Consider the following 71,647-nt stretch of genomic DNA (forward strand, 5'->3'; position numbering starts at 1 on the left):
TTTGTTATAAATAAAGCAAATGTCTATTGTAAACTTTTTTTTTTTAAATACACTGCTCAAAAAAATAAAGGGAACACTAAAATAACACATCCTAGATCTGAATGAATGAAATATTCTTATTAAATACTTTTCTCTTTACATAGTTGAATGTGCTGACAACAAAATCACACAAAAATGATCAATGGAAATCAAATGTATCATCCCATGGAGGTCTGGATTTGGAGTCACACTCAAAATTAAAGTGGAAAACCACACTACAGGCTGATTCAACTTTGATGTAATGTCCTTAAAACAAGTCAAAATGAGGCTCAGTAGTGTGTGTGTGGCCTCCACGTGCCTGTATGACCTCCCTACAACGCCTGGGCATGCTCCTGATGAGGTGGCGGATGGTCTCCTGAGGGATCTCCTCCCAAACCTGGACTAAAGCATCCACCAACTCCTGGATAGTCTGTGGTGCAACGTGGCGTTGGTAGATGGAGCGAGACAAGATGTCCCAGATGTGCTCAATTGGATTCAGGTCTGGGGAACGGGCGGGCCAGTCCATAGCATCAATGCCTTCCTCTTGCAGGAACTGCTGACACACTCCAGCCACATGAGGTCCAGCATTGTCTTCCATTAGGAGGAACCCAGGGCCAACCGCACCAGCATATGGTCTCACAAGGGGTCTGAGGATCTCATCTCGGTACCTAATGGCAGTCAGGCTACCTCTGGCGAGCACATGGAGGGCTGTGCGGCCCCCCAAAGAAATGCCACCCCACACCATGACTGACCCACCGCCAAACCGGTCATGCTGGAGGATGTTGCAGGCAGCAGAACGTTCTCCACGGCGTCTCCAGACTGTCACGTCTGTCACATGTGCTCAGTGTGAACCTGCTTTCATCTGTGAAGAGCACAGGGCGCCAGTGGCAAATTTGCCAATCTTGGTGTTCTCTGGCAAATGCCAAAAGCTCTGCACAGTGTTGGGCTGTAAGCACAATATCACCTGTGGACGTCGGGCCCTCATACCACACTCATGGAGTCTGTTTCTGACCGTTTGAGCAGACACATGCACATTTGTGGCCTGCTGGAGGTCATTTTGCAGGGCTCTGGCAGTGCTCCTCCTGCTCCTCCTTGCACAAAGGCGGAGGTAGCGGTCCTGCTGCTGGGTTGTTGCCCTCCTAAGGCCTCCTCCACGTCTCCTGATGTACTGGCCTGTCTCCTGGTAGCGCATCCATGCTTCTGGACACTACGCTGACAGACACAGCAAACCTTCTTGCCACAGCTCGCATTGATGTTCCATCCTGGATGAGCTTATGAGTTCCTGTCCTCTGTGGTAACGAGAAGGTACAAACACAATCAAATTTTTTTCAATTTAAACCAGCTAGTGCGCTTACTTGTACCTCTTCTTCAGTTTGTGTCTTCCAAAGTGTTGGTATATGTCACTGGGCAAGTGCAACACTTGATTTTTTTACTGGGAATTGAAGTTCTAGATTGCACATTCAATATCAGAGGTTATTGTGTGGGACAACATGCAATACACATTAGGCTCAGGAGATGGTGCTAAAATACCACTGTAGGCCCCTACTTAGATTAGAATGAAGGAAACCGTAATGTTGATCATACAATAAAAAGTACTCTAATTCAACTCCTATTTCAACTATTCCTTTCTAAAGACTGTCAGGTAGCACCTATACTGTTGCGGTTCTTCTTTTCTTGGATGCAGGAAACGGATATGTTAACTTAGTCCAAGCAGAGACATTTGCATCCTCATGATAATGCACTTCTCGTTTTTACCATGGCAATAGGTTGCGTGTGCTGTTTTCTACTGCAATTCCTTTCTGGTCCTGTGCGTCATAGTAAAGGTGTGGTACAGACAGTGGTGGAAAAAGTACCTAATTGTCATACTTGAGTAAAAGTAAAGATTCCTTCATATAAAATAACTCAAGTGAAAGTCACCAGAAGTAAATGTATCAAAGTAAATGTAATTGCTAAAATATATTTAGGTATCAAAAGTAAAAGTATAAACCATTTCAAATTCCTTATATGAAGCAAATCATACAGCACAATTTTCTTGCTTTTTAAATGTACAGTTAACCAGGGGCACACTCCAACACTCAGATATAATTTACAAACAAAGCATTTGTGTTTATTGAGTCCGCCAGATCAGATGCAGCAGGGATGACCAGGGATTTTCTCTTTATGTGTGTGAATTAGACCATTTTCCTGTCCTGCTAAGCATTCAAAATGTATTGAGTACTTTTGGGTGTCAGGGAAAATGTATGGAGTAGAAAGTACATGATTTTCTTTAGGATTGTAGTGGAGTAAAAGTAAAAGTTGACAAAAATATAAATAGTAAATTAAACTACAGATACCTCAAAAAACAACTTAAATAGTACTTTAAAGTATTTTTACTTAAGTACTTTACACTACTGGGTACATATTGCTAAAGGTGATGCAGACTTTCAGCCTAAAATATTTTCATTACAAATGCTCACCTTAAAATGCATCTATGTCAAACATTGTATTACACTTGCAACAATTTAGCTAGAAAGCTAAAAAGAACCAGATAAAAGTGATTTAATTGTTAGTACTCCATAAAAGTGATGTATATTTTCTCCCTCTAAAAGGACATTTTAATGTTGCTCACTGGCAAGAAGATGTGACATCACTACAGTTCATTTGTTTTCCAAGCAAGGTTCAAGTGCAGGGCCCATAAATCATAGAGGTGGATGACGACCTTAGAGAAGCGCGGGACCAGTGAGGGCACCAGAGGTCCCACAGTACTTCACAGGTAATTGAGTATTGATTGCATTATAATCAGAATCCTAAAGTGTTCTTCCTTTGTGCTATTTTCTAGTCAATTGTGCAACTTGATCCTTTGCATACAAACATAAAGAAGAATGTGTGGTATATGTCCTGAAATGTACATTACCTATTGGAAACTACAAGTGCTCACCTGGTATTTCTAAAACTAACTGGACCGAAGCTTAACATACCTGCAACACAGAGAAGTACATAGGTATTTGAGCTATTGATAGAAAGTGGTGCCCATGACACATTTTCAAGAAAACCTTTGAGCTGCCTTTTTATCATCAACAAAATTCAATTTTGCAATGAAGCCTGTGAAAAGTAATTTCCATCACTTGCATTGCCTGTCCACAGCATTCGAAGAATGACATAGCTGTGAATGCCACCATGCATTCCTGTATGCTTGCTCAATATATGACAAGTTGGCATAGCAGACCTGTGGCACTGTGAAAATGGCCTTACACAATCCTCTCCGGTGTCTCCACACTTCTATCTTGGCCTTTGTTCAAAAACATCCTGTCACAAAACCGCCACAATACTGTGAAAGAAATTATGCTGAATACCTCAGTCATTCCAACCGTATAATATTATTGATGGTCAAACTGGCAAACGCCTCACAATTTTCTGCATGATAAACCGTGTGTCACTAGTCAGGTAGTCTTTATTCAAGCTTCACCAGTTAAGCGAAGAGCTTTTAAGGGAAAAAAGTGTTTATGTTTTCTACAATAAACACTACAAAACATGAACTACATCCTCAGAAAAACCCTAAACAAAGCCAATTTTTTTGTTTAACCTGATTCGCAACACATCTATGACATCAGAGGCTGGCTCTACTTTGTGGGTGTGTATTTCCATGGAAGCTGCAATGTACTTGTTTCAAGAAACAACGCAATAAGGAACTAGGTCTACCACTCTTTTCTTCAGAAATTCAACCTCGATGTTTGTATGAGGGTTGTACTGTTAACACTATTTTGTCTATCAAGCATCAGATGCAATGAAACTGTCTGAGTATTTGACTATTTTTGGAAGCCATTAGAAGAGAAGTAACTTTTAGAGGCTGGAGACTAGTTTGACGACCTTGATGTGTAATCTAGATGTTATTGCTCAGTATTTCAACTGAAGTACACATCCTTATTTTTTTCCATCCCAGATGATGAACAACATGTTTCAGACAGATGAGGCAAAGACAAGACATGTTTATATCTCTTCAACAATTAACTGTTGCAGTTTCCCACAGACAAATGTTTATTTACAGAAGCAGTACATCCAAAATGTGGAACATTTCTGGACTTGAGACTACAGCATTTTCATGGCAGAATGGTATTCTGTTTGTATAATATAGAAAAAACATATATATATATATGAGCTTAAGTCCCCAAAATAAAATAAATTGTGAAGTGCAAAAGTGTCTACCGTATAATCACACACAATGATAAGAGCTGTCATTGTCTATTTGCATGGCTTGGTCTGAACAGAAAGCAGTAAGAAAGGGACTTCCAGGTATCCGACATTGTCCTCCCTGTGAGTTGGGTATGACATTTAGAGGCATGTTCCCCATGGAGCTTTGAGGGATCTCAGTCTCCAGACATTTGTTCAGCAGTTTGTCTGAAACCCACTGATCTGAGCAATTTTGTGCCAGGCTCTGTAAAGCCTGATAATTGCCATCACTCGGGGGGAGGCTGCATCCAGGGTCAGGCAGGCTGTGGTAACATGGATCCACATCGTAAATCAGAGGCTCTCTGTCCACATCCTGGAAACCCTTAAGTGGCAGTGGCACATCTATGAAGGCATCAGTTCCTCTCTCACTGTCCTTACCAACCGCCTCACTGAAGCTCTGATATCCAGCAACGACACTGATAACATCGGACACGTTAGAACCGTAGATCCGACTGGTGTCCTCTGATGACGTGGTAGTCTCTGAATCATCACTGGCGCCATCACACGGGTGAAATGAATTGTCCGTTTGCAAGAGGGGTTCACAGTTAGTGGACAAGTTAAGGTCTTGTTGACCAGTACCAAGAAACAGCTGTGGATGGCCATTTCTCAACACTTCAGCCTCACCAGAATAGTAGGAGGAGTTACAAAAGAGCAGAGGCCGCGTAGGAAATGAGGACGTCTTGCTTGGTGTTAACTCTTGAAGGGAGTTGATGGGCACTGAGGGGGAGTAGGTAATATTGTTGTAACAAGAGCCTCCAGACTCACTCATGAAATGAAGAGGATTGTAGTCAGATGAACACACACCAATGTCTCGATTTGACTCAGGGCAGTTTATTTGTGTACCATCATCTGTCATAGGAGGGGCTAAGAGCAATGACTGAGGATTCCCATCCAAAGGAACAAGGCTGGGAAAGACTTTGCTCAGGGCCTCTTGAAGATGGCTAATGATCTGCACATTACTAGGCTCCGGGCTCATGGAACATGTGTGGGCATGACCCAGGGAAGACGATGAGTCAAGCTCTGAGCCACGGCCTCTTCCACTGCTCCCATCTACTGTCGCGGGGTTTGTCCTGTAGGGAAAAGACCAGCGGGAAAGTTACAGTGAATTAAAGAGTATTTTCATTGCAAGGATTTGACTGTCCACGCGAATAAGACTGAAACCGAAGACACCTTTTAATTTTGCTATGTTTATATTGCATCAATATGCTCACCATGTTTTTTCTTCGGTGTCCATTTTTGAAGAATCAACATAGATGGAGGATAAAAGTATTTTGGGAGGAGACAATACCTGTGATGGAGAACAAACATCACTAAATGCAAATAAACAAATGGAAGCAATTACAGTAGGAAAGTAATGAAGGTTTACAGTTTATTTAAACATGGAATATTGCAGCAATAAGGCCTGAGGAGGTGTGGTAAATGGCCAATATACCATGGCTAAGGGCTGTCCTTACGCACGACGCAACGCGGAGTGCCTGGACACAGCCCTTAGCCGTGGTATATTGGCCATACAGCACAAACCGCTGAGGTGCCTTATTGCTATTCTAAACTGGTTACAAATGTAATTAGAATAGTAAAAAAAATATGTCATACCCATGGTATATGGTCTGGGCTCAAACCACCCAGTTTATAATTAGAGATAGAGCCTCACCTTAGGTACTCCTGGAACCATATACAAAAGGTCTGGGTTTGAACATTTAGGAATATTATCCCACAACTTGGTTTTGAGTCTGCAGAGGGGGAAAATAGGAGGATTTGAAAGCCTATAGGGCCCATATGAAGCTGTATGATAACATATCATAATAATAATGGGTCAGCAGTCAAACAACCTCCACGCATCGCTGTCAAACGCTCCCTGAAACACTTCAGTGAGCAGGCCTTTCTAATCGACCTGGCCCGGGTATCCTGGAAGGATATTGACCTCATCCCGTCAGTAGAGGATGCCTGGTTATTTTTTTATATGCCTTCCTCACCATCTTAAATAAGCATGCCCCATTCAAGAAATTTAGAACCAGGAACAGATATAACCCTTGGTTCTCTCCAGACCTGACTGCCCTTAACCAACACAAAAACATCCTATGGCGTTCTGCATTTGCATCGAAAAGCCCCCGTGATATGCAACTTTTCAGAGAAGTTAGAAAAGCCAAGGCTAGCTTTTTCAAGCAGAAATTTGCTTCCTGCAACACAAACTCAAAAAAGTTCTGGGACACTGTAAAGTCCATGGAGAATAAGAACACCTCCTCCCAGCTGCCCACTGCACTGAGGATAGGAAACTCTGTCACCACCGATAAATCCACTATAGTTGAGAATTTCAATAAGCATTTTTCTACGTCTGGCCATGCTTTCCACCTGGCTACCCCTACTCCGGTCAACAGCACTGCACCCCCCACAGCAACTCGCCCAAGCCTTCCCCATTTCTCCTTCTCCCAAATCCAGTCAGCTGTTGTTCTGAAAGAGCTGCAAAATCTGGACCCCTCTACAAATTAGCCGGGCTAGACAATCTGGACCCTTTCTTACCAAAACTATCTGCCGAAATTGTTGCAACCCCTATTACTAGCCTGTTCAACCTCTCTTTCATGTCGTCTGAGATTCCCAAAGATTGGAAAGCAGCTGCGATCATCCCCTTCTTCAAAGGAGGGGACACTCTTGACCCAAACTGCTACAGACCTATATTTATCCTACCCTGCCTTTCTAAGGTCTTCGAAAGCCACACCAACAAACAGATTACCGACCATTTCGAATCCCACCGCACCTTCTCCGCTATGCAATCTGGTTTCAGAGCTGGTCATGGGTGCACCTCAGCCACGCTCAAGGTCCTAAACAATATATTAACCACCAATACTGTGCAGCCGTATTCATTGACCTGGCCAAGGCCTCATTGACCTGGCCAAGGCCTCATCGGCAGACTCGATAGCCTTGGTTTCTCAAATGATTGCCTCGCCTGGTTCACCAACTACTTCTCTGATAGAGTTCGGTGTGTCAAATCGGAGGGCCTGTTGTCCGGGCCTCTGGTAGTCTCTATGGGGGTGCCACAGGGTTCAATTCTTGGGCTGACTCTCTTCTCTGTATACATCAATGATGTCGCTCTTGCTGCTGGTGAGTCTCTGATCCACCTCTACGCAGACGACACCATTCTGTATACTTCTGGCCCTTCTTTGGACACTGTGTTAACAACCCTCCAGACGAGCTTCAATGCCATACAACTCTCCTTCCGTGGCCTCCAACTGCTCTTAATTACAAGTAAAACTAAATGCATGCTTTTCAACCGATCCCTGCCTGCACCTGCCCGCCAGTCCAGCATCACTACTCTGGACGGTTCTGACTTAGAATATGTGGACAACTACAAATACCTAGGTGTCTGGTTAGACTGTAAACTCTCCTTCCAGACTCACATCAAACATCTCCAATCCAAAGTTAAATCTAGAATTGGCTTCCTATTTCGCAACAAAGCATCCTTCACTCATGCTGCCAAACATACATGCCATCCGTTTTGTCACCAAAGCCCCATATACTACCCACCACTGCGACCTGTACGCTCTTGTTGGCTGGCCCTCGCTTCATACTCGTAGCCAAACCCACTGGCTCCAGATCATCTACAAGACCCTGCTAGGTAAAGTCCCCCCTTATCTCAGCTCGCTGGTCACCATAGCAGCACCCACCTGTAGCACACGCTCCAGAAGGTATATCTCTCTGGTCACCCCCAAAACCAATTCCTCCTTTGGCCGCCTCTCCTTCCAGTTCTCTGCTGCCAATGACTGGAACGAACTACAGAAATCTCTGAAACTGGAAACACTTATCTCCCTCACTAGCTTTAAGCACCAGCTGTCAGAGCAGCTCACAGATTTCTGCACCTGTACATAGCCCATCTATAATTTAGCCCAAACAACTACCTCTTCCCCTACTGTATTTATTTATTTTGCTCCTTTGCACCCCATTATTTATATTTCTACTTTGTACATTCTTCCACCGCAAATCTACCATTCCAGTGTTTTACTTGCTATATTGTATTTACTTTGCCACCATGGCCTTTTTTGTCTTTACCTCCCTTATCTCACCTCATTTGCTCACATTGTATATAGACTTATTTTTCTACTGTATTATTGACTGTATGTTTGTTTTACTTAATGTGTAACTCTGTGTTGTTGTATGTGTCGAACTGCTTTGCTTTATCTTGGCCAGGTCGCAATTGTAAATGAGAACTTGTTCTCAACTTTCCTACCTGGTTAAATAAAGGTGAGATAAAAAATAAATAAATAAAATATGTTTGTGGAAACAGACATACTGTCACCTACAGACATGTCAGGACAACTTACCTAACACTGCACCAAAACAAAGCACTTGTGATGATGATAACAGCAATGCAGCTGAAAACAATCTGGAGCACTTTCCGAGATGATGCAGCTGTGGAGCAGAGAAGAATATACAATGAGCTACAAGGTGAAAGTGGAATTAAGGTTTGAAAACCCATGGATGATAAATCTCATTTAATCACTTACGGTTAGTGAATTCCAACTCTTCACTCCAGTCACTGAAACGGCCGCTCCGGGCAGTATAGGTTCTGACCTTCAGAGCATAAATGGTGTTTGGCTCCAAGTCTCTGCCAAGTAATTCATAGGAAGTTGTTGATTCATTTTTGGACACCTGTAGGAACAAAGGAAAGGGCCAGAGGGAAAGTTGTCTTGCTGATGTGATAGCAAACAGGGGAATGATGTAATATGAGGGATTTATTATATCCCCATCCTTTACCTCATCTGTTTCTCCTTTCTTTCTGTAGCTCAATTCGGCAATCAAGTTCTTAGAAAACTCTTCATTATCAGGGTAGTTTGTCTTCCATTTGACCAGGAAATTCCCATTTTCTGTTGGTTTCACCTCTTGGATGGTGGGGGTTTTGGGTTTTACTGTACAGGGCAATGATAGGGATGGTTTGACATATCAATCAATTAAAGCATGGTTTAGTTTCATGCAATATTCATTATAACTTCCGGGTATACTATATACTTCCGGGTTGGAGCGAGCAGTCGCATCCGCACTTCGGTCTGCAGGTAGTATAACTTTTCATTACATTTCATTATAGTACAACGGTTTGATTTGTCTAATCTTAGCAATTTCTTCTTAGCTAGCTACATAGCCGTCTTTGTATCAAAGATAATTGCGTAATTATCGTATTTCGTCGTCCTAACGTAGTCTACACTGCTATCTGCCCAGCAGCTAGCCAGCTAGCTAACGTCCACCGTCTACTGAATAGCAGCACTGTAGAAACTATTACCCTCAACTGAACGACTTGATTAGTGTAGTGTTAGCTAGCTACATAGTTGTCTTTGCTGTCTTTGTATCCAAGATAATTGTGTAGTTTAGAGTGTGTAGTTTTAGTGATTATCTTAATTTACCGAGGTTAGCTAGCCAGCTATTTGTCGTCCTTAACGTAGGAGACACTGCTAGCTAGCCAACAGCTAGCCAACGTCTACCGAATAGAACTCAACAACCCAGTCGCATTCCGCCTCGCTCCACAGGTAGTATCACATTTTCATTTCATTTCATTACAGTACAACGGTTTGATTTGTTGATCGTAGCTAGCTACATAGCTAGCTACATAGCCGTCTCTGTATCAAAGATAATTGTGTAGTCTAGAGCGATTTTCTAGGTTAGCTAGCCAGCTATTGTCGTTCTTTTAACGCAACGTAACGTAATCAACACTGCTAGCTAGCCAGCTAGCCCCCGAATCAACAACGCAGCCACTGCCAGCTAGCCTACAAAGTCAACAACGCAGCCACTACCAGCTAGCCTACTTCAGCAGTACTGTATCATTTTAATCATTTTAGTCAATAAGATTCTTGCTACGTAAGCTCACCTTTCTGAACATTCGAGACGTGTAGTCCACTTGTCATTCCAATCTCCTTTGCATTAGCGTAGCCTCTTCTGTAGCCTGTCAACTATGTGTCTGTCTATCCCTGTTCTCTCCTCTCTGCACAGACCATACAAACACTCCACACCGCGTGGCCGCGGCCACCTAATCTGGTGGTCCCAGCGCGCACGACCCACGTGGAGTTCCAGGTCTCCGGTAGCCTCTGGAACTGCAGATCTGCGGCCAACAAGGCAGAGTTCATCTCAGCCTATGCCTCCCTCCAGTCCCTCGACTTCTTGGCACTGACGGAAACATGGATCACCACAGATAACACTGCTACTCCTACTGCTCTCTCTTCGTCCGCCCACGTGTTCTCGCACACCCGAGAGCTTCTGGTCAGCGGGGTGGTGGCACCGGGATCCTCATCTCTCCCAAGTGGTCATTCTCTCTTTCTCCCCTTACCCATCTGTCTATCGCCTCCTTTGAATTCCATGCTGTCACAGTTACCAGCCCTTTCAAGCTTAACATCCTTATCATTTATCGCCCTCCAGGTTCCCTCGGAGAGTTCATCAATGAGCTTGATGCCTTGATAAGCTCCTTTCCTGAGGACGGCTCACCTCTCACAGTTCTGGGCGACTTTAACCTCCCCACGTCTACCTTTGACTCATTCCTCTCTGCCTCCTTCTTTCCACTCCTCTCCTCTTTTGACCTCTCCCTCTCACCTTCCCCCCTACTCACAAGGCAGGCAATACGCTCGACCTCATCTTTACTAGATGCTGTTCTTCCACTAACCTCATTGCAACTCCCCTCCAAGTCTCCGACCACTACCTTGTATCCTTTTCCCTCTCGCTCTCATCCAACACTTCCCACACTGCCCCTACTCGGATGGTATCGCGCCGTCCCAACCTTCGCTCTCTCTCCCCCGCTACTCTCTCCTCTTCCATCCTATCATCTCTTCCCTCTGCTCAAACCTTCTCCAACCTATCTCCTGATTCTGCCTCCTCAACCCTCCTCTCCTCCCTTTCTGCATCCTTTGACTCTCTATGTCCCCTATCCTCCAGGCCGGCTCGGTCCTCCCCTCCCGCTCCGTGGCTCGACGACTCATTGCGAGCTCACAGAACAGGGCTCCGGGCAGCCGAGCGGAAATGGAGGAAAACTCGCCTCCCTGCGGACCTGGCATCCTTTCACTCCCTCCTCTCTACATTTTCCTCTTCTGTCTCTGCTGCTAAAGCCACTTTCTACCACTCTAAATTCCAAGCATCTGCCTCTAACCCTAGGAAGCTCTTTGCCACCTTCTCCTCCCTCCTGAATCCTCCTCCCCCTCCCCCTCCTCCCTCTCTGCAGATGACTTCGTCAACCATTTTGAAAAGAAGGTCTACGACATCCGATCCTCGTTTGCTAAGTCAAACGACACCGCTGGTTCTGCTCACACTGCCCTACCCTGTGCTCTGACCTCTTTCTCCCCTCTCTCTCCAGATGAAATCTCGCGTCTTGTGACGGCCGGCCGCCCAACAACCTGCCCGCTTGACCCTATCCCCTCCTCTCTTCTCCAGACCATTTCCGGAGACCTTCTCCCTTACCTCACCTCGCTCATCAACTCATCCCTGACCGCTGGCTACGTCCCTTCCGTCTTCAAGAGAGCGAGAGTTGCACCCCTTCTGAAAAAACCTACACTCGATCCCTCCGATGTCAACAACTACAGACCAGTATCCCTTCTTTCTTTTCTCTCCAAAACTCTTGAACGTGCCGTCCTTGGCCAGCTCTCCCGCTATCTCTCTCAGAATGACCTTCTTGATCCAAATCAGTCAGGTTTCAAGACTAGTCATTCAACTGAGACTGCTCTTCTCTGTATCACGGAGGCGCTCCGCACTGCTAAAGCTAACTCTCTCTCCTCTGCTCTCATCCTTCTAGACCTATCGGCTGCCTTCGATACTGTGAACCATCAGATCCTCCTCTCCACCCTCTCCGAGTTGGGCATCTCCGGCGCGGCCCACGCTTGGATTGCGTCCTACCTGACAGGTCGCTCCTACCAGGTGGCGTGGCGAGAATCCGTCTCCTCACCACGTGCTCTCACCACTGGTGTCCCCCAGGGCTCTGTTCTAGGCCCTCTCCTATTCTCGCTATACACCAAGTCACTTGGCTCTGTCATAACCTCACATGGTCTCTCCTATCATTGCTATGCAGACGACACACAATTAATCTTCTCCTTTCCCCCTTCTGATGACCAGGTGGCGAATCGCATCTCTGCATGTCTGGCAGACATATCAGTGTGGATGACGGATCACCACCTCAAGCTGAACCTCGGCAAGACGGAGCTGCTCTTCCTCCCGGGGAAGGACTGCCCGTTCCATGATCTCGCCATCACGGTTGACAACTCCACTGTGTCCTCCTCCCAGAGCGCTAAGAACCTTGGCGTGATCCTGGACAACACCCTGTCGTTCTCAACTAACATCAAGGCGGTGGCCCGTTCCTGTAGGTTCATGCTCTACAACATCCGCAGAGTACGACCCTGCCTCACACAGGAAGCGGCGCAGGTCCTAATCCAGGCACTTGTCATCTCCCGTCTGGATTACTGCAACTCGCTGTTGGCTGGGCTCCCTGCCTGTGCCATTAAACCCCTACAACTCATCCAGAACGCCGCAGCCCGTCTGGTGTTCAACCTTCCCAAGTTCTCTCACGTCACCCCGCTCCTCCGCTCTCTCCACTGGCTTCCAGTTGAAGCTCGCATCCGCTACAAGACCATGGTGCTTGCCTACGGAGCTGTGAGGGGAACGGCACCTCAGTACCTCCAGGCTCTGATCAGGCCCTACACCCAAACAAGGGCACTGCGTTCATCCACCTCTGGCCTGCTCGCCTCCCTACCACTGAGGAAGTACAGTTCCCGCTCAGCCCAGTCAAAACTGTTCGCTGCTCTGGCCCCCCAATGGTGGAACAAACTCCCTCACGACGCCAGGACAGCGGAGTCAATCACCACCTTCCGGAGACACCTGAAACCCCACCTCTTTAAGGAATACCTAGGATAGGATAAAGTAATCCTTCTCACCCCCCCCCTTAAAAGATTTAGATGCACTATTGTAAAGTGGCTGTTCCACTGGATGTCATAAGGTGAATGCACCAATTTGTAAGTCGCTCTGGATAAGAGCGTCTGCTAAATGACTTAAATGTAAATGTTAAATGATAACAGTAATTCATTTTCAAATAGCAATCTGCATATGTAGATGCAACTCACTGGTGTAATTGATACTGAGGACTTCGGAATTTAGGTGCTTCCCAGAATTCCAAAGTGTTGCATTAAACTCCTCCCCAATAATAAGCTGCATTGGATCAATAGAGCATCCACATTTGGAAACATCATTGGACCTCTCCTTTTCCTTGAAAGTACAATAATTCTTGCCTCTGGGAAATAAATGGAATAATTATGCAGTTTTGAAATGAAATATGACTTCTTGGTGAGATTAACATCGACAATAGAAAAACTTAAACAATAATAAACGTACATATTTTGTGCGTCCAATTTGTTCAATGTCATGCTGTATTCAGCACACTTAGACTTGTCTGTTGTAAAATGACAAACCATAGTTTCGTCATAGTCGTTGAAGCATTGAAGATTTCCGTCACTCGTTGCTACAAGTAATTAACAAACAAAAAGCTTGTCAAATATTAATCATGATCAGGCAAAAATACCGTGGTTAAATCTACTTACATGTTTATAGGCTGTGTTAAAAAGACTGCTTACCATCATCAGCTATCAAAGTCCCAAGGGTTGTGACTATAATAAGCAATGGAAACATTGTTGCTGAATACTTGAGAGTAAACCACACAGTATAATTCAATCTGAAATCAGAAAGATTTTTTTTTTCCTGTTAGTGTTTAAATTCCTGCACATTAAAATAGGCTACATGTTAGCCTAAATGTGAAGAAGTGATTATTAATACAGTAATACGTTATTTTTTTATATATATATATTTTTTTTTTACCGTAATACGTTATTTTTTTATAGTAATACGGTTTTTGTGGGTCAAAAGTTGTTGCTTTTGTTAATAGACCTAACTTTCCCACTGGATTCCCTTGATTAAACAGAGATATAGCAAATAGAAAGTAACTCACCCACACAATGATATATTATAGTTTTGAGGACGTACTCATTCCTTTAAAAGAACAAACAAAAAACAATGAATCTATAATACAGTATATAGTCTTCATACGATATATAGTGATAACAATCATTTGTCACTTTACACAAATAGAAATAGCTGCGGTTTTGACAACTACGAATTGCTTACTGGAAATTACAGTTCCAACAGGACACACCTTTCATGGGAAGGTCTTTTGGTCGTCCCCCTCCTCGCACGCTTTGTTTTTGTTTTATGGTTGATTACAACCTTCGAATTACAACAATGACATCTCAATAATATTGCAATATTTTTGCAACTTGATCTATTGCCGGGAAGTCCGGTTGCAGATAAAGACATGGAACACTGAGCCACTGAGTTTCCAATCTAAACCAGAGCTAATGTACTAAATTTGGTCTACCAGTCCGCTTGGGGGCGGTAGCACCTTGGCTTCAAGGTGGTTTTCCAAAAACACCGTTAACGTAACTACAAGGGAAGAGGTAGGCCCTTTCAAGTCTCACGTTCAACCTGCGTAAACAAAGCTAGCTAGCTAGCTAACTTTTGACAGAAGGAGAAGGAACCAGTATGAACAAAACATAGCAACGAATGATTTGCCAGGTGAGTGAGGTTGCTGTTGTTTGAAGTTTAAAAAATATATATATATTTGTTTTTGCTATACGCTGGTCTATTTTGTCCGGAACAGTTGCTGTTGTCACTGCTGGTTAGCTTTCGTTGGCTAAGGTTAGTTTAATGGTTTAAATTGTTTATTGGTCGCGTTGCCTTACACAGAAGCATATTTTATATATTTTTTCTGTTTGCAAACATTTTTTATTTTATTTTTTAACAACAAATCAATATAGGAAGTACATGTGGGAACACAAGTATATATAACTAATATACAAAGTACAATATCACACTACACAAGGACCATAATACCCTGACTACTGCGCTCGCGTTGTAAAATAAAATTAGGAATCTTATGTTATTCAATTATTGCACCCACACTGCTCGTGCGGGTCTGCAATGCAGATGCAGATCAAACTGCAAGTCCTGCCTCTTCCATCTCCTCATTGGTTTATAGAAGCACATACCCACGTGCCATCTCTGCATTGGTTATACCCACGTGGGTGATTGAAAGACGAACTGTGTTGCAGGTTGTCGTGGTAATACTGTGAAAGTTTAAATGCCCTTCACCATATAAATTCAAAGATGAAAAAGCCTGGAAGGAGGAGAGATGACTAGAAACGATTCGGTTGACCATTTTATGTGTGGATTAATTGTCGGAGTAGAGGACCTTGTGCATTTCATGTAAAATAACAACCTAATGTTTATGTCCCAGGACAAATTAGCTAGCAACTACAAGCTAGCTAAATAGGACAAATTAACTAGCAAGCTAACTAGCTAAATTGCTATAAATGCTTTTTGACCTGTCCTCAAATTAATGTCATTGGTTCAGAGCTTGTTTTGATATTTTAACCTGCGTGTCGTGATCACATTTGGTGTAGGGGGACAAAATAAATGTATGCACAATGTCGACGCGCGCAGCGGGTTTGGGTTCTGTGTAAGGGACATACATACACTTATTATTCTAGCAGATTTTTTTTTTAGTGGAGTATTTAATTGTCTTAAAATACTCCACTAAATTACAATTAATTTTTGTAAGGTAAGACAATGTGGTGTTTCATTTGTAAATTTACATTTGTGAATATGAAATTTGGCCAAAATAATAATAATTAATTACATAAAATTGTTACGCTTATTTCTATCGTAGGTTAAGAATCCAAGCAGTACATCTCTCCACAATAGTGTAAGATCTTCATAAACGTGTTCAATTATAAATCTACTGATGTTTTGCGACAGTTTTCTTACATGAATACAATGCCCAAAAAGATGCAACACTGTTTCTGGGTGGTCATTACAAAAGGAACCATTTGAGTTTGTTTTCTTTAAACTTCTTCATATAGTGGTTGGCAGGATAATATTCATAAATATTATAAAGGAAACTTCCTTAATTTTTTTTAACAAGTAGGTATGTGTGTGGCAACATCCAAACTTTTTTCCAACCGATATTATCAATACATTTGTTCCAATAAGGCATTACATAAGGTATAGATTAGAAGTCGACCGATTAATCGGAATGGGCGATTTAATTAGGGCCGATTTCAAGTTTTCATAACAATCGGAAATCAGTATTTTTGGGCGCCGATTTGCCAATTCTTTATATTTATTATTATTATTATTATTATTATTATTATTTTTATACCTTTTATTTAACCAGGCAAGTCAGTTAAGAACACATTCTTATTTTCAATGACGGCCTAGGAACGGTGGGTTAACTGCATGTTCAGGGGCAGAACGGCAGATTTTCATCTTGTCAGCTCGGGGGATCCAATCTTGCAACCTTACAGTTAACTAGTCCAACGCAATAACCACCTGCCTCTCTCTTGTTGCACTCCACAAGGAGACTGCCTGTTACCCGAATGCAGTAAGCCAAGGTAAGTTGCTAGCTAGCATTAAACTTATCTTATAAAAAACAATCAATCATAATCACTAGTTAACTACACATGGTTGATGATATTACTAGATATTATCTAGCGTGTCCTGCGTTGGATATAATCTGACTGAGCATACAAGTATCTGACTGAGCGGTGGTAGGCAGAAGCGGGCGCGTAAACATTCATTCAAACAGCACTTTCGTGCGTTTTGCCAGCAGTGCTTCGTTGTGCGCCAAGCACTGCGCTGTTTATGACTTCAAGCCTATCAACTCCCGAGATGAGGCTGGTGTTTTTGCACAGCTTTGACAGTGCTACTGTGCCTTTTTTGACACGCAAAGACCCAAACGGCGTTCCATAGTATGTATGTTGTGAAGCTAATAGCAGTGACGCCATTACTGTGTAACTCCGGTAGGGCAAAATCTGAAAAATAGTGCACTTGGTAGTGTGTACTGGTGCTCGACCAGTTGGCGAAAGCCAACATCACCCACGTCAGAGAATGGATTTCGCCTTTGAGTTGTCTTGCGGAAATGTTCTTACTCTTTCAAATGACTGCTCGACTTGTTGACTTGCTCGATCCACACAGGAGGCATTGTGGGCTAGGTTAGGAATGCTGTGTTGCACGTGTAGCGCAAAATTTTACATGGCGTCATTACGTCATGTACCTACGTTTATATAGGTATGCATGTCAGCTTTGACATTGTTTTTTTTACATCAGCGTTGAGCTAGACATCGGGCCGATACCGAAGTTGGCATTTTTAGCTAATATCGGCCGATTCCTATATGTTCACCGATATATCATGCATGCCTACTAACAACCCCTATATAACCACGTTTATCAGTATTCCGGATAGTAGCTCATATCCCAGTATTATTCTGGATAAGCTCTTTACATGCACCTTTGATATCCTGCTTAAGAGTATCCATGAAAATTCCTACTTTAAATTCTTAAGGATTAAATGGAATAGTAACTGATATAAACACTGATTGTAGGCCTTTAACCTCTAACATGTACTATAGCTTAATATAATATAACTCGGGCAGAATTATGCATTTCTTAATGGTACAACAAATGTTCATTTTGTCTCGGGAACGGGAGTGGACAAATTATTTCTTTCTTGAAGCATCTCTTGAGAAAATAGCAATGCATGTGTAATGTGATATCTTTGACACTGTTATGCAAGCAGACAGTATTTCAATGTGTCAGCTAAATTAATTATTATGGAATTATGGTGGATCGAACTGTGCGGGTAGTGTACTTTTTGAAGTGATTTGTTTGACAATCAGATGAAAACATCACACAACTATGGGGTCAATTTTACGCCATATGTATTGAATTCAAAAGGAAATAAATCATGAACATGAAAAATAAAGTAGAGAATGCTTTAAAGCGAGAGCACAACTCTATGATAAATGATTAAAAAACATATTTGAATACGAATGCAAAAATCATTTCCGGTTAAACCTTCCCAGAAACCAATCCTATTGAATACATTTTGCCTACGCTCTTGCCTGCATTTACTACCTTTTGGTTACGCTACTCGTATCTTTGCTTTGGATGTCTGTTTCTTTGCTTTCACTGCCAGTCTTTTCAATTCGAGTTTTGGCATAATTTTTTCCGTGAAGGGCGGGGTTTAGAGGGAGGCGTAGACAATGAGTCCGCTAGTTTTGGAGTGACGGTTCGTAAGACCCAATCAATGATTTGATGTGTCACTGGCTCTACAATTCTATATGTTGTCAGTCATGCATACTTAAGTGCCTGTTAATGATTTGGTGGTTTGTATCTGTTATAAATAAAGCGAATGTCTATTGTAAATTTTAAAATAATCTGATTGTGTTTGTACCTTCTCGTTGCCACAGAGGACAGGAACTCATATTGCAAATAGGTTACTTATACCTAATATTTATTTATTTTAATTTAAACCAACTAGTGCGCTTACTTGTACCTCTTCTTCAGTTTGTGTCTTCCAAAGTGTTGGTAGACGTCACTGGGCAAGTGCAACACTAGATTTTTTACTGGGAATTGAAGTTCTAGATTGCACATTCAATATCAGAGGGGCGGCAGGGTAGCCTAGTGGTTAGAGCGTTGGACTAGTAACCGGAAGGTTGCAAATTCAAACCCCCGAGCTGACAAGGTACAAATCTGTCGTTCTGCCCCTGAACAGGCTGTTAACCCACTGTTCCTAGGCCGTCATTGAAAATAAGAATTTGTTCTTAACTGACTTGTTAAATAAAGGTAAAATAAATTGTGTGAGACACATTGTGCTCAGGAGATGGTGCTAAAATACCACTGTAGGCCCCAGTTTAGATCAGAATGAAGGAAACCGTAATGTTGATCATACAATAAAAAGTACTCTAATTCAACTCCTATTTCAACTATTCCTTTCTAAAGACTGTCAGGTAGCACCTATACTGTTGCGGTTCTCCTTTTCTTAGATACAGGAAACAGATATGGTAACTCAGTCCAAGCAGAGACATTTGCATCCTCATGATAATGCACTTCTCGTTTTTTTCCTACCATGGCAATAGGTTGCGTGTGCTGTTTTCTATTGCAAGTCCTTTCTGGTCCTGTATGTCATAGTAAAGGTGTGGTACAGACAGTGGTGGAAAAAGTACCTAATTGTCATACTTGAGTCATTTTATATGAAGGAATCTTTACTTTTACTCAAGTGAAAGTCAAATCCTACTCGAGTAAAAGTAAAAAAGGTTTTTGGTTTTAAATATACTTAAGTATCAAAAGTAAATGTAATTTCTAAAATATATTTAGGTATCAAAAATAAAAGTAAAAGTATAAACCATTTCAAATTCCTTATATTAAGCAAACCAGACGGCAGAATTTTCTTGCTTTTTAAATTTACGGATAGCCAGGGGCACACTCCAACACTCAGACATAATTTACAAACAAAGCATTTGTGTTTATTGAGTCCGCCAGATCAGATGCAGTAGGGATGACCAGGGGGATGACCAGGGATTTTCTCTTTAAATGCGTGAGTTAGACCATGTCAGGGAAAATGTATGGGGTATATAGGGTACATTATTTTCTTTAAGAATGTAGTGGAGTTATAGTAAAGTAAACTACAGATACCTCAAACTACTTAAGTAGTACTTTGAAGTATTTTTTTACTTAATTACTTTACACCACTGGGTACATATTGCTAAAGGTGATGCAGACTTTCAGCCTAAAATATTTTCCATTACAAATGCTCACCTTAAAATGCTTCTTTGTCAAACCTTTTATTACACTTGCAACAATTTAGATAGAAAGCTAAAAAGAACCGGATAAAAGTGATTTAATTGTTAGTACTCCATAAAAGTGATGTATATTTTCTCCCTCTAAAAAGGACATTTTAATGTTGCTCACTGGCAGGAAGATGTGACATCACTACAGTTAATTTGTTTTCCAAGCAAGGTTCAAGAGCAGGGCCCATAAATCAAAGAGGTGGATGAGGAGCCTTAGAGAAGCGCGGGACCAGTGAGGGCACCAGAGGTCCCACAGTACTTCACAGGTAATTGAGTATTGATTGCATTATAATCAGAATCCTAAAGTGTTCTTCCTTTGTGCTATTTTCTAGTCAATTGTGCAACTTGATCCTTTGCATACAAACATAAAGAAGAATGTGTGGTATAAGTCCTGAAATGTACATTACCTATTGGAATCTACAAGTGCTCACCTGGTATTTCTAAAACTAACTGGACCGAAGCTTAACATACCTGCAACACAGAGAAATATATACAGTTGAAGTCGGAAGTTTCCATACACTTAGGTTGGAGTCATTAAAACTCATTTTTCAACCACTCCAAAAATGTCTTGTTAATTAACAAACTATAGTTTTGACAAGTCTGTTAGGACATCTACTTTGTGCATGACACAAGTATTCTTTCCAACAATTGTTTACAGACAGATTATTTCACTTCCAATTCACTGTATCCCAATTCCAGTGGGTCAAATAAGTTTACATACACTAAGTTGACTGTGCCTTTAAACGGCTTGGAAAATTCCAGAAAATTATGTCATGGCTTTAGAATCTTCTGATAGGCTAATTGACATAATTTGAGTCAATTGGAGGTGTACCTGTGGATGTATTTCAAGGGTCTACCTTCAAACTCAGTGCCTCTTTGCTTGACATCATGGGGAAATCAGCCAAGACCACAAGTCTGGTTCATCCTTGGGAGCAATTTCCAAATGCCTGAAGGTACCATATTCATCTGTACAAACAATAGCACGCAAATATAAACACCATGGGACCACACAGCCGTCATACCGCTCCGTAATGAGATGTGTTCTGTTTCCTAGAGATGAACGTACTTTGGTGCGTAAAGTGCAAATCAAACCCAGAACAACAGCAAAAGGACCTTGTGTAGATGCTGGAGGAATCCGGTACAAAAGTATCTATATCCTATATCGACATAACCTGAAAGGCGGCTCGGCAAGGAAGAAGCTACTGCTTCAAAACCGCCATCAAAAAGCCAGATTACGGTTTGCAACTGCACGCGGGGACAAAGATCGTACTTTTTGGAGTAGAGGTCGACCGATTAATCGGAATGGCCGATTTAATTAGGGCCGATTTCAAGTTTTCCTAACTATCGGAAATCAGTATTTTTGGACATCGATTTGGCCAATTTTTTATTTCATTTCTTTAAAAAAAAAAATTTTTTACACCTGTATTTAACTAGGCAAGTCAGTTAAGAACACATTCTTATTTTCAATGACGGCCTAGGAATGGTGGGGTTAACTGGCTTGTTCAGGGGCAGAAGACAGATTTTTACCTTGTCAGCTCGGGGATTCAATCTTGCAACCTTACAGTTAACTAGTCTAACGCTCTAACTTTTGAGACATGCCTGTTACACAAATGCAGTAAGCAGCCACGGTTTATTTAAACTTATCTTATAAAACAATCAATCATAATCACTAGTTAACTACACATGGTTGATGATATTACTAGTTTATCTAGCGTGTCCTGCGTTGCATATAATCGATGCGGTGCGCATTCGCGAAAAAGGACTGTCGTTGCTCCAATGTGTACCTAAAGCTTCAAGCATTGCGCTGTTTATGACTGTTCAACTCCCGAGATTAGGCTGGTGTAACCGATGTGAAATGGCTAGCTAGTTAGCGGGTGAGCGCTAATAGCGTTTCCAACGTCACTCGCTCTGAGACTTGGAGTAGTTGTTCCCCTTGCTCTGCATGGGTAACGATGCTTCGAGGGTGGCTGAAGTCGATGTGTTCCTGGTTCGAGCCCAGGTAGGGGCGAGGAGAGGGACTGAAGCTATACTGTTACACTGGCCATACTATAGTGCCTATAAGAACATCCAATAGTCAAAGGTATATGAAATACAAATGGTATAGAGAGAAATAGTCCTATAAATACAATATTAACTACAACCTAAAACCTCTTACCTTGGAATATTGAAGTCTCATGTTAAAAGGAACCACCAGCTTTCATATATTCTCATGTTCTGAGCAAGGAACTTAAACGTTAGCTTTTTTACATGGCACATATTGATTGCACTTTTACTTTCTTCTCCAAAACTTTTGTTTTTGCATTATTTAAACCAAATTGAACATGTTTCATTATTTATTTGAGGCTAAATTTATTTTATTGATGTATTATATTAAGTTAAAATAAGTGTTCATTCAGTATTGTTGTAATTGTCATTTTTAAAATTTGTAATAATGACAATTACAACAATACTGAATGAACACTTATTTTAACTTAATATAATACATAAATAAATAAAAATCGGATGATTTAATAGATATCTGCTTTTTTTGGACCTCGGTAATCGGTATCGGCGTTGAAAAATTAACACCATCCCAACTGTGAAGCAAGGTGGTGGCAGTATCATGTTGTGGGGGTGCTTTGCTGCAGGAGGGACTGGTGCACTTCACGAAATAGATGGCATCATGAGGTAGGAAAATTATGTTGATATATTGAAGCGACATCGGTCAGGAAGTTAAAGCTAGGGTTAAAGTTAGCTTTAAAAACAAAAGTTAGCTTAAAGCTTGGTCGCAAATGGGTCTTACTGTACAGCCGTATTCATCGACCTGGCCAAGGCTTTCGACTCTGTCAATCACAACATTCTTATTGGCAGACTCGACAGCCTTGGTTTCTCAAATGATTGCCTCGACTGGTTTACCAACTACTTCTCTGATAGAGTTCAGTGTGTCAAATCGGAGGGCCTGTTGTCTGGACCTCTGACAGTCTCTATGGGTGTGCCACAGGGTTCAATTCTCGGGCCGACTCTCTTTTCTGTATACATCAATGATGTTGCTCTTGCTGCTGGTGATTCTCTGATCCACCTCTACGCAGACGACACCATTCTGTATGCTTCTGGCCCCTCCTTGGACACTGTGTTAACTAACCTCCAGACAAGCTTCAATGCCATACAACTCTCCTTCTGTGGCCTCCAACTGCTCTTAAACGCAAGTAAAACTAAATGCATGCTTTTCAACTGATCGCAGCCCGCACGGCTCTGACTTAGAATACGTGGACAACTACAAATACCTGGGTGTCTGGTTAGACTGTAAACTCTCCTTCCAGACTCACATTAAGCATCTCCAATCCAAAATTAAATCTAGAATTGGCTACCTATTTTGCAACAAAGCATCCTTCACTCATGCTGCCAAACATACCCTTGTAAAACTGACCATCCTACCGATCCTCGACTTCGGTGATGTCATCTATAAAATAGTCTCCAACACTCTTACTCAACAAACTGGATGCAGTCTGTCACAGTGCCATCCGTTTTGTCACCAAAGCCCCATACACTACCCACCATTGCGACCTGTACGCTCTCGTTGGTTGGCCCTCACTTCATACTCGTCGCCAAACCCACTGGCTACAGGTTATCTACAAGTCTCTGCTAGGTAAAGCCCCACCTTATCTCAGCTCACTGGTCACCATAGCAGCACCCACTCGTAACACGCGCTCCAGCAGGTATATCTCTCTTGTCACCCCCAAAGCCAATTCCTCCATTGGTCGTCTTTCCTTCCAGTTCTCTGCTGCCCATGACTGGAACAAATTGCAAAAATCTCTGAAGCTGGAGACTCACATCTCCCTCACTAGCTTTAAGCACCAGCTGTCAGAGCAGTTTACAGATCACTGCACCTGTACATTGGCCATCTGTAAACAGCCCATCTATCTACCTACCTCATCCCCATACTGGTATTTATTTATTTTGCTCCTTTGCACCCCAGTATCTCTACCTGCACATTCATCTTCTGCCAATCTACCATTCCAGTGTTTAATTGCAATATTGTAATTACTTCGCCACCATGGCCTATTTATTGCCTTATTAACTCCCTTATCTTACCTCATTTGCACTCACTGTATATAGACTTTTTGTTTTCTTTTGTTCTACTGTATTATTGACTATGTTTTGTTTATTCCATGTGTAACTCTGTGTTGTTGTATGTGTCGAATTACTACGCTTTATCTTGGCCAGGTCGCAGTTGCAAATGAGAACCAGCCTACCTGGTTAAATAAAGGTGAAATACATTTTTATTTTTTAAATGACCCCATGCATACTTCCAAAGTTGTGGCAAAATAACTTAAGGATAGAGGTCGACCGATTATTCTTTTTCAACGGTGATACTGACACCGATTATTGGAGGACCAAAATAGCCGATACCGATTAATCGGCCAATTTTTTTATTTGTAACAATGACAATTACAACAATACTGAATTAACACTTATTTTAACTTAATATAAAACATCAATAAAATCAATTTAGCCTCAAATAAATAATGAAACGTGTTCAATTTGGTTTAAATAATGCAAAAACAAAGTGTTGGAGAAGAAAGTAACATGTGCCATGTAAAAAAGCTAACGTTTAAGTTCCTTGCTCAGAACATGAGAACATATGAAAGTTGGTGGTTCCTTTTAACATGAGACTTCAATATTCCAAGGTAAGAAGTTTAAGGTTGTAGTTAATATAGTATTTATAGGACTATTTCTCTCTATACCATTTGTATTTCATATACCTTTGACTATTGGATGTTCTTATAGGCACTATAGTATTGCCAGTGTAACAGTATAGCTTCCGTCCCCCTCGCCCCTACGTGGGCTCGAACCAGGAACACATCGACAACAGCCACACTCGAAGCATCGTTACCCATCGCTCCACAAAAGCCGCGGCCCTTGCAGCGCAAGGGGAATAACTACTCCAAATCTAAAAGCGAGTGACGTTTGAAACAGTATTAGCGCACACCCAGCTAACTAGCTAGCTATTTCACATTGGTTAGACCAGCCATTAGGCTGATAGGCTTGAAGTCATAAACAGAGCTGTGCTTGCGAAGAGCTGCTGGTAAAACGCATAAAAGTGCTGTTTGAATGAATGATTACGGGCCTGCTGCTGCTCAGTCAGACTGCTCTTTCAGATCAGACTTAATTATAACATAATAACACACAGAAATACGAGCCTTTGGTCATTAATATGATCAAATCCGGAAACTATCTTTTCGAAAACAAAACGTTTATTATTTAAGTGAAATACGGAACCGTTCGGTATTTTATCTAACGGGTGGCACCCCTAAGTCTAAATATTCTTATTACATTGCACAACCTTCAATGTATGTCATAATTACGTACAATTTTGGCAAATTAGTTCGCAATGAGCCAGGCAGCCCAAACTGTTGTATATACCCTGACTCTGCGTGCAATGAACGCAAGAGAAATGACACAATTTCACCTGGTTAATTTTGCCTGCTAAACTGGATTAGTAGTTATAACTAGTGATTATGATGGATTGTTTTTTATAAGATAAGTTTCATGCTAGCTAGCAATATACCCTGGTTTCTACTGCATTCGCGTAACAGGCAGGCTACTCGTGGAGTGCAATGGTTAGAGCGTTGGACTAGTTAACTGTGCGGTTGCAAGATTGGAACCTGTGAGCTGACAAGGTGAAAAGCTGTCGTTCTGCCCCTGAACAAGGCAGTTAACCCACAGTTCCTAGGCAGTCATTGAAAATAAGAATGTGTTCTTAACTGACTTGCCTAGTTAAATAAACGGTCAAAAAAATAAAATAAATAATAATAATCGGAAATCCGCGCCCAAAAATACCGATTTCCGATTGTTATGAAAACTTGAAATCGGCCCTAATTAATCGGCCATTCCGTTTAATCGGTCGACCTCTACTTAAGGACAACAAAGTCAAGGTAGTGGAGTGGAAATCACAAGGCCCTGACCTCAATCCTATTAATTATTTTGGGCAGAACTGAAAAAGCGTGTGTGAGCAAGGAGTCCAACAAACCTGACTCAGTTACACCAGCTCTGTCAGGAGAAATGGGCCAGAATTCACCCAACTTATTGTGGGAAGCTTGTGGAAAGCTACCCGGAACGTTTGACCCAAGTTAAACAATTTAAAGGCAATGCTACCAAATACTAATTGATTGCATGTAAACTTCTGACCCACTGGGAATGTGATGAAATAAATAAATAATAAATAATTCTCTCTGCTATTATTCTGACATTTCACATTCTTAAAATAAAGCGGTGATCCTAACTGACCTACGACAGGGAATTTTTACTCTGATTAAATGTCAGGAATTGTGAAAAACTGTGTTTAAGTGTATTTGGCTAAGGTGTATGTAAACTTCTGACTTCAACTGTAGGTATTTGAGCTATTAAATGGCCATGACAGAAAGTGGTTCCCATGACAGAATAACTCAATAAATTCACATTTTCAAGATGACCTTTGAGCTGCCTTTTTGTCCTCAAAAAAATTCAATTTAGCAAGGAGGCCTGTGAAAAGTAAATTCCATCACTTCCTTTGCCTGTCCAAAGCATTTGAAGTATGACATAGCTGTGAATGGCACCATGTATTCCTGCATACTTGCTCAATAAAAGCATGACAAGTTGGCATAGCAGACTTGTGGCTCTGTGAAAATGGCCTTACACAATCCCCTCCTGTGTCTCCACACTTCTATGTTGGCCTTTGTTCAAAAACATCCTGTCACAAAACCACCACAATACTGTGAAAGAAATTATGCTGAATGCCTCGTTCATTGCAACCGTATAATATTATTGATGGTTAAACTGGCAAACGCCTCACAATTTTCTGCATGATAAACCATCGCTATGTGTGTCACTAGTCAGGTAGTCTTTATTCAAGCTTCACCAGTTAAGCGAAGAGCTTTGAAGGGAAAAAAGTGTTTATGTTTTCTACAATAAACACTACAAAACATGAACTTCATCCTCAGAAAATAACCCTAAACAAAACATGAACTTCATCCTCAGAAAATAACCCTAAACAAAGCCAATTTTTTTGTTTAACCTGATTCGCAACACATCTATGACATCAGAGGCTGGCTCTACTTTGTGGGTGTGTATTTCCATGGAAGCTGCAATGTACTTGTTTCAAGAAACAACGCAATAAGGAACTAGGCCTACCACTTTTTTCTTCAGAAATTCAACCTCATGCTTGAGGGTTATACTGTTAACACTATTTTGTCTATCAAGCATCAGATGCAATGAAACTGTCTGACTATTTGACTATTTTTGGAAGCCATTAGAAGAGAAGTAACTTTTAGAGGCTGGAGACTAGTTTGACGACCTTGATGTGTAATCTAGATGTTATTGCTCAGTATTTCAACTGAAGTACACATCCTTATTTTTTTCCATCCCAGATGATGAACAACATGTTTCAGACAGATGAGGCAAAGACAAGACATGTTGTATCTCTTCAACAATTAACTGTTGCAGTTTCCCACACACAAATGTTTATTTACAGAAGCAGTACATCCAAAAAGTGGAACATTTCTGAACTTGAGACTACAGCATTTTCATGGCAGAATGGTATTCAAACTGTTTGTATAATATAGAAAAACATATATATAATAAAATTAATTGTGAAGTGCAAAAGTGTCTACCGTATAATCGCACACAATGATAAGAGCTGTCATTGTCTATTTGCATGGCTTGGTCTGAACAGAAAGCAGTAAGAAAGGGACTTCCAGGTATCCGACATTGTCCTCCCTGTGAGTTGGGTATGACATTTAGAGGCATGTTCCCCATGGAGCTTTGAGGGATCTCAGTCTCCAGACATTTGTTCAGCAGTTTGTCTGAAACCCACTGATCTGGGCAATTTTGTCCCAGGCTCTGTAAAGCCTGATAATTGCCATCACTCGGGGGGAGGCTGCATCCAGGGTCAGGCAGGCTGTGGTAACATGGATCCACATCGTAAATCAGAGGCTCTCTGTCCACATCCTGGAAACCCTTAAGTGGCAGTGGCACATCTATGAAGGCATCAGTTCCTCTCTCACTGTCCTTACCAACCGCCTCACTGAAGCTCTGATATCCAGCAACGACACTGATAACATCGGACACGTTAGAACCGTAGATCAGACTGGTGTCCTCTGATGACGTGGTAGTCTCTGAATCATCACTGGCGCCATCACACGGGTGATATGAATTGTCGGTTTGCAAGAAGGTTTTACAATTAGTGGACAAGTTAAGGTCTTGTTGACCAGTACCAAGAAACAGCTGTGGATGGCCATTTTTCAACACATCAGCCTCACCAGAATAGTAGGAGGAGTTACAAAAGAGCAGAGGCCGCGTAGGAAATGAGGACGTTTTGCTTGTTAACTCTTGAAGGGAGTTGAGGGGTACTGAGGGGGAGTAGGTAATATTGTTGTAACAAGAGCCTCCAGACTCACTCATGAAATGAAGAGGATTGTAGTCGGATGAACACACACCAATGTCTCGATTTGACTCAGGGCAGTTCATTTCTGTACCATCATCTGTCATAGGAGGGGCTAAGAGCAATGACTGAGGATTCCCATTAAAATTCCAGGGAAAGACTTTGCTCAGGGCCTCTTGAAGATGGCTAATGATCTGCACATTACTAGGCTCCGGGCTCATGGAACATGTGTGGGCATGACCCAGGGAAGACGATGAGTCAAGCTCTGAGCCACAGCCTCTTCCACTGCTCCCATCTACTGTCGCAGGGTTTGTCCTGTAGGGAAAATACCAGCGGGAAAGTTACATTGATCTAAAGCTTATTTTCATTGCAAGGACTTGAATGCTGACGCGAATAGGACAACACGAAAACGCCTTTTTAATTTTGCTATGTTTATATTGCATCAATATGCTCACCATGTTTTTCCTTCAGTGTCCATTTTCGAAGAATCAACATAGATGGAGGATAAAAGTATTTTGGGAGGAGACAATACCTGTGATGGAGAACAAACATCACTAAATGCAAATACACAAATGGAAGGAATTACAGTAGGAAAGTAATGAAGGTTTACAGTTTATTTAAACAGAATATTTCAGCAGGAAGGCCTGAGGAGGTGTGGTATATGGCCAATATGCCACGGCTAAGGGCTGTTCTTATGCACAACGCAACGTGGAGTTCCTGTACACAGCCCTTAGTTGTGGTATATTGGCCATACAGCACAAACTGCTGAGGTGCCTTATTGCTATTCTAAACTGGTTACCAATTAGAACAGTAAAATTATTTTTGTTGTCATACCCGTGGTATAGGCTCTGATATATCACGGCCTTCAGACAATCAGCATTCAGGACTCAAAACACCCAGTTTATAATTGGAGATAGAGCCTCACCTTAGGTACTCTTGGAACCATATACAGTGGGGCAAAAAAAGTATTTAGTCAGCCACCAATTGTGCAAGTTCTCCCACTTAAAAAGATGAGAGGCCTGTAATTGTCATCATAGGTACACTTCAACTATGACAGACAATGAGAAAGAAAAATCCAGAAAATCACATTGTAGGATTTTTTATGAATTTATTTGCAAATTATGGTGGAAAATAAGTATTTGGTCAATAACAAAAGTTTATCTCAATACTTTGTTATATACCCTTTGTTGGCAATGACAGAGGTCAAACGTTTTCTGTAAGTCTTCACAAGGTTTTCAGACTCCATGCAGATCTCCTCTAGAGCAGTTGCTAGGCAACACGGACTTTCAACTCCCTCCAAAGATTTTCTATGGGGTTGAGATCTGGAGACTGGCTAGGCCACTCCAGGACCTTGAAATGCTTCTTACGAAGCCACTCCTTCGTTGCCTGGGCGGTGTGTTTGGGATCATTGTCATGCTGAAAGATCTAGCCACATTTCATCTTCAATGCCCTTGCTGATGGTAGGCTTTGTTACTTTGGTCCCAGCTCCCTGCAGGTCATTCTAGGTCCCCCCGTGTGGTTCTGGGATTTTTGCTCACCGTTCTTGTGATCATTTTGACCACACGGGGTAAGATCTTGCGTGGAGCCCCAGATCGAGGGAGATTATCAGTGGTCTTGTATGTCTTCCATTTCCTAATAATTGCTCCCACAGTTGATTTCTTCAAACCAAGCTGCTTACCTATTGCAGATTCAGTCTTCCCAGCCTGGTGCAGGACTACAATTTTGTTTCTGGTGTCCTTTGACAGCTCTTTGGTCTTGGCCATAGCGGAGTTTGGCGTGACTGTTTGAGGTTGTGGACAGGTGTCTTTTATACTGATAACAAGTTCAAACAGGTGCCATTAATACAGGTAACGAGTGGAGGACAGAGGAGCCTCTTAAAGAAGAAGTTGAGAGCCAGACATCTTGCTTGTTTGTAGGTGACCAAATACTTATTTTCCACCATAATTTGCAAATAAATTAATAAAAAATCCTACAATGTGATTTTTCTGGATTTTTTTCCCTCATTTTGTCTAGTGTACCTATGATGAAAATTACAGGCCTCACATCGTTTTAAGTGGGAGAACTTGCACAATTGGTGGCTGACTAAATACTTTTTTGCCCCACTGTACAAAAGGTCTGGGTTTGCACATTTAGGAATATTATCCCACAACTTGGTTTTGAGTCTGCAGAGGGGGAAAATAGGAGGATTTGAAAGCCTATAGGGCCTATATGAAGCTGTATGATAAAATATGTTTGTGGAAACAGACATACTGTCACCTACAGACATGTCAGGACAACTTACCTAACACTGCACCAAAACAAAGCACTTGTGATGATGATAACAGCAATGCAGCTGAAAACAATCTGGAGCACTTTCCGAGATGATGCAGCTGTGGAGCAGAGAAGAATATACAATGAGCTACAAGGTGAAAGTGGAATTAAGGTTTGAAAACCCATGGATGATAAATCTCATTTAATCACTTACGGTTAGTGAATTCCAACTCTTCACTCCAGTCACTGAAACGGCCGCTCCGGGCAGTATAGGTTCTGACCTTCAGAGCATAAATGGTGTTTGGCTCCAAGTCTCTGCCAAGTAATTCATAGGAAGTTGTTGATTCATTTTTGGACACCTGTAGGAACAAAGGAAAGGGCCAGAGGGAAAGTTGTCTTGCTGATGTGATAGCAAACAGGGGAATGATGTAATATGAGGGATTTATTATATCCCCATCCTTTACCTCATCTGTTTCTCCTTTCTTTCTGTAGCTCAATTCGGCAATCAAGTTCTTAGAAAACTCTTCATTATCAGGGTAGTTTGTCTTCCATTTGACCAGGAAATTCCCATTTTCTGTTGGTTTCACCTCTTGGATGGTGGGGTTTTGGGTTTTTCTGTACAGGGCAATGATAGGGATGGTTTGACATATCAATCAATTAAAGCATGGTTTAGTTTCATGCAATATTCATTATAACAGTAATTCATTTTCAAATAGCAATCTGCGTATGTAGATGCAACTCAGTGCTGCATTTGATACAGAGGACTTCGGAATTTAGGCGCTTCCCAGAATTCCAGTGTTGCATTAAACTCCTCCACAATAATAAGGTGCATTGGATCAATAGAGCATCCACATTTGGAAACATCATTGGACCTCTCCTTTTCCTTGAAAGTACAATCATTCTTGCCTCTGGGAAATAAGTTGAATAATTATGCAGTTTTGAAATGAAATATGACTTCTTGGTGAGATTAACATCGACAATAGAAAAACCTAAACAATAATAAACGTACATATTTTGTGCGTCCAATTTGTTCAATGTCATGCTGTATTCAGCACACTTAGACTTGTCAGTTGTAAAATGACAAACCATACTTTTGTCATAGTTAGTGTTTAAATTCCTGCAATTTAAAATAGGCTACATGTTAGCCTAAATGTGAAGAAGTGATTATTAATACAGTAATATGGTTTTTGTGGGTCTACAGTTGTTGCTTTTGTCAATAGACTTAACTTTCCCACTGGATTTCCTTGATTACTTAGAGATATAGAAAGTCACTCACCCACACAATGATATATTATAATTTTGAGGGCATACTCATTCCTTTAAAAGAACAAACAAAAAACAATGAATATATAATACAGTATATAGTCTTCAATACGATCTACAGTAATAACAATCATTTGTCACTTTACAGAAATAGAAATAGCTGCGGTTTTGACAACTACGAATTGCTTACTGGAAATTACAGTTCCAACAGGACACACCTTTCATGGGAAGGTCTTTTGGTCGCCCCCCCCCCTCCTATGATCATACCAACTTCAAATTCCAACAATGACATCTTAATAATTTAGAAATATTTTTGCAACTTGATCTATTGCCGGGAAGTCCGGTTGCAGATAGAGACATGGAACACTGAGCCACTGAGTTTCCAATCTAAACCAGAGCTAATGTACTAAGTTTGGTCTACCAGTCCGCTTGGGGGCGGTAGCACCTTGTCTTCAAGGTGGTTTTCCAAAAACACCGTTTAACGTAACTGCAAGGGAAGAGGTAGGCCCTTTCAAGTCTCGCGTTCAACCCGCGTAAACAAAGCTAGCTAGCTAACTTTTGACAGAAGTAGAAGAACCAAAATAGAGCAAGGACTTACTTGCCTGGTGAGTGGAGATGCTGTTGTTTTAAAGTTTGTATCTATTTGTTTTTTGATATATGCTGGTGCTGGTCTATTTTGTCCGGAACATTTTCTGACCTGTTGTTACTGCTGTTTAGCTTTCGTTGGTTAATAATGTTAACTGACTAGCGAAATCAAAGTTTATTGGTCGCGTTGCCGTACACAGTAGCAGTTATGGCTTGTAGTGTCATACCCAAGAAGACTCTTAACACTTATTTTCTTAAAACTGCATTGTTGGTTAATGGCTTGTAAGTAAGCATTTAACTGTAAGGTCTACACCTGTTGTATTCGGCACATGTGACAAATAACATTTGAAAGTCAAGGGGTCTGAATACCTTGAGGGCACAACAAAAATATATTTCCAAATAATGTGTAATATACAACATTAGACATATTACAGTGACCTTTGTCGAGAATCCAGTGTCTAAATAAAGTGTTGCTAACAAAATGCAATGTACAGTGGTAGATACAGTATATTATGGGGCTCCCGAGTGGCACAGCAGTCTAAGGCACTGCATCTCAGTGCTAGTGGCGTCACTACAGACCCTGGTTCGATTTCAGACTGTATCACAACCGGCCGTGATTGGGAGTCCTATAGGGTGGCACGCAATTGGCCAAGCGTCGTTAGGGTTTTGGAATTTAGGAATTTGTTCTTAACCGACTTGCCTAGTTAAATAAAAATAGTAGAATGAGCAATGTGAAGAATACAGTAAAAACGGTAAAGAAACGGACCAGTATTTTGTCTTTATATACATATCTTTTCAGCCCACGTTGATACAGTGATTTTCCATAGCAGATCTTTTCCTAACATCAACCTCCGTCTCCTAACCTGCTACGCTAATTCTCCTAACCTTGTCGATGTGTGTGCCCAGGCACTAGCAATTCTTGGTCAACCACATCGTGTGAGGTGCAATGGAATCTCACACCCTCAAATGCTGCTTATTCAAAATAGTTGTTGAATGTTTTCTAGGGCTTTCCTTGCACCATGGCTCGACCACAGGGAGAAAGCCATAAAAGGTTCCTGCAAACCATGATGGTCAATGGGATCATTGATGGTGCCAAGGCAAGGGCTCTCCACCGGCATTGCTGTGTGAGACACGGTGGTAAGAACAGCATAGCTGCATACTATTTTGCCCCCCGGGTCCTCTACTGTTTATTTTGTGTCAGCATGGTAAACCTTTAAACTCAAAGGTCCAGTTTTCTAGACACAATAGAGATTCTCTATTGAAAGTGCCTTTAAATCCAGGAATAGGCTTAATCTAGGTCTGTTTTTGTTGAGGGCCACTCACTCACATGTACCCCTTTTTATACAGCACACTATGCTCATGATAAACTTGATGAATTCATTGAGGTTATCAATGCCCAGCTACAGCCCATGTTCATGCAGATCAGAAAAGGGATATCTGAGGAGGATGGTCTTCAGTACCATGCTTTGGTCAGTGACACTAATACAATTAATTCAAAGTTATTTTACTACTACAACCATCATGAACTGCTCTTATTTTTCCTGTTGACATCTTCTCCCGTCCAGGTGAACATGGCTGAAACTGATGTGACCAGGATGTCAACTGATTATGCAGACAACGAGTTGGAATTATTCCGAAAAACAGTGAGTAGGCTGTTTTTAGTAAATGCTGATGACTGACAAGACTTAAATAACATTTGAATATCTCTGTAATAACTGGCATGTTCTTATATTTTTTTTAGATGGACCTGATTGTGGACTCTGACAATGGAACCGCCTCTTCCACAGACATTCTTAACTGTGCCGACAGCCTCCAGACAAAGAAGCTAAAGAAAAGAGAAACTGAACATGTACTGAACAGGCTTGTTCAGGATAAGTGGCTGAATGAGGTGCCGTCTCTGAAGACCCATTCTATGCATGCAGTTATTGCTTCTTGTGGGCACTCACGTTCTTTTGCCACTGATTGACTTGCAATCTGTGTTTTATCTTTTCTTCAGAAAAATGGTGACTACTCTCTCTCCACTCGATGTATAATGGAGATGGAGCAATATATTCGGATGTTGTATCAAGACCAGGTCAAGGTCTGCCACATCTGTCACAATGTGGCCTTGCAGGTAAAGTGATACAACTTCAATTTAAATTACAGTAAATAAGTTGCATCTAATGTATTCCTCCTGCTAGCTAAATTGGACCCCGTGTCAAATCCAAATTGGTGGAACATCTGATTTTTGTCAGATTCCCAAACTCACTTTTCTCAATCCTCTGCTCTCTGTTCAAAGGTAGATATGAATGTTTAATGTTGCGTTGGATATGCTTCTCATGAATGGTGTAGTTGCTACTCAAAATATGTTGACTGAATTTAAAATGGGATTGACACCACTGATATAGCCTGGCTTTCTTGGCAAAGCATTTGGTTTCATGCATCATTTTTGTAATAATATGGTATTTTTTTACCTCTCAGTGCCAGATGTGTGAAAATCCTACATGTGGCATCAAAATCCACACCCCTTGTGTCGCCAGATACTTCAAAGGAAGGACTGATCCACGATGCCCTGCCTGTGAGGACTTCTGGCCACATGAGATCCCAGGTAATAATGTTACACTGATCAAAGAATTGCAACACAAGTTGTACCATGATAGTCTATAATAGTTTGTATAAAGGTCTGTGTATACATATCACTTTCATCTGTTTCGACTCAGACAAAGAATAAACATATTTACCTACCTTATCTAGTCATTCATATGATTTAATTTCCCCTTCTCTTCCCTATAGATGTGTATAGATCTCTGTCCTCTCAGAGCGAGACTCAGTCAGCAGCCAAAGAGAATACGGCCCCCACTCCTCGGTCTACAGCTCGGACCAGGAGGTCATAACCTCACGGATGCATGTATAGCTGTCAGAACTTTCAGTACAATGTTTTGCCTTCATTCAAATGTACAAATCAATTTAGTTAAGTTTGAAAGTTGAAAACGTTTTTATAATTGTATATCAAATGTTAGATACTTTCAGGAGAACATCTTTCATTGAATTGTCAATGGTCTCCCGTGAGATCCTCTTAACTTGATTATCTTAATTTTATTAAGTTACTTTCTAGGGGAGCAATTCTGGGAAGTGTGGCAACTACAATCATTCTTTCAGGCAGTTTAAATGGAAAGTTGTGTTTACATCATTTGTGCCTGTGGTTCATTAGGTTGTTAAATTAGAATAGTACTGCCTTATTTGAATAAATTATGGAAATGACCTAATCTGAGTATCTGCGGGAACAATTAAATATGCTAATTTGAAAAAGCATACCCTATCAAATTAAATGGGTAACAACTCCATGAGCATACATCAACTGCTCCTTCATGTAATGTAGTAATGAGTGGAAGCAAGCGCCAATCATGCAGGTAGCTTGGCATTCAATGTGTGCCATAATCACATTCAAGTGTTGACAGATTGAATACAACTGGCTTTCCTTTGTCATGGATATGAGGTGGGATACTTTTAATTATGTGATAGGCTATTTTCCTCTACTTAAGTTGAGTTGAGCAGATTTCCCGTAATTCTTCAATATTAATTGCCTTTAAGTTGCGAACTATGTAGATTGGGACTTGTTTCCAACCTTATTCCTTTTTGAATTACCATTTGACACGTAACCATTAATTTGTTTATAGAATCAGGTGTTTTGAAAGCCATTTGGTGGGCGAGGCTCAGTGCTGAAGCAATGAAAGGACAGACATGTTAATGATTGTTTATGAAAATAACATTCAGACTTAAGTCACAACATGCGTGAGCACAGGACTTGCATTTTACAAGACCACTGCAATAACTAAAATTCTGACTAAAAACAACCTGAATCTGGATCCCTCATGGGTCATGACCACCAGAAGCTCACAGAAAAGCTGAGCTCCAAAGAACGCACGTAATGCCAGTGCTTGACTGGGATGAACAAGACCTCCCCAGGTTGCAACACACACTCTAAGTAGGGAGCCTTCACAAACTCTGGGAATCGCACCACGTCTGGGCTCTCCACCTGCATTAAAGAAAGCTTTGTGTTTAAATGGCAAACACTTGACTAATTTCTCCCATTCAAAGTGTGCAGCACTAACAGTTTAGGTAGAGCACTTATATGCTAGATTGTTTTTAAGATCATAGATCTGGTACATGAAGAGATTAAATGTAATGTTAACCTGACTAGTGTTGTGTAGGAGCTGCAATTGGTGAGGGTAGAGTTTCTCAGTGTCCTCAGGGGAATACAGACGAATGTACTTTCTCCCAACCACCTGTTACACAATAGGGAAACCATGTCACCAAATTATGATTGGCAAAAATACAGGATCACATCTCTGGCAGGGTCCAAATTGCTGTGAGTCTGATCCTACTCGCTGGATGTGTTGGACTCACCTGAGCCAGGAAGTTCTGTTGAGGATCCTGATGAAGGGGGGACACTGTACCTCCTGGCCCAAACCAAGCATTGATTGTGATGTCATCTTCATCTCCCTCACCAAGACAACAGTAGTCAGGGATACGGATGTCGTCTTTCAGCTCGGGGACCTTGGAAAAGAGTACATTGAACAAAACTGTTTTTGTAACAAACTTGTATGCTTTCAATGTATATTTTGTACAATACAAAAATAGAGGCAAGGATTACAGAAGCCTGTATCCTACATTTCCAGTCAAATGTACATTTGCTGTATTTTAGTTTTGTAGTGAACAAAAATATAACTGCAACATGCAACAATTTCACTAAGTTACAGATCATAGAGGAAATAAGTAAATTGAAATAAATTCATTAGGCCCTAATCTATGGATTTCACATGACTGGGCAGGGGTGCAGCCATGGGTGGGCCTGGGAGGGCATAGGCCCACCCACTGGAGAGCAATGCCAATTGCACGTTCCCCCAGAACTTGAGACATCTGTGGCATTGTGTTGTGTGACAAAACGGCACATTTTACAGTGATCCTTTGTCCCTAGCACAAGGTACACCTGTATTGATCATGCTGTTTAATCAGTTTCTTGATATGCCACACCTGTCAGGTCGATAGATTATCTTGGCAAAGGAATGCTCACAAAGAGGGATGTAAACAAATTGCTGCACAACATTTGAGAGAAACATTTCTGGGATATTTTATTTCAGGTCATGAAAGCATCCATTTACATGTGTTTATTTTAGTTAAGTATATAATCAACACTGACATCCTCACTCAAATGTGTTATGTAAAAAACAGGACAGGGCAATAACCAACCTGATCAAATAGCTGGTGCTGAGCAAGATATCCCAAACTTGATGTGTCCTAATGCGAGTGAGAGAGAGTAGGATTAGGAATTGAGTGAAAAAAGTCTATCCTTGGGGCAATATTTTTCACGAGGAAGTACTTACTTTCACAACAATATAGCGATTGATGAATTCATTGACCGTAAGGAGTGTCTGTGACCATTCCTCATCGGTATATCTTGAGCCTACTTCAACAGGTACAGTCCGACAACCAGCAACAGTTTGCAGGTATTCTAAATCAACAAAAATCAACAGAGGTGTCTAGGGGACTATGAGAAGGTAAGGGAAAGGGACACAAAATATAGAAAAAGGTACCTCCAAGGGTGGTTTTTGAAGGCTGGCCAGTGATCTATGATACCCTCTAATATGACTGACTTTTGGGGATCCAAGTAGTCTTTCTTGAAGCTCTCCAATGATGGACAGTGTATCCTTGGTACTGCCAGAGCCTGCTTGACCACAGGCACTGACACACAGTCAACCTTCATTTTCTGTTGAGAAGAATTTAAACATAGCATAATCTAACACACAGTTTGACTTGGAGAATAAGCAATATGCAAAGCAAACTAAAATAGCCTACTAGCCTTTAAGAAAATTATGAGAAAAAACAAAAGGGATATGACACAGGCTCATAGACTGGTTAGAAAGCAAGAGGCCACAATATACACAGTCTAAGATATGAAATCAACCTTGGCACGAACTCCTTCACTAGGATTCTCCTCATTGGAGTGCCTCTTCCCGATATCATTTTGCAGGATCCTTACAATGGTTTGTAAAATATTGTCCATGATGGCTGCCCCCATGAGCAGGCCCAAGTCACATGTCCGTATGGCCTCCTGCACTGTAGCTGGTGAGGCATCATCACGGCATAGGGCAGCTACTTTGAACAGGCAGCCATATGAATACAAACACCTCCACTCCTTGTCCACATCACGCCACGTTCCTGTATTGAGCCTCTCCCAGGAAAAGTCCAAGATTATCTGAGCGTTTTGCCTCCATCGACCGCTCCTGGTGTACAGCTGCTGCCTGCAACGTTTCAGCACATCCACCACAGAAGGCTCAACTTTTTCACCGAAGTCAAGTGGAAATTCTGCCTCTGTCACAGGCAAAGCAGCAGAGATAGCTGACCACAGTTCTGCCATATACTCGTGCTGTGGAATAGAGTGAACTGTTAGACCCAATCAAAAGGTACAGTGCACAATGAATCTGGTCTGAAAACCACTAATGTTATAACTTAGCTAGCTGGGGGCTGCCTACCTGCAAAACCTTTGCTACCTGTTAACTATAATCAAGAATACACAAGACTTCTATTAAAACCACAATTTTCCATATCCTTACTCAAGTATGACATGTCACTGAATTAAATTTGGAGAGATTTTCAGGGAGCGAGACCCCTGCACCGGTCCGGTAAGAGCAAGAAAAAAAGCCCTATCCCCAAATATTGTTACAATGGATCAGATATCTAATGAAATACTGTTTGGCTCTTCCCCAAGCAAACGTATCATCCCTGGGCACATGTCCTCTTTAATACCCCGAGAATGAGATTGTAAAATGTGGACAAAGAAATAGTAAACGGTCTAGTAATTTGGATATTGCACAAAACACTTTTAGTTACCGTTGTTGACATGTGTAGACGTTGGTGTTACAATAAAAGAGCTCCGTGTAGAAAACGAAAACATTATTTCTGTTCCTTGTCGACGTGATGATAGGGTTCGATCATGCAAACAGTAATATCACATTATTTTGCACACGAAGCACATTTTTCGTAAAAAACAACAACGTTATTAAGCAAAATACATCTATCCTGCCAGCTCCGGTCTGGAGAGTGGACAATTTGTATTCTCCAGCTGTGCTGACTAGTGACATATTAGCTCTTCAGCCGGGAAATGGCGCTATTATTCTTTATGTATTTGTAATTTGCCATTGGCTAACCTAATTTAGCAGGTTTAAAAAATACCTAAAAAGACGCCTGTCCCCACATTCGTTTTTACGGAGAAACGAAATTTAGGTTGAAAATACTGTACTGTAACTTACCCCAGATTCTCCCATCACGATAAAACAATGGTTAGTTATAATTATAAACTGGGTGGTTCGAGCCCTGAATGCTGATTGGCTGACAACTGTGGTATATCAGACAGTATACCATGGGTATGATAATGGGTATGACAGAACATTTATTTTTACTGCTCTAATTACGTTGGTAACCAGTTTATAATAGCAATAAGGCACCTCTGGGTTTTGTGGTATACGGCCAATATATACCAATATATACCTAAAAACAACCCTTAGTCGTGGTATATTTGCCATATACAACCTTATTGCTTAAATATATTTGACTGTATCCCTGGTGGTGATGCACGTGCGGGTTGAACAAAGAGAAAGCAATGCAAAAAAAAATCCATAAATGTACCATTCTTGTGCAATTCATATCTAGGACTTTCATTTTTTCTCCCCTTACGGAGTTTAATGCAATAAGAGGAAAACTACAAAATGGAGAATTTAAAATAAAGAGACGGGCGTGCCAGAACAATGATATGTGTGATGATTGTGAGGCACTATACAAATTCAACAGTCAGAAGCAACCTTGTCTCAGATTATTTTGTATCATTCTGTCTGACACACTCCAATTAGTATGACATGTTATGTTTCGAATTGTATGTATTAATTTGTGGATGTCCATCATCCATTTCGTATGATATGTTATCCTCTTAAGAATTACAAATCGTATTATATGTTACACATTTGCAAAGTAGCTAAAAAGTAGTAAGTACTTGCAATGTTGCTAATTAGCTAAAGTTGTCTGTGATGAGATTGGAATTTGAAACCATTGGGTTGCTAGACGTTTGCGTTGATGAGATTTGAACTCGAAACCATTGGGTTGCTAGATGTTCGTATTATATGCCCACCGATTCATTCTATCGATGTGGACTAGGCATGGTATCTAACGTAGTACCTGATGAGCAAGGGTTTATTTAGTCTTCTAGGGCGGGCAACAAGTAATGACAGAAGAGAAGAATTAGAAGAATCTAATTATAGACAAGTTCATTAACAAATAGCCTACCAAAATGTTGTGGTCTGCGGTTGTGAGGCCAATTGGACGTACTGCCAAATTTTCTAAAACAACGTATCTAATACGACATTGGAAGTGTTTTATGGTAGAGAAATTAACATTACATTCTCTGGCAACAGCTCTGGTGGACATTCCTGTGGTCAGCATGCCAATTGCATGCTCCCTCAAAACTTGAGACATCTGTGGCACTGTGTTGTGTGACAAAACTACACATTATTGAGTAGCATTTTACTGTCCCCAGCACAAAGTGCACCTGTGTAATGTTTCATCAGCTTCTTGATATGTCACACCTGTCAGGTGGATGGATTATATTGGCAAAGGAGAATTGCTCACTACACGGAAGTAAACACATTTGTGCACAAAAGCTTTTTGTACATATGGACAATTTCTAGGATATTTTATTTCAGCTCATGAAACATGCCACCAACATGTGTTACATTTATATTCAGTATAAATTAGTTAGTAAAAATACAGTAGCAGTCAAAATTTTGGACACATTCAAGGGATTCTCCTTCAAGGGTTTTTCTTAATTTTGTACTATTTTCTACATTGAAGAATAATAGTGAAGACATCAAAACTATGAAATAACACATGTAGTAACCGAAAAAGTGTTAAATCAAAATATATATTTTATTTGAGATTCTTCAAAGTAGCCACCCTTTGCCTTAATGACAGCTTTGCACACTCTTGGCATTCTCTCAACCAGCCTCATGAGGTAGTCACCTGGAATGCATTTCAATTAACAGGTGTACCTTGTTAAACATTAATTTGTGTAATGTCTTTCCTTTTTAATGCATTTGAGCCAATCAGTTGTGTTTTGACAAGGTTTTTTGGTTACTACATGATTACATATGTGTTATTTCATAACTTTGATGTCTTCACTATTATTCTACAATGTAGAAAATAGTAAAAATAAAGAAAAACCCTTGAATAAGTAGGTGTGTCCAAAATTTTGTGGAAAAAGTAGTCAAATGTCATACTTGAGTAAAAGTAAAGATACCTTAACAGAAAATTACTCAAGTAAAAGTTAAAGCCACCCAGTAAAATACTAGAGTAAAAGTCTAAAAGTGTTTGGTTTTAAATATACTTACGTATCAAAAGTAAATGGAATTGCAATAATATACTTAATGTCACGGTCTGACCATCGTTCTTATGTGTTTTCCTTGTTTTAGTGTTGGTCAGGACGTGAGCTGGGTGGGCATTCTATGCCGTGTGTCTGGTTTGTCTATTTCTATGTTTGGCCTGATATGGTTCTCAATCAGAGGCAGGTGTTAGTCATTGTCTCTGATTGGGAACAATATTTAGGTAGCCTGTTTTGTGTTGGGTTTTGTGGGTGATTGTCCTTAGTGTCTTTGTTCCTTGTGCTGTGTGTATGTGCACCAGTATTAGGCTGTTTCGGTTTTCGTTACGTTTATTGTTTTGTAGGTTTTGTATTTAGACTCGTGTTACGTTTGTTCAAACATGGATCGCAATCTACACGCTGCATTTTGGTCCGACTCTCCTTCACCTAAAGATAACCGTTACACTTAAGTATCAAAAGTAAAAGTATTAATTTTAAAATTCCTTATATTATGCAAACCAGACGGCACAATTTGTATATATTTTTATTTTATTTACGAATAGCCAGGGGCACACTCAAACACTCATACATTCATTTACAAATGGAGCATTTGTGTTTCGGTAGTCCGCCAGATCAGAGGCAGTAGGGATGACCAGGGATGTTCTCTTGATAAGTGCGTGAATTGGACCATTTTCCTTTCAAAATGTAACAAGAACTTTTGGGTGTCAGGAAAAATGTATGGAGTAAAAAGTACATTATTTTCTTTAGGAATGTAGTAAATAGCGAAGTAAAGTACAGATACTGCAAAAAAAGTAAGTACTACTTTACACCCCTGTTTACCCCACACACCCTCTTGTCAAAAATCTTTCTAAAATCTCTGGCTGTAAACTACAGAGCATTTTTTTTTTCCATATTTGCGGGTTTGGGTCTGGTGCGGGCTTCAGATTTTCACTTTATCACACATAGTCAGGCAGTTGCAGGGGGGTTATTAGCAATTGTGGGTGAACAAACAGCTGACCTGTGCATGACTAATCGCTTAAACCCAGAAACATTCATTTTTTATGCCCAGTGGAGAGTGGCCATAGGCAAATGCCAAAAGATGTAAGGAATTATAGCACTGTCTGGCAGGACTAGTGACAGGTCACTACATCAGCATCTCTGAGTATTAAAACTCTGAATATTTAGGCAATTTCATTGATGACTATATGCAATATATGACACATGTCTCCTGACCCCTCCTGTCTCAGCCTCCAGTATTTATGCTGCAGTAGTTTGTGTCGGGGGACTAGGGTCAGTCTGTTATATCTGGAGTATTTCTCCTGCCTTATCCGGTGTCCTGTGAATTTAAGTATGCTCTCTCTAAATCTTTCTTTCTCTCTTTTTTTTTCTCTCTCTCGGAGGACCTGAGCCCTAGGACCATGCCTCAGGACTACCTGGAATGATGACTCCTTGTTGTCCCCAGTCCAACTGGCCGTGCTGCTGCTCCAGTTTCAACTGTTCTGCCTGCGGCTATGGAACCCTGACCTGTTCACTGTGATTACTATTATTTGACCATGCTGGTCATTTATGAACATTTGACCATCTTGGCCATGTTCTGTTATAATCTCCACCCGGCACAGCCAGAAGAGGACTGCCCACCCCTCATAGCCTGGTTCCTCTCTAGGTTTCTTCCTAGGTTTTGGCCTTTCTATGGAGTTTTTCCTTGCCACCGTGCTTCTACACCTGCATTGCTTGCTGTTTGGGGTTTTAGGCTGGGTTTCTGTACAGCACTTTGATATATCAGCTGATGTAAGAAGGGCTTTATAAATACATTTGATTTGATTTGACACAGGTTGGAATCATATTTTTATTCTGAAGCAAAGGATACCTGACAATGAACTGTGGAGAAGGAGATGGCATGTCATGGAAAACCGTCCCCAAAAAAGGCAGACAAGGCTCTTGTGGGAAGCCTTATATTCTACAAATTATGACGTTTTTAAAAAGTAAGCAGGGTCATTTCACAGAAAGAGTGCCTTTTGTGTCCCTTTGATATTTTAGGTAGAAATTGTGCACCAATATATAATTGTCAATGCATGTGTTATATTACATTTTGTTCTATGAACAAAGGCTTGCTAAAGTGCCGAAATGAAGCATTCTGACACGTCCCTCCTTCAACCCATTACTTCTAGGAAGATTTTAACACACTTAATCCAAAACTTTCTCTACATTTTGCCATCATTGTAAAGCCCTAGTTATTTGGTTGCTTTTTTGACCAAGTGTTTCCTAAAGACAAGGAGCATCTGCGAATGGGATTTGAAATTGAATCCGTTTTGCATTATTTTACATGCCATTTAATTCCATGCAATAGTAATATAATTGTATATTAATAATCCTTCATTTCAAGTGTCATAGTTTGCAAATAAAAGTGAGGATGACCGTGACGAATTGAAGGTTTGCCCTTTACAAAAACGGAACTTCATGAAATAAATGTCCTGTTGGTGAGATCTTGTCACAGTACACCCACACTGTGTAAACCCAGCCAACCCATGGCTCTCTTACCCAGTCACATCTGCTCACGACCTCCCAGAGCTGTAGCCTCACAAGATCAATCTATCAATGTCGCATCAATTTTATTTGGACTGTTGCAGCCAGGCTTGATTTGGCTGGATAGCCTGCACAAACTGTAGCACGCTCAGTGGACTGAAGCAAATTGAAAATAGTTTAACACCGTAAACACTTTTGTTAGATAATTGATTATACATTGTCTGGTTTTACCAGACTGTTTAGGAAATGAAGAGCCCAAGATTGCATGGGTGACTGGTTTAGGGGAAACGCCAGTCATGGCATTGCCCAAGTCCACAGGAGGCTGCTGAAGGGAGGACGGCTTATAATAATGGCTGGAATGGAGCGAATGAAATGGCATCAAACACATGGAAACCATGTATTTGATACCATTCCATCTCTTCCGCTCCAGCCATTACCACGACCCTGTCCTCTCCAATTAAGGTGCCACCAACCTCCTGTGCCCAGGTTATATGACCTGCTACCAAAATAGAACCACTGTCAGTGTTTATTTAATACATGCTTTACTTTACTGCACCCGGAAATTGCTATACAATTTCCAAAAGTAAAATGAATAGAACTTTGTGTAGTTCATGTCTTCATTGTTTGTGATGGCTAATGATCTGCAGATTAGATAAATGTTGACGTCATACTCTATTCACAAGGGAAGTTTGAGACAAATACACAACATTGTTTTGATCTAATGATGTGCATAAATGCTTCAAGTACAAAGTACATAAGACAACACAGAAAAATATGATGCAGATTAGATCAATTCCCCTCTAACCCACTGCTATTATTTTCCAATTAACACCAGAGACTGAGTCAACAGACCCATGCTTAAAGATATCCGCCAGCGATTTTCTGTTGAAAAGCGATATCCCAAGTATACAGTAAAGTACACACATAGAGGGGAAAAACAATGCTTTTTAGACAGAACTGCAAATGCCTGGGAGTAGGGCATTCAAAGAATTGGTTTAAAAGTCTGATGTGATGTCATCGGCCTCAACCCTTCCTTAAGGAACAATAAAGGAGCAATAAAGAAAATGAGGTGAAAATTAAAATGGAGGATGACTTTAAGCACAGTGTATTTCCTCAGAATATGCTATTTCATCGGACTCCCTCGATCAATGCCCATAAAGTCTCATTTAGGTGGTATGGAGCAGCGCAAAATTCAACAAATATTGACAACACAATAGGGAGGATAGCCTCAGCTTGGCTCATTCATTTACAGCCTTCTATAAATTAGAACATTTGTTTAGTCCTTAATTTAGTGGTAATTCCTCCCTTGGCGATTGGTCTGACTATTAGATGGAAATGGGCCAGCTGCCTGAGACTGGCGATGGGAATGCAGTTAGATGATCTGTGAAGGATTGTGTGTGTGTGAGGAGGCCAGGAGGATAGTTTCGCAGCTCTATTGAATAAACATGCTAAATGAGAGTGGGGTCTCATTATGGTGGAAAGGGCACCAGATGACAAGAAAATCAACAATCGAATATTAATAGAGTAAAAGCTCTAATGTTGTGACGCACATTTCAGAAAAGATGTGTGTCAGAGAGAACCCCCCCCCCCCCCCCCTGTATCGTCAAGCTGAACGTCAACACACCTGCTGAGATTACCTTGATCTATATATGTGCCAAAGTCCTGTCGTTTCAAAAGTACATGGATTGAGTCAATCATAATGATAAACGTGTTTATCAATATTGAAAGGACAAGACACTCCATCAAGGATTTTGGACACACTGACAAACAGAACATACAGCTCTATCCTGGCAACTCTATGGGGCCAGTAGCTGTAAGCTCTATCCTGGCAACTCTATGGGGCCAGTAGCTGTAAGCTCTCTCCTGGCAACTCTATGGGGCCAGTAGCTGTAAGCTCTATCCTGGCAACTCTATGGGGCCTGTAGCTGTAAGCTCTATCCTGGCAACTCTATGGGGCCAGTAGCTGTAAGCTCTCTCCTGGCAACTCTATGGGGCCAGTAGTTGTAAGCTCTATCCTGGCAACTCTATGGGGCCTGTAGCTGTAAGCTCTATCCTGGCAACTCTATGGGGCCTGTAGCTGTAAGCTCTATCCTGGCAACTCTATGGGGCCTGTAGCTGTAAGCTCTATCCTGGAAACTCAATGGGGCCTGTAGCTGTAGGCAGAATAATAGAGATACAGAACACCTTCAACCTGTGTGTTAAAAGTCCTTCTCCATGGCGCTGTGTGTCTTTGAAAGGGAAAGCTTGTGCTTCAGGGTGTGTGTTGCACAGCATGATTTCATCCACAGAATCATCTCGTTGGTTTGACATGCTGGAGGAAAGTCTCACCCATGGGAATTGACGGTGAAGTCATTAGTACGTGAAACGCTGAACAATTTGTTTTCGCTTCCCTCTATCACTCTTTCATTACAATTGCTTGCTAAACATAGGCTGAAGATAAATACAACAATACCTATTTGGATGCAATGGCAATGCATATTTTTGCATCAATTTTCTTCAGACATGATTTCTTTCATGCTCTGATTATTATAATATGTATAAAATAATTCATGGTAGAGAACAACACAATGTATTATACCAAATGGGGGGAATCATCCCAGCAGGTGCGCCAACATAAACGTAAATATACACTATATATACAAAAGTATGTGGACACCCCTTCAAATGAGTGAATTTGGCTATTTCAGCCACACCCGTTGCTGACAGGTTTATAAAATCGAGCACACAGCCATGCAATCTCCATAGACAAACATTGGCAGTAGAATGGCCTTACTGAAGAGCTCAGTGACCTTCAATGTGGTGCTGTCATAGGATGCCACCTTTCCAACAAGTCAGTCCGTCAAATTTCTGCTCTGCTAGAGCTACCCCGGGTCAACTGTAAGGGCTGTTATTGTGAAGTGGAAACGTCTAAGAGCGACAATGGCTCGGGCGCGAGGTGGTAGACCACACAAGTTCACAGAACAGGACCACCGAGTGCTGAGGCGCTTAGCGAGTAGAAATTGTCTGTCTTTGGTTGCAACACTCACTACTGAGTTCCAAACTGCCTCTGGAAGCAACATCAACACAAGAACTGTTCGTCATGACCTTCATGAAATGGGTTTCCATGGCCGAGCAGCCGCACACAAGCCTAAGATCACCATGCGCAATGCCAAGCGTCGGCTGCAGTGGTGTAAAGCTCGACTCTGGAGCAGTGGAAATGCATTCTCTGGAGTGATGAATCAAGCCTCACCATCTAGCAGTCTGACGGACGAATCTGGGTTTGGCGGAGATGCCAGGAGAACACTACCTGCCCGAATGCATAGTGCCAACTATAAAGTTTGGTGGAGGAGGAATAATGGTCTGGGGCTGTTTTTCATGGTTCGGGCTAGGCCCCTTAGTTCAAGTGAAGGTAAATCTTAACGCTATAGCATACAATGACATCCTAGGCAATTCTGTGCAGTTTGGGGAAGGCACTTTCCTGTTTCAGCATGACAATGACCCCGTGCACAAAGTCAGATCCATACAGAGATTGGTGTGGAAGAACTTGACTGGCCTGTACAGCGCCCTGACCTCAACCCCATCAACCACCTTTGGGATGAATTGGAATGCCAAATGCGAGCCAGGCCTAATCGCCCAACATCAGTGTCCAAACTCACTAATTCTAGTGGAAATCCTTCCATGATGAGTGGAGGCTGTTATAGCAGCAAAGGGGTGACCAACTCCCTATTAATGCCTGATTTTGGAATGAGATGTTCGACAAGCAGAGGTCCACATACATTTGGTCATGTAGTGTACAGTAGATGAGTCAGATTGATATTTGATTGGTATCTTTGTATGTGTTCGTTCGGCTAATGAAAAAAAGCTACAAAATAATTATAGGCATGTCTCTTTGATCTGATCCGAGGATATTTGAGTTCTCAGATCCCATTATAATATGGTTTTGGGGAAACCTGAACAAACACAAGAGGAAATCTCCTGTCACAGACCTCAAAATAATCTATAGACACAGCACTATTGTTACCTGTCAGACACCCCATGAAATTCAAATAATCTCAGAGCAAACCGTGGAGCTGTTCCCGTATGTAAAGCAGATGGAAAACAAGGCAGCGAGTTCTTCTAAGAATCACAAGGGACTGTAAAATGTTTCACGCATTTCTATTCACTAGCTCGCTATGTAAACAGCCTGAATTCTGGGAGCTCACTCCATTGTTCACCTACTAGAGTGGAAGCAAGATTTTAGTACCCCATAAATGTTTTTTTGCTCTCTGCGTTTCCCCACTCTCCAGGATTTTGTGGGGGCATTCCAATGCACCACAGGTTTGTTTGAAAATGATTCCATAAAATAATGACTTCTTCTGAGTTATAGACTACATTCTATTCTCAACAAATCAAGGATAGCATATTTCCCATACCCTTCCACATTTCCCACCTTTTATTTCCAAAGATGTGAAAGTCTGATCTCAGATATCAGCTGCTATCAGCTGCTATCAGCTGCTGGGTAGCCAACATGATATCATAGGAAAATGTCCTACTGGCAAGTTTTTTTCAAAAGGTAATTTGTCTGTCACAGTAGGGGACGTTTTTCTCAGTACATTGCAGTCAATGGAAAAGATGAGTGCCACAGGGTAGACGTTTTTCTCAGTACATTGCAGTCAATGGAAAAGATGAGTGCCACAGGGTAGACGTTTTTCTCAGTACATTGCAGTCAATGGGAAAAGATGAGTGTCACAGGATTGACGCTTTTCTTGTTTATCTCATCTCTCTCTCTCTCTACCGCCTCTTTATCCCCATCCACCCTCTCTCACCCTCTCTGTCTCTCCCTCCCTCATTCTCCCCCTTTTCTCTCATCCTCTCCCCCTTCATTCTCTCTCCCTCCTTATTTCCCTCCCTACCGCTCTTCTCATCTTCATCCTCTCTCCCACCTCTGTCTATCTGTTGACTCTCTTCCCCCCCTTCACCCTCTCCCTCTGTCTGTCCCCTCTCTCTCCTTACAATCCCCTTTCTCTCGCATTCTCTCTCCCTCTTTCTTTCTTTCCCTCCCTCCCCCTACAACCTCTCTCTCTCCTTCCCCTCCCTTCTCTCACTCTCCCCTTTTATTTCTCTCCTGCCCCTCCATTTTCTGTCCCTCCTTCTTTCCCTGCCCCCCCTTCTCTTCTCTTCTCACCTCTCTCCCTCCCTCTCCCTCCTCTCTCCCACAGACAGATGGACAGGCAGACACAGACAGACAAACAGACACAGACAGACAGGCTCTTAGTTTCTATAACTGCTTTTTTTTATGCTTTGGGGTCGATTGATTTAAAATGTTATATGCCGGAGCATGACAGTCCCCCGGTCACAAATATATGTATGTAAATATGTAAAATGTTGGAAGACTAAACCTTTTTTACTCTCCGAAACCACCCCTATGACCCCCAATTAAGTCACTTCCTGTAAACAGACAGACATACAGGCAGACACAGACAGGCAGACATTTAGGCAGGCATACAGGCAGACAGACAGTTTCAAGTCAATACATTTTTTGGGGACCAATATCCTCTTCAGAATTCATTGAAGAATTCATAACAAGGCTCTTAGTTTCTGTGAAGAAGGGATGGAGGTGAGGGAGGGAGGGAGGGAGGGAGGGAGAAAAAGAGAGGAGGGTGTCATCTCTGTGATACATTTCTCCATATTGTGATACTAATCTTGCCCCATTGAATGCAATGTATTAAATTAGTCATCAACACTGTGACTGTAACGGTTTTCTAATGGTGAAGGAGAGTCGGACCAAACTGCAGCGTGTCGATTGCGATTCATGTTTTAATAAACAAACGTAACACGAATCTAAACAACACTACAAAACAATAAACGAAACGAAAACCGCCTATACATGTGTCAACTAACATCTAACACGGCCATCAAGACACTCAGGACAATCACCCACAATACAACCAAAGAATATGGCTGCCTAAATATGGTTCCCAATCAGAGACAACGATAACCACCTGCCTCTGATTGAGAACCACTCCAGACAGCCATAGACTTTCCTAGAACACCCTACTAAGCTACAATCCCACTAACATACACACCAAAACCCCCAGACCAAACACACCACAATACAAAAACTCCATGCCACACCCTGGCCTGACCCAATACATAAAGATAAACACAAAATACTTAGACCAGGGCGTGACAGTGACAATCATCTTTTCCCATTGACTGCAATGTATTGACATAAACATCAACCTTGTGACACTCATCTTTTCTTACTGACATAAGCGTCAACACTGTGACACTCATCTTTTCCCATTGACTGCAATTTATTGACCTACGATTCAATTGGTGACACTCATCTTTTCCCATTGAACCCAATGTATTGAGATAAACGCCAACCCTCTGACTCTCATTTTTTCCAATTGACTGCAATTTATTGAGAAAAACATCAGCTACGGTGACATTTGACTTTTTTGCAAAAATGTGCCATGACGTTTTCAGGCTGATAATGTGCTGGGGTAGCACGGTCAAAGTCCCTGTGTGAGTCCCTACATCATTAGAACATGATGAGGAAACATACACTTGGCCTCAGCTGGGCATGCAGTGAGAGTGTGTGTGTGTATTCTTGCATGAGGTGCTGTGGGAGAGACATTGCTCACACTGTGATGTAGATGCCATGTTTGTTTATCTCTGGGTCTGTCCGAGGTGTGGGTGTCGCTACAGGAGAGAACAATGTATTATTCAGATGTGTATCACTCTGTGGGGGTGAGGGGTGTGTACTGTATGTGTGTGTGCTGGGGGGGAGGGGGGGTGCAGTGAATGCCAGAGGCCCAGCAATGCTATTTCTCCATGGGCTGTCAACTCTGACATCACCTGCTGGCCGTTTTGCCAGGCCCTAATCGGCAGGGGTCTCTGACCTTTTCCTGGTTCATGCAGTAGAGAGAGGGCTGAGAGATCTCAATGTGTCTGTTATGCCCAGGGGCTCACTAGCTGGTGTCACACAACAACATACACTGCTTATCTATTCTGGATCAACACATGTTGATAAACAACCTCAGATCTCTAATGCAATATTAGTTTGAACCCTGACCAATAGCACTAACTCTGATGGTAAATTAAAGTGTCAATGTGTTTCATGGTGTCCTTTTGTTGTGGTGATTTTCCTTTGAATCTATTGGTGGGATTGACAATTGGCTCTCTTGGACTAACTTGGGTTGGTACAGAATATTGCTCCAACTTTTAGTGGCAGTTAGGACACTCAGTAGTAGAGTAAAACAATCATTTATAGTTTCCTCTAGTGTCTCTCTACCAGCTGTGGAAAACAACTTGGGGGTAGAAAAAGACCCCCCAGAAAAGCTAAACTGTAATTACATTTACATAATCTTGTCATAGATTATTATCATCATAATCCTCAAGATTACAGTCAACCAAGTGATCTTGCTACTAGCACTATAGCACTCCATTTCAAATCCCATACATTGACTTTGTAATCAACAGTCCCTTTAGCGTGTTAGCTGTCACCATAGAGCCGGAAAGTATTACGGACAATTGCTGGACTCACTGTGGGTTAATCCCTGCAACACTAGGCTTGTCTCTCCATTGCAGCAGCAGCATTAGCAGCATAAGCGCTGCTGGTGACATTATGAGGGATGCCAGGACCCCAGCCAGCCAGGGCATCAGGGCAGCGTGGAGCGTGACTGTCAACAGAACATTCCCAGGGGCCTGCAACATTAAACCACCAAGGCCCCATCGCAGGGATGAAATCACCCCCCCCCCCCATTACACTCCTGGTTCTCTGAAAAAAAATAATGGAATGAAATAACCCTGCGGTGGTGTTGCCGTGGATCAGAATCCAATTAAACACTGTTTAGCTCTAAACAAGCTGCCAGTCTTAGCCTGTTGACTCATGAAATTAATGTATTGTTTTGCTAAAAATAAACGGGTACAACAGAAAGCACAGTGTTACCTCAGGCAGCAGCCAATCAAACTGACATGGGAGCATACCTGGATGATGTAAATGTCAAATTGTACGTCGCAGATTGGGTTGTCAAAGAGACAATACAATATAGCATTGATAAGTCTGATCCTGGCAAAATTGAAAACTGTGGGCTAGTTTGTAGTTTATATTTCTTTAAGGCTTGTGTAATGCACATGCAGTACAAACATGTATTGGCTCAGTGAAGCAACTCCCCAGGGGGCTGTGTTCTACTCCCTAGCTGCCATGTCAATATAACCACTGACCACTGCAGTATCTCTGAGCATCACAAAGACAATTTATGCAATGCATCAAGCCGTTTGAGGTTAAGGGTTCCTCCTACGCTTCATGGATACTCTTAATGGACATTTGTAAATGCCTTGAAGATGTAACAAATGAGAGGTATAAAGTTAAATGTCCTGTGAAATCATAAGAAGGCCTACAACAAGCAGGTATTTCAGCCTCAGGCGCTTTCCGAACACAAGGCAATTATCTTGGGTACAGCCAGCCCTTATCTCAAAGTGACCACAGGTCCGCATCAAAAGCTTGTTAATTTACAGATGCTGCCACTTCTCAGCTGCGGTGGCAGAAATGACTGAACCGTCCCTGGGGTCGTTGAAGAGACACACTTCCGCCAGTTTGGCATGCCTCTACACTGTAGAGCAGAGCTGTAGAGCTGTTGCTCAGCTCAATCCAGGCAGGTGCTCAGTTCCCGTGGCCTAATGTGAGACGCCACAGTGCAGGCAGTCCGTCTAAACCACTTTGGATCAAATTAATGCAACCAGGTGTGGCCCCACAGTAGGGGCTCAGGTGACACCTGCTACTTTCCTTTAATTAGAGCTAAAACAGCTGTTTCAGGGTAGACAGAGGGGGCAATCGTCCCATGTCTCTCTACAGCCTGAATCAGTGGTTTGAATGATCAAGTATAGGTGGCATCTGTATGTCACTGATGGTGTTAGAGATGCAAAAAGCCAATGAGCTAATGACACGAAAGCCAATGGGGCGGTATTGCAGGTTAGTCCTTGTCAATAGGATTATTCAGTGTATTCAATATTTCTGCCAAAGAGAAATGTATTTCTCTTTCTAACAAGGTCGTATAGAGAGATAGAACATGATGTTTTTGTGGACACTTGTCTTACTGGATATGATGAATGTTTTTAGACAGCTGTCTGTGTGGGGGAAAAGTGGGCATGGCCCTCCTGGCAATTGGCAAGCGAGGCCTGAAGGGACGGAAATGGAAGTAGTGGCAGGATTCACCTACTCATTCTAACAGCAGGACATATCCACAAGGGACAGTTAGTGGTGAGTGGTAGGGAAAGTTTAAGCTGGCTTTGATGTTACTCATATAATAGGCATACTATATATGAAGAGTGGGCACCATCTAGCATTCTGATTTTCTTTGGTTTTTAGACAGAGAGAAAAAAAGAGAATGTGACATAAGTGTGCAAACGAAAACATTTTGTTATGTGGAATCCACAGATGTATTTAGTTCGGTTTTTGTAAATGCAAAGTGGGTCACCAGTGCACTCTTAAGCCATCGTTCCTCTGGAAAGAGACAACCAAAACCCTAAAACCGAAACCAAAGGACAATGAAATCGAGACCTAGATCCAGCCGACAGTAAGAATTTGAATAAAGTCGATGACATTGATGAGATGGTCTCTCTCTCATCATATATCAGAATAATGGACTGTGGGTAGCAGTTACAATTAGATATCCTTTATTATATCTTAATTAATGAGGTAATGATTCGATTATGGAATGTGCACTCAACCAGGGATACAAATGGACTCCCGTTCGTGGAGACGCTTTCATTAAAATGAGGAGCCTCTTGTTTTATAGACCTCAGAATGGTAGAGACCTCCTGTGTGAGGATTATGTTGACACATGTTCAGATTCCCTCCCTACCGTTGCGTTGGTGTGTCGGGATGATAAAGCATTTATATGGTTGATCATGTGGATGTAGAATACCCCATACAGGAGATGGAATAAGGCACACTTTGCATTAAATCTGGAGTGTTATTCTGTCAGTTTGTTTCAAAGGAACCTCAAGGTTTTATCTCAAAATTCTCAGTACCAGCATTTTTTTTTAAACAAATTCTTTCAAGTAATTTCCCACCATTTCCAAATGGTATTTCACACTGTAAAAAGCTTATTTTCCAGTAGAGGGCAGTAGTGTGGCAGCAAACTGCTTGTCAACCCATGTGTGTCTACTGTATTATTACTCCTAAGAGCACTAGTAAGCAAAAACCAAAGAAAGTTTTTTAAATCATGTTTAGATCGCTCTTTGTGTTGATTAACTATGTCACATGCTATATGGAGAAAACATGCTCTTTATATAAGTTCCCAGCACATTGTTGTGACCGTATTTGGCATCAAAAGGATACTGATATTGGTTCCTTTAAGGACTCTGAGCAGCTGGAAACAGCTATTTTGAAAGCAACACAAAATGAATGTTCACATTGATAAGCGGATTTATTCCATTTTGAATACGAGGTCGGAAAGATAATTGTCCTGGGGTCCATTCAGAATTTAACTGATTATTTGAGGTGATAAGATATCCGCACAGACAAATAGAAGCTCCCTTTTCAATTCTGAGAGCTTCTTTGGACTGCAGTACATTCTTCTCAAGATGACTACCACAACAGAAACCGAAAGTAGTCTGTAGGTGTTGCTGTTATCTATATAGAATGATCCTAGAGTGTATAGAAAAACACACTTCCTTGTGTTCACCTGAGTATAAGAATGGCTTTGGGCAGCTTGTGAACAAACAAAACCTTCAGGATGTGTGGGAGGAAGTGTGACCTTGAGACTTAGTCTCAAACTAGGTCAGCAGTCACCTTTGCTTGTATAGAGGAGTCTATTCTTCGCTCCAGTACCAGTACAATCTAATGCCCTGGGTGGATGCATACGCACAGTCCTCTCTGCACTCGTGGGAGGGTAAACGTTCGCACTTGTTTTCTATGGGAGTAGGAGATTGATAATTTCTCTGGCACCTGTGACCTGCCTCTGTTTCTGCCACCACCAACTGCCAGGTCATTTCAGAGGGGAAAGAGCAGGATACATAGTGGCAGAAGAGTGTCTAGCTTTCAGTTGGAACCGTGTGCGGTACTGTAGGTGCTGCACTTCCTTCGTTCAAGGCTGTGCAGAACCCCGACAAGTGTATGCCATCGCTTGCTATTGATTTAGGAGATCTAAGGAGTAGCTTGATGATTTCTACTCTATCCTCGCTTAGCAATGAGCCTCCCCCTCATTGCCACTCTGCTCACTTAAGCCTGTTGGACAGTGACGCTTTCTGACTTTAAGAACATAATTTGCATCCATTTTATTTCCATTACAATAAATAATTTCCATACACCTGTCACGCCACTAGATCATTATTTAACTAATTTTCATAAAAAGCCCCTTTTGTTATTTTTCTTTGGCAGAGAGAGGTGCTTTAACGTGCATTGGACAAAACAGAGTAGTCATTTATTTCAAATTTCTTTAATCTCTCTCCCCCATACTTCCTTGATCGGTGAGTGCCCATGAGATGGCATTGAACATAAAATATTTTGCTCAGGCCCTCTGACTTCGTGAGACCTTTGATCTTCACATTACAGTCAGATGTTTGCATAAGGATCCTTTGATTATCCCCTGCTTTCACTTGTTCTCTGAATATTGTGTTCTGGACGACTCCATCTTAACACGATACAAACAAATGACAAAGCAAATCATGTTTTTAAAGTAAAGACCAAAATGGACAAATGGACAAATTCTCTTACATCACGTGTGGATTTTCCTCTGTAACACAAATGGTGTCCCCACAGGACTCTAAATAATAGAGCTGCCTCTGTGGTATCCTTGGAAACTGAAGGTGTTATGAAAATGGTTTTAAATCGAGTCTTCCATATTGTAGATTATGATCATTTCCTGTTATAAAAATGGCATTTGGACAGTAATAATGAATCAGTCAGACTAAGAACTTCCTGCTTTTGCTTTCCTTCCCCCTACCTTTTACCAAAAACGACAAAACATTGGATGTTCCCTCCTAGATCTATCTGCAAGACCATATGTTTCACCAGTCCATATAAACAACCAGTCCATTATTTAAAAAAGTGGAGACGAAAGAACATGCTTTGTCATATTAGCCTACATGGCTAATTATGCAACAAATATTGTGCACATTTTAGACCGTCTCTGGAAAAAGAGGCAGAGTCATAAATGATGGTGAAGACATAATTGAACTGGCTGAAGAACTGCAGTTGCCCAAAAGCTTCTTACACTTCCTCTGAAATCAAAGCCCAAACCATTTCATTATTTTCTTCTGTCTACTTTAGTGGAGAGTAGCCTCGGGCAGTCACACGGCAAGGCTGTCTGTCCATTGAAACATTTAGTTGAGATTGTATTTTGACATTGGTGATGTAACTGGTTCACCAATGGAAACAGCTTCATTCTCACACAAAGGGTTCTATAAAGCATTAGGAGTTATTATGTAACACTGTACTGATTACAGAACAGTATTAATGTCATTCATTAAACCTTACTTGTATCCTAAGTGTATCTATTTTTTTTTTACCTTTGTTCGTATCCCCCAGGGCAAGTGAACTGATTCCAGAGCCTGACCCAAAACACAACTGGAGGAGGAGAGGTACTCGGAATGGACTTCTAGTCCGACTCAGGAGGCGCGCACACCACCCACCGCTTCCGAGTACATTACTTGCTAATGTTCAGTCTCTGGATAATAAAGTTGATGAGCTCAGGGCGAGGATTTCCTTCCAGAGAGACATCATGGATTGTAACATACTCTGTTTCACGTAAACATGGCTCTCTCAGGATATACGTACATAGGATATATATATATATATATATATATATATATATATATATCATACATATATGAGTCCGTACAGTCAGTTGGGTTCTCAGTTCATCGCTCAGACAGGAATAAATATCTCTCCGGGAAGAAGAAGGGTGGGGGTATATGTTTTATGATTAACTACTCATGGTGGGATTGTGATAACATACAGGTCCTCAAGTCCTTTTGTTCACCTGACCTAGAATACCTCACAATCAAATACTAGTCAAGGATCATATCACCTCTACCTTACCTGACACCCTAGACCCACTTCAATTTGCTTACCGCCCCAATAGATCCACAGACGATGCAATTGCCATCACACTGCACACTGACCTATCCCATCTGGACAAGAGGAACACCTATGTAAGAATGACTATAGCTCAGCATTCAACACCATAGTACCCTCCAATCTCATCATTAAGCAGACGATACAACAGTAGTAGGCCTGATTACCAACAATGACGAGACAGCCTACAGGGAGGAGGTGAGGGCCCTGGGACTGTGGTGCCAGTAAAATACCCTCTCACCCAACAAAACAAATGAGCTGATCATGGACTTTAGGAAACAGCAAAGGAAACACCCCCTATCCACATAGAAGGGACAGCAGTGGATAAGGTGGAAAGCTTCAAGTTCCTCGGTGTACACATCACTGACAAACTGAAATGGTCCACTCACACAGACAGTGTGGTGAAGAATGAGCTACCTAAAACCACCTAAAACCCTCACAAACCTTTACAGATGCACAATTGAGGGCATCCTGCCAGGCTGTATCACCGCCTGGTACTGCAACTTCACCAGCACAGACAAATAGAAACATCTGGAGAGCCCGCAAGAGCAGGGCACTCCAGAGGGTGGTGCGGTCTGCCCAACGCATCACCGGGGCAAACAACCTGCCCTCCAAGACACCTACAGCATCCAATGTCACAGGAAGGCAAAAAAGATAATCAAGGACAACAAGCACCCGAGCCACTGCCTGTTCACCCCGCTATCATCCAGAAGGAGAGGTCAGTACAGGTGCATCAAAGCTGGGACCGAGAGACTGAAAAACAGCTTCTATCTCAAGGCCATCAGACTGTTAAACAGCCATCACTAGCACATTAGAGGCTACTGCCCTATATACATAGACATGAAATCACTGGCCACTTTAATAATGGAACGCGTGTCACTTTAATAATGTTGACATATTTTGCATTACTCATCTCATCTCATACACCGTATTCTATCATATTCGGCTGTATCAGTCTATGCTGCTCTGACACTGCTCACCCAAATATTTATATATTATTAATTCCATTACTTTACTTGAACTCTACTTTACTAGATTTGTGTGTATTGTTGTGAAATTGTTCAACATTACGTGTTAGATAATACTGCACTGTTGTAGCTAGAAACACAAGCATTTAGGTACACCAGCAATAATATCTGCTAAACACGTGTATGTGACAAATAACGTTTGATTTGATTTGATGTCACCCTGTCACCAGTAGAACCTGATGAACAACATGGGTGTGAAGAATATGGCCATGCTTTTTGTCCTACCAGATCCGTGACGAGAATGTTCTAGCTACTGTATCCCTCTGTCCTTAGACTCTTGTTGGATATAGCCGTCCAGTTTATCAGGTGCCAGGCTTCCATGACTGTTATGATTGTGTATTTACAAGTTCATTACAATTAGCTATTTGCTTTAGCGCCATTTGTACCTGATAGAGCAGATCTAGTCTCACGTAGAAGTTAGCCGTCTGATGTGATCGAGAGACTCATTGGGGGAGGGAAACTAAAACAGACCCAGAAATTTGGACCAGACGCACATTTGAGTGCCCCAGGACTGTCCATTTACTTTGTGCTGTTATATTTTATGCTGCATTTACCACTCATAGAAAATAGCTGGTTAAACAATCCAAGCATTGTTCACATGGCCTATGCTTCCATGGCAGTCACTGATCAGCATGTTTGGAACAATATATTTTTGAAACAGGAAAATGTACACGTCCTGCACTTTTATGAGCATTTAAAACATAATCCATGAATTATATAATATTTTGATTTGGATTTTTTAAAACAATCACAAGTCAGGCGCCTCCCCCAATGCCCAAATGGGCGGGTCGCCGCTGGCAGAAAGGAGCCTGTGTGAAATTACACAAATAATTCAAGTCGTACCCGTCAAGCTATTTTTCAATGCAGTCAATGTATTTTCTTCCGGACACAGGCAAGAGGGGGAAAAAACACTTTGATTTACAGTGCATGACTTGAACAGTTCCCTATCTGAACAATCTGCAGGGCCCATCTCAGTATGTGCCACAGACCACTGTCTTTAAACCACTGTGACAGCACACCTCAACAAGAAAGAAGTCTCCATTCTGTCTCCAACATGTCAGATCATCTTATCAAAGGCAAAGTCACTCTTCGAATGGCTGTGAAAATGACGGAGCACTGAGACTACTAGGATTAAAATAATTAATGTTGGACAAAATTGAAAGATAAAAGTCTCCATCTCCAAGCCTACCAGTAAAAACTACTACTACGCTCGACCTCATCTTTAGCGGGCTTCCGGGTTGGAGCGAGCGGTCGCATCTGCACTCGGTCCGCAGGTAGTATTACATTTCATTACATTTCATTACATTTCATTATACATTATACATTTCATTATAGTACAACGGTTTGATTTGTCTAATCTTAGCAATTTCTTCTTAGCTAGCTACATAGCCGTCTTTCTATCATAGATAATTGCGTAATTATTGTATTTCGTCGTCCTAACGCAGTCTACACTGCCCTGCAGCTAGCCAGCTAGCTAACGTCCACCGTTAGCTAGTCCACCGTCTACCGATTAGCAACGGTTTGATTTGTCTAATCTTAGCAATTTCTTCTTAGCTAGCTACATAGCCGTCTTTGTATCATAGATAATTGCGTAATTATCGTATTTCGTCGTCCTAACGCAGTCTACACTGCCCTGCAGCTAGCCAGCTAGCTAACGTCCACCGTTAGCTAGTCCACCGTCTACCGATTAGCAGCACAACTATTACACTCAACTGAACGACTTGATTAGTGTAGTGTTAGCTAGCTACATAGTTGTCTTTGCTGTCTTCGTATCCAAGATAATTGTGTAGTTAGAGTGTGTAGTTTTAGAGTGATTATCTTAATTTACCGAGGTTAGCTAGCCAGCTATTTGTTGTCCTTAACGTAGGAGACACTCCTAGCTAGCCAACAGCTAGCCAACGTCTACCGAACAGAACTTCCGCACTCAACAATCCGGTCGCATTTCGCTTCGCTCTACAGGTAGTATCACATTTTTCATTTCATTTCATTACAGTACAACGGCTTGATTTGTTTGATCGTAGCTAGCTACATAGCTAGCTACATAGCCGTCTGTGTATCAAAGATAATTGTGTAGTCTTGAGCGATTTCCTAGGTTAGCTAGCCAGCTATTGTCGTTCTTTTAACGCAACGTAACGTAATCAACACTGCTAGCTAGCCAGCTAGCCCCGAATAGCAGCACAGTAGCACAGTAGGAACTATTACACTCAACGGAACGACTTGATTAGTGTAGTGTCAACAACGCAGACACTGCCAGCTAGCCTACATAGTCAACAACGCAGCCTCTGCCAGCTAGCCTACTTCAGCAGTACTGTATCATTTTAATCATTTTAGTCAATAAGATTCTTGCTACGTAAGCTTACCTTTCTGAACACTCGAGATGTGTAGTCCACTTGTCATTCCAATCCCCTTTGCATTAGCGTAGCCTCTTGTGTAGCCTGTCAACTATGTGTCTGTCTATCCCTGTTCTCTCTCTCTGCACAGACCATACAAACGCTCCACACCGCGTGGCCGCGCCACCCTAATCTGGTGGTCCCAGCGCGCATGACCCACGTGGAGTTCCAGGTCTCCGGTAGCCTCTGGAACTGCCGATCTGCGGCCAACAAGGCAGAGTTCATCTCAGCCTATGCCTCCTCCAGTCCCTCGACTTCTTGGCACTGACGGAAACATGGATCACCACAGATAACACTGCTACTCCTACTGCTCTCTCTTCGTCTGCCCACGTGTTCTCGCACACCCCGAGAGCTTCTGGTCAGCGGGGTGGTGGCACCGGGATCCTCATCTCTCCCAAGTGGTCATTCTCTCTTTCTCCCCTTACCCATCTGTCTATCGCATCCTTTGAATTCCATGCTGTCACAGTTACCAGCCCTTTCAAGCTTAACATCCTTATCATTTATCGCCCTCCAGGTTCCCTCGGAGAGTTCATCAATGAGCTTGATGCCTTGATAAGCTCCTTTCCTGAGGACGGCTCATCTCTCACAGTTCTGGGCGACTTTAACCTCCCCACGTCTACCTTTGACTCATTCCTCTCTGCCTCCTTCTTTCCACTCCTCTCCTCTTTGACCTCACCCTCTCACCTTCCCCCTACTCACAAGGCAGGAAATACGCTCGACCTCATCTTTACTAGATGCTGTTCTTCCACTAACCTCATTGCAACTCCCCTCCAAGTCTCCGACCACTACCTTGTATCCTTTTCCCTCTCGCTCTCATCCAACACCTCCCATACTGCCCCTACTCGGATGGTATCGCGCCGTCCCAACCTTCGCTCTCTCTCCCCCGCTACTCTCTCCTCTTCCATCCTATCATCTCTTCCCTCTGCTCAAACCTTCTCCAACCTATCTCCTGATTCTGCCTCCTCAACCCTCCTCTCCTCCCTTTCTGCATCCTTTGACTCTCTATGTCCCCTATCCTCCAGGCCGGCTCGGTCCTCCCTCCCGCTCCGTGGCTCGACGACTCATTGCGAGCTCACAGAACAGGGCTCCGGGCAGCCGAGCGGAAATGGAGGAAAACTCGCCTCCCTGCGGACCTGACATCCTTTCACTCCCTCCTCTCTACATTTTCCTCTTCTCTCTCTGCTGCTAAAGCCACTTTCTACCACTCTAAATTCCAAGCATCTGCCTCTAACCCTAGGAAGCTCTTTGCAACCTTCTCCTCCCTCCTGAATCCTCCTCCCCCTCCCCCTCCTCCCTCTCTGCAGATGACTTCGTCAACCATTTTGAAAAGAAGGTCGACGACATCCGATCCTCGTTTGCTAAGTCAAACGACACCGCTGGTTCTGCTCACACTGCCCTACCCTGTGCTCTGACCTCTTTCTCCCTCTCTCTCCAGATGAAATCTCGTGTCTTGTGACGGCCGGCCGCCCAACAACCTGCCCGCTTGACCCTATCCCCTCCTCTCTTCTCCAGATCATTTCCGGTGACCTTCTCCCCTTACCTCACCTCGCTCATCAACTCATCCCTGACCGCTGGCTACGTCCCTTCCGTCTTCAAGAGAGCGAGAGTTGCACCCCTTCTGAAAAAACCTACACTCGATCCCTCCGATGTCAACAACTACAGACCAGTATCCCTTCTTTCTTTTCTCTCCAAAACTCTTGAACGTGCCGTCCTTGGCCAGCTCTCCCGCTATCTCTCTCAGAATGACCTTCTTGATCCAAATCAGTCAGGTTTCAAGACTAGTCATTCAACTGAGACTGCTCTTCTCTGTATCACGGAGGCGCTCCGCACTGCTAAAGCTAACTCTCTCTCCTCTGCTCTCATCCTTCTAGACCTATCGGCTGCCTTCGATACTGTGAACCATCAGATCCTCCTCTCCACCCTCTCCGAGTTGGGCATCTCCGGCGCGGCCCATGCTTGGATTGCGTCCTACCTGACAGGTCGCTCCTACCAGGTGGCGTGGCGAGAATCTGTCTCCTCACCACGCGCTCTCACCACTGGTGTCCCCAGGGCTCTGTTCTAGGCCCTCTCCTATTCTCGCTATACACCAAGTCACTTGGCTCGGTCATAACCTCACATGGTCTCTCCTATCATTGCTATGCAGACGACACACAATTAATCTTCTCCTTTCCCCCTCTGATGACCAGGTGGCGAATCGCATCTCTGCATGTCTGGCAGACATATCAGTGTGGATGACGGATCACCACCTCAAGCTGAACCTCGGCAAGACGGAGCTGCTCTTCCTCCCGGGGAAGGACTGCCCGTTCCATGATCTCGCCATCACGGTTGACAACTCCATCGTGTCCTCCTCCCAGAGCGCTAAGAACCTTGGCGTGATCCTGGACAACACCCTGTCGTTCTCAACTAACATCAAGGCGGTGGCCCGTTCCTGTAGGTTCATGCTCTACAACATCCGCAGAGTACGACCCTGCCTCACACAGGAAGCGGCGCAGGTCCTAATCCAGGCACTTGTCATCTCCCGTCTGGATTACTGCAACTCGCTGTTGGCTGGGCTCCCTGCCTGTGCCATTAAACCCCTACAACTCATCCAGAACGCCGCAGCCCGTCTGGTGTTCAACCTTCCCAAGTTCTCTCACGTCACCCCGCTCCTCCGCCCTCTCCACTGGCTTCCAGTTGAAGCTCGCATCCGCTACAAGACCATGGTGCTTGCCTACGGAGCTGTGAGGGGAACGGCACCTCAGTACCTCCAGGCTCTGATCAGGCCCTACACCCAAACAAGGGCACTGCGTTCATCCACCTCTGGCCTGCTCGCTTCCCTACCACTGAGGAAGTACAGTTCCCGCTCAGCCCAGTCAAAACTGTTCGCTGCTCTGGCCCCCCAATGGTGGAACAAACTCCCTCACGACGCCAGGACAGCGGAGTCAATCACCCCACCTCTTTAAGGAATACCTAGGATAGGATAAAGTAATCCTTCTCACCCCCCTTAAAAGACTTAGATGCACTATTGTAAAGTGGCTGTTCCACTGGATGTCATAAGGTGAAAGCACCAATTTGTAAGTCGCTCTGGATAAATGACTTAAATGTAAATGTACTAATCATTACCATTACTGCTGTTACTTACACAGTTTATGACACGTAAAGGACTGTTCAACTGCTCAACCTTTACGTAACACAGTCTTAACCATAACTCACAGTCTTCCTCACCTTATTCTAATACGACTAATAAAGAGATCCCTGGAGCCAAATGTTCCCGTTCAGTAGTCCCATTGCGACCGTGCTACCGGTGGAGTTGGTTGCTGTAGCTCACAGCACCAGGCAGCAGCAATAGCAGTCTTCCTCAGCCTCTCCTCCCTATCCTCCACAACCTCCTCAGGCCTCACAATGTTGTCAAACTTTTCATTCACTACCACGTACACGAGGGCATGATTACTGCACTACCTGTGCGATAGAGACATTTCCTCTGTGGTGTAGGTTCCTTTCATTAAAGCACAGCCATACATCTTCCCTGTGTCGTGGTGGTGTACAGGGAGTGCAGCCAGCCTCCATCTAGGGGAGCATACAGACATACACACTGTATCATTTGTGGAAACCTGTTAACACTGGGCTCACCTTTTTAATTCTGATTTAGAGGGAGAAGTGAGGAGTTGTGTGGAGGTGCTGATGATACAACCCTTCACACCAGGCCCGCTGAACAAAAGAGCCGACGGAGACCGGCTCTCCTCCAAGAGACACATGAATCATCGTTGACAAGGCTCCTCCCTCCTGGTGTTGCCGCCATGAATTATCTACCTTTGTAAAGGCCTTGATCAATTAGTCAATTGTTCAACTGCGGCCCACAATTAATGCATGCGATTCCCAATGCTGCTAGTTCCTAACATGTTGTGCATTACTTGATGCTGCCAATTAAAGGATCAGGCAGACACTAGGACTCGGATCCGATATGGGGTTGCTCTGTCATGGGATTCATCTGAAACCTGCAGCGCCTGTGAAGGTGGTGGTTGGAAAAGCATCTCTCTCAGATTGATGTGCTCAGGAATGCTGTTGGAGATTACATTTTTTTTTTATAAATTCAGAGAGTGGGTGCCATTCACCTGAATTGGAGATGTCTCTCCTTCGTTCAAGCTGAATACTGATTGGTATAAGGATGCGTGTTTGGCCCCAGTGCTCCGCAGCAGCGTGCAGCTTCCCGGAGCCCACTCCAAGCACACCGATGCATGCGTCAGGGGGGAGGGACTGTAGTGCGTGAGGCTTACTGTAATTGGAGCAATCTGTTCCCTCAACCTGGAACTGCTGGGGCTTCCAGGGCTGTTTATGTGTTTGGAGTCATAACCCCATGCAAGATGTCCTCCTTTCCCCCCAGATCCATTAGCGAACAGTGTGGCGTCAGACCTGTTGTCTGAGGAGGCTCCAACCTCTGCTCCGGCACCACATGCTCCCTGCTGTACCTGGTTGGTCGCACGTTGACATCTTCACTTGCCAACACTTCCAGAAGATTGTCTGTTCTCTTATTCAGAGATATTTGTGCTGACACCATCTCTGTGCTCTCTCACCTCCTAGTTTTAATGTGATTTACAGTGAGCACCTAGCATTTAAATGTATCTGTGTATTAGTGGTACTGATTGCCTCACGTGACTTTCAGATATGCTTTTGTAATGTGGACTTATTGGTCAATGGTTTGTGATGGTGTTGATAGCCTTTTCTCGTAGACAACAAATGCAGGGGAGAAGGTGTTAATCATTCCGCAAATAGGATTTACAGTATATGGCAATACCATCTATCATCTAGACTCAGGAGGACAGCGTGTGTGAAACATCTAACTTGACACGATTTCAAGTAAACTGTAGAATTGCATTTTTGCTTTGCTACAATTACATCAGTCTTTTTATGAAAAGCCCAGTAAGGTTAAATTACGACCATATTGTGCTGACATGTTATAATATTTAATATCCTGGTTTTACTGACCATAGAACTCACTGAACTCACTTTGGAATAGCTGTCACATTATTACGCTATGTTGAAAGATTTCCCCCGAATTCTATTGCACATTTAATCTAATAGCTAAGAGAAATATAGTCCAAACTGTTGGTCTGGTCTTTATAATCTAGAGTAAAGTCTTAAAGCAGGAGATGTCCTAAGAGCATAATGAGTCATAACCTACATCAGCCATTTCTAAGCCTGTGTGATTTGCATTAGTCTTATATATTTGATTTTACTGTCACATGCTTGACAGGCACTCAGGCCAGCAGTAGAGCGGCGACGTGTGAGAGAGAAAGAGGGGGGGGGAGTCTGAAACAGGTCTCAGGTGATCTCTACAGGAGTCTTAACCCATGTAATAGAGCAGGGCCATGCTCCCTCAACTGGAAAGCAGCATACATAAACAGCCACATACATCCTCACATTAAAATCAGAGTGGATGGACTCCCATCAAAGCTGGCTAGGGCAGATGCATGACATTTTCTGGCTCATTTAAACCTCTTTTCTTCCTTTTTCTTCTCCAAATTAGACATGCTTTGTTGGAGGAGTCACGTCCTCAGAGGGAGGGATTAGTGGCGTGGGTCTCGTTTGAAGTGCACAGCTGAAAAGAGGTGTGCTCATGTTGTGAAAAGAATCCATCTGTATTTAAGCTCTTTGATTGTTATTTGTCTCTCTGAAGGGACTTCACTGCAATTTGGGGTAAGTGCTATTCACCCAGACTTTACTACCTCAAAGACAAGGCCATCATAATATTCACCCAGAATTACCATGAGCAATGAATGAACAGAAATCTATGCCCCATATCCCGCCATCAATGACAGCGGGAGGACAGCGCCTCATCAAATCCATTTAATTGGATCAAATGACATAGCCAGTAATTATTTAGATATTTCCCATATCTCATAATAGGACCTCCAGAGCTACTGAGGAGCTGTGATGCAGTGGTACAGCGCGACAATATAGATTACAGACATGCAACTACTGAGCAAATGTAGAGACTGCTATGAATGGCTATGTGCCACCAAGACAATGTGGCACTGTGTGCAAAAAAAACCCCAAGTAGGGCACCAGCTCTCTGTGCCAGGCAGCACTAAGCAGCATTACGGACAGTGGCAGGGGTGAAGGAGATGTACCAAAGAGGTGTGCTTCACTGGTCATCACTCACACTTACCCCCATGACAAGAACCTATGGCAAGGCTACTTATCTAGTGCACCCCGTAGAGGAAAAACCCTCCCCCAATGTCCTGGAGAATTACCAAGCCTGAGACTAGGATAAACACCTTAGTCTCCTTAGAGGGCTGTGAGAGTTTGGGTTTTATGCCAAGCTATTGGCTAGATTGTTATAAGTGCTATATTGTTGTATTCTTGTTGAAATTCATTATGCAGTAATGCCTGTTTCTTAAACCATTCCGGGAGAGTAATAGAGGAAATATAACATTTTTATTAGAGCAGTACATAGTAAGGATGTGAGATGGCCTCTAATTCTTTGTCTACTTTTTGCAAAACTATTCAAAGTAATGTGGGAATTGGAAGTTACAGTCTTCCTTGACAGGAGTCGACGATTCCTTATTTTGTGTGGTTCAATATTATAATTTATCCTCAGATCAGTCAAAGAGCAATCACATTAACGTAATGTGCTGAAATATTCATCCCTCACATGTATCATGAATGACAATGTCTGTAAAAAGAAAGGACACATAGACAGATTTGAATCTTAGCTGTAGAGGGGGAGGAGAGTGGGAGCAGACCATTGTAGTCTTAAGCCATGACTATTGGCAGAGATATCTGGAGACAACAGTGGAGAAGTGGAGTCGGCAGATTGACTCCTTTGTGATATTAATGAAATTCCCTGATCCATAGTGGGCTGAGCTGTCATCAATTATGATACACAAAGGAAGTGGCAGTCGTGAAGAGATGAGGATGAAGAGACGAGTGTTTGTGTTTTATAATCTAGCTCATCTGAGAACAGTTTTATTTTACCCAAGTCAGTTAAGAGCAAATTCTTATTTTCAATGACGGTCTAGGAACAGTGGGTTAACGGCCTTGTTCAGGGGCAGAATGACAAATTTGAACCTTGTCAGCTCGGGGATTTGAACTTGCAACCTTTCGGTTACTAGCCCAACACCCAACCACTAGGCCACCCTGCCAGTGCCCAGATTTATCAGTATGTATGTAGTGTACATTCACTGATATCAATCACTTTTCAAATCATAGAGCCTGTTTCACCCAGCTGTGCAAACATAATCTTGTCTAAAATACAACAATACCCCCATTCAACAAAAGGGTCATAATGTAAATGTTTCAAAACAATTTACTAGCGCATCAGCATCATTCTTCATCTGATAGCAGTGAAAGGCTAACAGTAGCTAGCCCATCATCAAAAATGTCCCAGAGTTCATTCAATGTTTTAGAGAACATGAATATCGCTGCCCTAAATTCTTTGTTCAACTGAAACAACCATATTTTCTGCAGCACACACAGTTTTATGTCCAGATGAATTTCACTCAGCAAAATCACCTTCTGCCAGAATAAACCAACTAAATGAAATTGGATATTTAACCTTTCCCCCAGATAACTTCTGAAAAGGGAAAAGGTACTACTCATCGGCTTTGGCCAAGATATAACCATTTCCAGTTATCATAAGACAATGGCTGACGCAGCACAATAAGTTATGACATTCCCTTATAAAAGGTGACACATTGCAGCGGAGTGGAGGTGATTGGTTCACCCAACGTGACCCTCCAGATCATCGTTTCATTAGTGTTAACAAAATGTTCCCCACCATCAAGGGTAAGCACCCAGCGAGCACATTTGGTACCTTGGAAGTTGTGGGAACGCATGTTTTTGGTTTCACTTTGCTTGTGGGAACGAAGCCATACGTTTCCTGCCCGGTAAAACAGATGCACAAATTTAGCCAGTTCTGGAAACGTTTATTTTTAGGTTCTAGGGAGGTCTGAGAACATTTTACTCGGGAGGTTTTATTAATGCTTTGAGAGCAAAAATGAAAGCTTATTTGGATGTTTTTGAATAACTTCCATAACACTTTCACTGAATGTTTCATAAAGGCCTTTAATAACACTACTAGATTATTTGGGGTTATCTTTTTTTTAAACTCCAGACACAGATACTGTAGACCACATACACTACCGTTCAAAAGTTTGGGGTCACTTAGAAATGTCCTTGTTTTTGAAAGAAAAGCACATTTCTTGCCCATTAAAAACATCAAATTGATCAGAAATACAGTGTAGACATTGTTATTGTTGTAAATGACTATTGTACCTGGAAACGGCAGATTTTAATGCAATATCTACATAGGAGTACAGAGGTCCGTTATCAGCAACCATCACTCCTGTGTTCCAATGGCACGTTGTGTTAGCTAGTCCAGGTTTATAATTTTAAAAGGCTAATTGATCATTAGAAAACCCTTTTGCAATTATGTTAGCACAGCTGAAAACTGTTGTTCTGATTAAATAAGCAATAAAACTGGCATTGTTTAGACTAGTTGAGGCTCAAAATGGCCAGAAAGAAATAACTTTGTTCTGGAACTCGTCAGTCTATTCTTGTTCTGAGAAATGAAGGCTATTCCATACGAGAAATTGCCAAGAAACTGAAGATCTTGTACAACGCTGTGTATTACTCCCTTCACAGAACAGAGAAAACTGGCCCTAACCAGAATAGAAAGAGGATTGGGAGGCCCCGGTGCATAACTGAGCAAGAGGAACATTAGAGTGTCTAGTTTGAGAAACAGATATCTCACAAGTCCTCAACTGGTAGCGTCGCAAAACACCAGTCTCAAAGTCAACAGTGAAGAGGCGACTCCAGGATGCTCTCCTTCTATCAAATCAAAGCAAATCAAAATGTTTTTGTCACATGCGCCGAATACAACAAGTGTAGACTTGACTGTGAAATGCTTACTTACAAGCCCTTAACCAACAGTGCAGTTCAAGAAGAAGAACATATTTACCAAGTAGACTAAAATAAAAAGTAATAATAAAAGTAACACAATAAGAATAAGAATAAGAATAATGAGGCTACATTTAGGGGGCACCAGTACCGAGTCAGTGTGCAGGGGTACAGGCTAGTTGAGGTAATCTGTACATGTAGGTGGGGGCGAAGTGACAATGCATAGGTAACAAACAAACTGCGAGTGTATAAAAGAGATTGGGGGGGGGGCTTTCAATGTAAATTGTCCGGTGGGGATTTTATGAATTGTTCAGCAGTCTTATGGCTTGGGGGTAGAAGCTGTTGAGGAGCCTTTTGGTCCTAGACTTGGTGCTCCGGTACCGCTTGCCGTGCGGTAGCAGAGAAAACAGTCTATAACTTGGGTGACTGGAGTCTCTGACAATTTTATGGGCTTTCCTCTGACACCACCTATTATATACAGTTAAAGTCGGAAGTTTACATACACTTAGGTTGGAGTCATTAAAACGTGTTTTTACAACCACCACACAAATAGTTTTGGCAAGTCAGTTAGGACATCTACTTTGTGCATGACACAAGTAATTTTTCCAACAATTGTTTACAGACAGATTATTTCACTTATAATTCACTGCATCACAATTCCAGTGGATCAGAAGTTTACATACACTAAGTTGACTGTGCCTTTAAACAGGTTGGAACATTCCAGAAAATGATGTCATGGCTTCAGAATCTTCTGATAGGCTAATTGACATTATTTGAGTCCATAGGAGGTGTACCTGTGGATGTATTTCAAGGCCTACCTTCAAACTCAGTGCCTCTTTGCTTGACATCATGGGAAAATCAAAAGAAGTCAGCCAAGACCTAAAAAAAAAGAATGTAGACCTCCACAAGTCTTGTTCATCCTTGGGAACAATTTCCAAATGCCCGAAGGTACCACGTTCATCTGTACAAACAATAGTATGCAAGTATAAACACCATGGGATCACGCAGCCGTCATACCGCTCAGAAAAAAATATGCATTCTGTCTCCTAGAGATGAACGTACTTTGGTCCGAAAAGTGCAAATCAATCCCCGAACAACAGCAAAGGAACTTGTGAAGATGCTGGAGGAAACTGGTACAAAATTATCTATATCCACAGTAAAATTAGTCCTATATCGACATAACCTGAAAGGCCGCTCAGCAAGGAAGAAGCCACTGCTCCAAACCTGCTATAAAAAAGCCAGACTACGGTTTGCAACTGCACATGGGGACAAAGATCGTACTATTTGGAGAAATGTCCTCTGATCTGATGAAACAAAAATAGAACTGTTTGGCCATAATGGCCATCGTTATGTTCGGAGGAAAAGGGGGAGGGTTGCAAGCCGAAGAACACCATCCCAACTGTGAAGCACGGGGTTGCAGCATCATGTTGCGGGGGTGCTTTGCTGCAGGAGGGTCTGGTGCTCAATGGACATTGACCCCAAGCATACTTCCAAAGTTGTGGGAAAATGGCTTAAGGACAACAAAGTCAAGGAATTGGAGTGGCCATCACAAAGCCCTGACCTCAATCCCAGAACTGAAAGAAGAAAAAAAAGCGTGTGCGAGCAAGGAGGCCTACAAACCTGATTCAGTTACACTTTATTGTGGGAAACTTGTGGAAGGCTACCTAAAACGTTTGGCCCAAGTTAAGAAATTTAAAGGCAATGCTACCAAATACTAATTGAGTGCATGTAAACTTCTGACCCACTGGGGATGTGATCAAAGAAATGAAATTTGAAATAAATCATTCTCTCTACTACTTTTCTGACATTTCACATTCTTAAAATAAAGTGGTGATCCTAACTGCCCTAAAACAGGGAATTTTTACTAGGATTAAAATCAGGAATTGTGAAAAATGTGGTTAAATTGTATTTGCCTAAGGTGTATGTAAACTTCCGACTTCAACTGTACGTAGTCACTGTGGGGATGACGTCATCAATGCACTTATTGATG

General features: G+C 42.2%; 5 protein-coding genes across 9 annotated transcripts in view; 2 read left to right on the forward strand and 3 right to left on the reverse strand.

Moving 5' to 3' along the window:
* Positions 1 to 85, forward strand: part of LOC115104185 (UNC93-like protein MFSD11) — an 8,847-nt gene extending 8,762 nt beyond the window's left edge. For both annotated transcript variants that reach the window (XM_029625454.2, XM_065006472.1), the window contains one exon: positions 1 to 85. This exon is cut by the window's left edge and continues 948 nt beyond it. The gene's annotated coding sequence lies outside the window, so the exon portion shown is untranslated.
* Positions 86 to 3,983: 3,898 nt separating this feature from the next.
* LOC115104187 (uncharacterized) lies at positions 3,984 to 14,326 on the reverse strand. 2 transcript variants are annotated; one of them, XM_029625457.2, is made up of 10 exons: positions 14,174 to 14,326; positions 13,803 to 13,900; positions 13,564 to 13,690; positions 13,296 to 13,462; positions 8,971 to 9,122; positions 8,721 to 8,865; positions 8,538 to 8,625; positions 5,876 to 5,954; positions 5,436 to 5,512; positions 3,984 to 5,294 (listed from the first exon to the last, which is right to left on the reverse strand). In XM_029625457.2, exons 2-10 carry the CDS (start codon positions 13,855 to 13,857, stop codon positions 4,208 to 4,210), a joined length of 1,977 nt encoding a protein of 658 aa, XP_029481317.1. In that variant the 5' UTR covers positions 13,858 to 13,900; positions 14,174 to 14,326; the 3' UTR covers positions 3,984 to 4,207. The 2 variants fall into 2 exon arrangements, with proteins under 2 accessions (XP_029481317.1, XP_064862545.1); XM_065006473.1 differs by lacking the exons at positions 13,296 to 13,462; positions 13,564 to 13,690; positions 13,803 to 13,900; positions 14,174 to 14,326 and adding an exon at positions 10,073 to 10,214.
* A 354-nt stretch (positions 14,327 to 14,680) lies between these two features.
* On the forward strand, positions 14,681 to 35,646 carry LOC115104191 (non-structural maintenance of chromosomes element 1 homolog). Of its 3 annotated transcripts, XM_029625465.2 has the most exons (9): positions 14,695 to 14,796; positions 20,076 to 20,176; positions 33,411 to 33,543; positions 33,754 to 33,875; positions 33,972 to 34,049; positions 34,148 to 34,294; positions 34,403 to 34,519; positions 34,867 to 34,993; positions 35,179 to 35,646. In XM_029625465.2, the coding sequence occupies exons 3-9, from the start codon at positions 33,426 to 33,428 to the stop codon at positions 35,277 to 35,279; spliced, it is 810 nt and encodes a 269-aa protein (XP_029481325.1). In that variant the 5' UTR covers positions 14,695 to 14,796; positions 20,076 to 20,176; positions 33,411 to 33,425; the 3' UTR covers positions 35,280 to 35,646. The 3 variants fall into 3 exon arrangements, with proteins under 3 accessions (XP_029481322.1, XP_029481325.1, XP_029481324.1); XM_029625462.2 differs by lacking the exon at positions 20,076 to 20,176 and having other exon boundaries at positions 14,681 to 14,796; XM_029625464.2 differs by lacking the exons at positions 14,695 to 14,796; positions 20,076 to 20,176 and adding an exon at positions 32,319 to 32,426.
* On the reverse strand, positions 27,342 to 31,208 carry LOC115104190 (uncharacterized; the record flags this gene model as incomplete). The annotated part of the gene is made up of 7 exons (XM_065006474.1): positions 27,342 to 28,623; positions 28,764 to 28,840; positions 29,234 to 29,261; positions 30,420 to 30,470; positions 30,590 to 30,677; positions 30,773 to 30,917; positions 31,023 to 31,208. Coding segments are annotated over 7 exons (1,758 nt in total), but the record flags the coding sequence as incomplete, so codon positions are not given.
* A 481-nt stretch (positions 35,647 to 36,127) lies between the features above and the next one.
* Positions 36,128 to 39,365, reverse strand: LOC115104188 (lysine-specific demethylase 8-like). The gene is made up of 8 exons (XM_065006475.1): positions 39,277 to 39,365; positions 38,351 to 38,812; positions 37,980 to 38,152; positions 37,770 to 37,902; positions 37,636 to 37,683; positions 36,793 to 36,942; positions 36,579 to 36,671; positions 36,128 to 36,421 (listed from the first exon to the last, which is right to left on the reverse strand). Exons 1-8 carry the CDS (start codon positions 39,286 to 39,288, stop codon positions 36,263 to 36,265), a joined length of 1,230 nt encoding a protein of 409 aa, XP_064862547.1. The 5' UTR covers positions 39,289 to 39,365; the 3' UTR covers positions 36,128 to 36,262.
* Positions 39,366 to 71,647: the final 32,282 nt, after the last annotated feature.

The sequence above is a fragment of the Oncorhynchus nerka genome, linkage group LG21, assembly GCF_034236695.1.
Source record: "Oncorhynchus nerka isolate Pitt River linkage group LG21, Oner_Uvic_2.0, whole genome shotgun sequence".
NCBI classification, from domain to species: Eukaryota; Metazoa; Chordata; class Actinopteri; order Salmoniformes; family Salmonidae; genus Oncorhynchus; species Oncorhynchus nerka.

Coding starts and splice junctions, on each gene's coding strand:
- LOC115104187 (XM_029625457.2), bottom strand. CDS start 13,857: ATGTTTCCATTGCTTATTATAGTCACAACCCTTGGGACTTTGATAGCT. Junction 5,955..8,537: donor TTGTTTTGGTGCAGTGTTAG/GTAAGTTGTCCT, acceptor CCCCCTCTGCAG/ACTCAAAACCAAGTTGTGGG. Junction 5,295..5,435: donor GACACCGAAGAAAAAACATG/GTGAGCATATTG, acceptor TTTTCCCTACAG/GACAAACCCCGCGACAGTAG.
- LOC115104191 (XM_029625462.2), top strand. Junction 33,544..33,753: donor TTGCTGTGTGAGACACGGTG/GTAAGAACAGCA, acceptor CTTTTTATACAG/CACACTATGCTCATGATAAA. Junction 34,520..34,866: donor GTCACAATGTGGCCTTGCAG/GTAAAGTGATAC, acceptor TTTACCTCTCAG/TGCCAGATGTGTGAAAATCC.
- LOC115104188 (XM_065006475.1), bottom strand. Junction 38,153..38,350: donor GTGAAGGAGTTCGTGCCAAG/GTTGATTTCATA, acceptor TCTTCTCAACAG/AAAATGAAGGTTGACTGTGT. Junction 36,422..36,578: donor TCCTACACAACACTAGTCAG/GTTAACATTACA, acceptor TCTTTAATGCAG/GTGGAGAGCCCAGACGTGGT.